At 41.7% G+C, this 60,234-nt stretch overlaps 4 protein-coding genes across 4 annotated transcripts; 3 read left to right on the forward strand and 1 right to left on the reverse strand.

The window, feature by feature from the left end:
• Window positions 1-3,642: 3,642 nt before the first annotated feature.
• Window positions 3,643-15,943, reverse strand: LOC146362596 (SH3 domain-binding protein 5-like). The gene is made up of 9 exons (XM_084919559.1): window positions 15,617-15,943; window positions 15,292-15,354; window positions 11,779-11,907; window positions 6,883-7,047; window positions 6,666-6,796; window positions 6,187-6,229; window positions 5,861-6,077; window positions 5,349-5,717; window positions 3,643-5,107 (listed from the first exon to the last, which is right to left on the reverse strand). The coding sequence occupies exons 1-9, from the start codon at window positions 15,692-15,694 to the stop codon at window positions 4,932-4,934; spliced, it is 1,371 nt and encodes a 456-aa protein (XP_084775685.1). The 5' UTR covers window positions 15,695-15,943; the 3' UTR covers window positions 3,643-4,931.
• Window positions 15,944-19,238: 3,295 nt separating this feature from the next.
• mturn (maturin, neural progenitor differentiation regulator homolog (Xenopus)) lies at window positions 19,239-27,376 on the forward strand. The gene is made up of 3 exons (XM_084919291.1): window positions 19,239-19,763; window positions 23,864-23,986; window positions 25,920-27,376. The coding sequence occupies exons 1-3, from the start codon at window positions 19,605-19,607 to the stop codon at window positions 26,025-26,027; spliced, it is 390 nt and encodes a 129-aa protein (XP_084775417.1). The 5' UTR covers window positions 19,239-19,604; the 3' UTR covers window positions 26,028-27,376.
• Window positions 27,377-27,496: 120 nt separating this feature from the next.
• On the forward strand, window positions 27,497-34,915 carry LOC146362598 (E3 ubiquitin-protein ligase znrf2-like). The gene is made up of 4 exons (XM_084919290.1): window positions 27,497-28,953; window positions 30,368-30,463; window positions 31,692-31,797; window positions 33,898-34,915. Exons 1-4 carry the CDS (start codon window positions 28,647-28,649, stop codon window positions 33,953-33,955), a joined length of 567 nt encoding a protein of 188 aa, XP_084775416.1. The 5' UTR covers window positions 27,497-28,646; the 3' UTR covers window positions 33,956-34,915.
• A 2,148-nt stretch (window positions 34,916-37,063) lies between these two features.
• txnl4a (thioredoxin-like 4A) lies at window positions 37,064-41,162 on the forward strand. Its single transcript, XM_084920019.1, has 4 exons — window positions 37,064-37,229; window positions 37,445-37,624; window positions 38,842-38,945; window positions 40,629-41,162. Exons 2-4 carry the CDS (start codon window positions 37,472-37,474, stop codon window positions 40,798-40,800), a joined length of 429 nt encoding a protein of 142 aa, XP_084776145.1. The 5' UTR covers window positions 37,064-37,229; window positions 37,445-37,471; the 3' UTR covers window positions 40,801-41,162.
• Window positions 41,163-60,234: the final 19,072 nt, after the last annotated feature.

Below are 60,234 nucleotides of genomic sequence, written 5' to 3' on the forward strand. Positions count from 1 at the left end.
TGGCCTGAGTGATGAGGGTCACACAGACCATGGCTCAGATTCATGAGGTGGGTGTTTGTTAACAGTCTGAATGGCCCAGGGGAAGAAACTGTTACTGGGTTTGGAGGTGTGGGACCTGATTGACCTGAGGCGCTGACCAGAGAAGCGGGTAAACAGATGGTAAGCTGTGTAAGGGTGTAAGGGCTTACCTATGATTTTCCTAGTTTTCCTGAGACAGGAGGATCTGGCAATGGTCTCCAGGGTGGCAGAGGGCAGCCAATAATTTTTTTGGGTGGTGTTGATTACCCTCTGTACAGCCGTCCTGTTCTCAGTAGTAGACTCTGTGTATCAAACACCCAGTGAGGAGGAGATGCTCTCCACAGAGGAGCAGTGAAGGCCAGCAGCAGCTTCTGGTCCACGTAATTCTTCCTCAGGACACGGAGGAAGTGCAGCCGCTGCTGGGCCTTTACCAGGGCGTTGGTGTTGTGGGTCCAGGTGAGATCAGGGGAGATGTGGGTGCCCAGAAACCTGAAGGTGGAGATAGATTCAACCCATTCTCCATTTATAATTAGAGGGGAGTGGACCTGTCTGTGTCTGTCCATTATGAGTTCTTTTGTTTTAAGGATGTTCAGCTTTAGGTTGTTTTCGGAGCACCAGCGGGAAAAGTTCTCTACCTCCGCCCTGTACGCTGTCTTATCTCCATCAGAGATGAGTTCAACCACGGTGGTGTAATTAGCATACTTGACAATGACGAGAGTTGGCTGGGTTGGTGTGCAGTTATAGGTGTACAGAGCGTGAGATCTGGTGCTGGATGACAGTCGAGGAGAGAGGTTGGGGGTTGGACTGATTGAGGCTGGTTTGTGAGGAAATCTTTGATCCAGGAGCAGGTAATAGGTGGTCCAGTTTGGTGGTGAGGATGTCTAGTATTATGGTGTTGGTGGTAAACGCTGAGCTGTAGTCCACGAAGAGCATCGTCAAGTAACTCTTCCTGTTCTGCAGATCATTTAGTGCTCTGTGAAAGGTGATGGTGTTAACAAAGAACTTATTTTAAATGGCATCTTTAAGCACTTTGTTTCTAATAGCCTGTTACAAAAAGACAGAATTTGTTCCCATTTCTTTTGTTGAATGTTTGAAAAATGTCAAAGAAAATGCAGTTTGACAAGCATGAAAAACTATTTTTACAACAACAATTTTATTCCAAAACAGCTATTGTCTGAGAACCTGGCATACTCAGCATGGTGTGCAGTGTGTCCTTAAAAAAGTAGCGGACAAAGGAGGAAGTGACAGGTGTAAAAAACTGCTGTAAAACACCCAAAAGAAGTGAAAATAAATAACTAATCGAGTAAGACTTTAATTCTCTCACTCTGTCTGTTAGAGACACGTTTTAATGGTTGCAGAGTTGTTACAAAAGAAGAAGATGTGGTTTTGTGGGTGAGTCTGCATGCAAAAAGATTCATCTTGCTGATTTTCTTCTTGATTGGAAAGTGTAGAGCTGTGAAGGTGTGTGTGTGTGTGTGTTTTGTCTGTCTGTGGATGTTTGAGTATGTTTGTGAGTGTTATGCTGGTGGAGTTTCAAAAGTGATAGTTGTTATTAACTACATGCTGACTCTTTTCCATTTATGTTCCAGTGCATTTAAAAAAACACCAACGTGTGCACAATGTGACATTTTAAAGAAGAAGAAAAACCTGACTCTTAGTGACAATGTCTTGTACGACATTGTAGTTACAATATTTATAATTTCATTGTTAAAAGAAAGCATGGCCCCTGTCAGTTCTGAGGTTTTACGTCCCAGGATAACAACATTTTGATCCTTAGCAGGTCTCAAAATTAGACAAACCAAATGTCAGGTGAGCTACAACAACAGTCTTCTCATGAGTGGAAATTCTCCCCAATGCTCAGTTGAATTGTAAAACAAAAAAATCCAAGGGCTGCATTTCAGACTCTACAGGCCTCGGTTGGTATGTTATATGTTAAAGTTCATCACAGTACAAGTAGGAAAAGTCTGAACTAGTATGGCTGGTTTGGAAGGACTGCAGGGCGACAGCCGCTTCTCTCGAAAGAGAACATGGCAGCACAGCTTAGGTTTGTACCTGAATAAGTTACAAGACTTCTGGAACAATGTCCTTTGGACAGACAAGACCAAAGTGGAGCTGTTCGATCATAATGCACAGCACCACGTTTGGAGAAAACAGAACACAGCATATCAGCACAAATACCTCAAACACTGTTGCTTGGTGGTGGAGGGGTGATGATTTGGACTTCTTTTGCAACCATGGGGCACTGGGGATATTGCAGTCATTGAATTGGTCATTAACTCAGTATAGCAAAGTATTCTAGAGTCAAATGTAAGGTCATCTGTCTGAAAACTAAATATTGGCTGAAACACAATCAGGCAGGAACCACGAGGATTTCCCAACCACAGCAGGAAATCTACAACTGCATGGCTGAACAAGAAAAGAATCAAGGTGCTGCAGTGGCCTGGCCAAAACTCTAGACCTCAACTTGATTGTGATGCTGTGGTGGGACATTAAGAGAGTTGTGCATAAGCAAATGCCCAAACCTCAGTGAACTGAAGTTACGTTGCAAAGAAGAGCGAGCCAAATTTCTTCCACAGAGATTTACAAGTGGCACAGAAAATGATAATTGGTCGAAGAGGTTCTATAAGCTATTAAATATCAGCGTGTACTCTGTTTTTCTGCATTTTGGCCTAATTTTAAATGAAACCAAACAAATAAAGTGAGAAATCTGATCTTTGCTGTGTTACCACTGAAATGAAACTAATTTAAAAACCTTTAAGAACATTAAAAGTGACAGAGGGCGTACTTTCTTTCTGCCATGACAGCAATTGTATAATTACAGTCATTCAGTTTTGTATGGTAAATGTTTTAATGCACTCATTTGTTCTTACGCAATGTGATTTCTAATAACCTAAAACCACAAACATTTAATATGCTGAGAGCGAGATACAATCAGTCTTTTGTGCTTCATAAAAAACAGAACCCAACCCTGTCACTAGGTGTCAGTGTGTGACAGAGCATTGCTGTGTTGTTCCCCTGCCTCAGTGAAACCTCTGGAGTTGATCTGGCACAGACGGGGAGATCACAGGATCTTAAATAACTGAAAGGTAGCTTGCTGGCAGCAGCCTGTTCAGACAGACAGATGGACAAACAGGACTGGAAGATTTTAGAGTGAGAAGTCGTTCTACGATCTGTCTCAGGGCACTAACTGAAGTCATGAGATTACTCTTAAACAGCTCAGCAGAGCTAAAAAAAAAGTGAGTGTGTGTCACTGCAAAAAACCAAAACAAAAAACAGCTGACTGGAAAAGGAATCAGCAGGAAAAGCGAAGGTTATCAAATGATACGACCAAATATCCCCAAACAAAACATTGAGCAGATAAAGAACATTCACATTCAGCAATTCCAGTCGGCCTTGCTGCCGAGCAAATCTGTTACTCTAGACCATCTTTACTGCACTGCGCTGGCAGCTGTGGCAGTACGAGGCAGCTGTTAGTGCTTCCTTTGATGACTTGGGTCACTTTTTTCCCACTGGTGGCATGTTTTAACATAAAATAAAAAGTTCCCAAAAACCAGGCTGCGGTGATCACCACTATGACAATCAACAACCTGAACGTCTAACACACACCATCAATTCACTGATGAGTTAGATGAAGTACGTGTTTATTGCTTATTTGGTGTTAAACAGTTACAACGATAACCACACGACATCGTTCATATACAAGAATACAGGAGTATAAATATAGAGTATTTGTACTACAGGGTAGGATCTGTCAAAAAACACAAGACACACATTCAAAAAGTCATTCGCTCACACATCCGTGCAAACCGGTGACCTCACAGTGCGGTTTGCACTTTGCACTTGACACACATTCAGTCACTCATTCACAAATCCAAATGGAAGACCAGTTCTGCCTCAGAAACAGGGCTCAGTCCCCCACGTGAAGTCTCTTTAGTGTTCAGAGTGTCGTCTGCACTCGAGGTCCTTCTTCTGCTCTCCAGAGCCGACGCCGTCGTTCTTTATTTGGAATAAACAGGAGTAGAAGGGAGGGGTTTGAAAATGGACTAATCCTTCAGGAGACAGCTCGTCTTTGTCCCAGTTTGACCCTCACTTAAAGGGGACGTATTATCCTTTATAAATACTATTACAGCGGTGGGCCAAAGTTTTAAAAAATTAGTTCAATTTAGGTACAAGTGATTAATTCAGATTGTTTCAAACACTATGTTTAAGATTATGATGTCACAGAAAGGGGATATTTTAGGTCCACAAACCTGTTTGTTCTGTGGCAACCAATCAAAGGAAAGCTGGCTTAAATGGAGGGTAAAAATAAGGATGAACTGACCTCCGTATCTGACCTGAAAATCAGTCCATGAATTTAGACATGGAGTAAGAAAGGAGCGTAACGCTGTTCAAAATAATGAAATGCATGTTACCGGTGCCAACAGTAGCAGGTGAACTATTAAAGTTTCCTGTGTTACCTTGGAAATATCCTGCATGACCCGTGAACATGTTAAAACACAACTGAAATCACCAACGTCTTCCACAGTCTGTAGAGGAACTTTGTCACACAGTCGTAATACACAGTTTTTTTGGCACAAGATGAGAAGAACTTTGTCTTCTGTAGCAAATACAGAGCAGGAGGGAAGGGGAGGGTCCAGGGGAAATGCAATGCTGACACTCAACACCACAAGGGTGAAGCAGAGTCCATCAGTCATCCTGTCCCTGATTTCATTTGTTTATGATGAAAGATGTTAAACACGCTACACGCAGCACCTTCCACGTGACAGCACTGATGTTTAGACAACACAACGAATGAGACACAAAGTCATGCGGGTGTGCAGCGCTTCACTCTCCTCCCACTGTGTCTTCTGCCAGTGAATCCACTCAGTCTTAAAGCTGCGCATGGCGAGTGTTCGCGCCACGACGCATCCTCGTCACACGCTGTTGAGGAGCAGGATGGACGTGGCGGAGGTGGGAGATGTGATTTCGGGGTTAATGTAATGGGGGTCTCGCTCATCAGCGGGATCCTCATCTCGTTCTTGCGCTACATTCAAGGTCAGCTTGTTCAGACCGCTCTCCAGTGTCGCCTCTGCTCCTTCTGCTCTGTTGCCTGGAAAACATGCAGGAAGAAAAGTGCAAGGAAAGGTTAAATGAAATCAGGGAAATTATCCGACATAGAGTTTTAGACAAAAGTTAACCAACAACTTCTACATTAAGAGTCCTTCACAAGGACTCCAACTTTTATTTTAAACGTGTAACATCCTTTGCAAAATAAAGCAATCATTAGATTTTGTTTGTCAGGAAACGTGCTCAGGATCAGGTTGCACATCAGTGCTCAGTGGGACACACACCTCTCTCCTGGTCGCAGTCTGGAGAGGAGGCGCCGCTGCACTGGCTGCGAGGGCCCAGGAGAGGCGAGGCGTACCCGGAACTGCACACTGAGTCTGGGCTGTGAGAGCCAGAGGGGCTCGCTACCTCCAGGACACCGGTGGGGCAAGAGGAGGACAGGATGGAAGTGGAAGAGGGACAGGACGAGAGATAGGAGGGTGAGGAGGGGGTGCGGAGCAAGGAGGACGAGTAAGGTTGAGGCATGTCGACGGGGGTGGAGGCAGAGGTGGAAGGCGAGGAAGAGGTTGCTTGGGGCGAGGAGGTGGAGTGCGAGTCGGCCTCCTCCTCTGAGCTGCTGTGACTGCCCTCTTCGTCGATAGACACTGACACCACTGAAACACACACACACACACACACACACGGGGATGTGAGCTTGAAGACACACACATGCAAACGGCTCAACAAAAACAAAGAAATGATAACGCGGCTCGATGACGCGGGTGACTGCCCATCTCCGAGTGGGCGTGGCACTCACTCGACAAACCGTCCGACTCCATCTTGAAGTTGGCGATGTCGTCGCTGCCGCCGTCGCCTTCTGCTCCAACTCCCTGCTCCCTGGTGCCCATGGCGAGGGAACGTCGCTGGGCGTGGATCTCCTCTGAGATGCTCTCCAGGTTGCGCAGCGCCGTGCGGTACTCCGCTTTGGCAACCACAAGTTTGGCCTGAAGCTCGTCCACATGACGCTTTATTTGCTGTGAGAAATAAAACAGTGTTTCTCAGTAAAGACACCTTGTAATAAAACACAGATATATAGATTATGTACTGTTTACTCCTTCGAGTCTATGAGTAGGTGATACATACCTCCAGATGTAGGTAATACTTCGCTTTGAGTTCAAAATACGGTCTGCAGGGGGAGAAGAAGAAGAAAAAAGTGAGAGAGGGAGGAGAGAAATTTAGCCCGCTGGAAGAACAACCCTCCTCCGTGTGCAGTCACATTCCACGTCTCTATGGAGGGAGCGCAACCCAGTACTGTCAGCCAACACACAAAACATCTGGACTTCATCAGGTTACAGAAATTTCACTTCCCCCACTTCTCCAGCGCCACTTTAGCTCAGTGGGTGAGCAGGCAACCACTTGCACCATGGCCAGAGTGCAGCGGCCTGGGCTTGAATCTGACCTACGGCCCTTTTCTGTGTCTTCGCACTCTCTGTCTCCTCTGTTTCCGGTCTATCTTCACTGCTAATCTATCCAGTAAAGGCAAAAAACCCCAACACGCTCGCATAAAAGGTTCAGGCGGCGGGGAACTTATGAGCAGCATTTCCCAAAATCCGATCACAAACCTCGATTTGTTGATGGAGCGTTTCAGTTTCTTCTCGAGCTGCCTCATGTGGCCCATGCAGGAATTGTAGTTGGCTGCTGTTTTCTTGTGCTCTGCTTCGCTGCACGTTCTCGCCTGCTCAGCCTCCATCACCTGAAACGACCGAGAAAAAAAACGCCTGAGGCTAAACCGCTCGTTCAGGATGGAATTTTTGGGCTGTGCTGCATTTATATACTTACTCTCTGTGTGGCGTGGTTAAGCATTTCCTGCCAGGCGGAGTCAAACTGCCGGGTGTCCTCCTCGAGCAGCCTCTCCTCGGCCAGGGCGATGGTCTCCTTGGCTGCCCGCAGGATCTCCACCGACCGCTGGAATTCCTGAGTGGCCTTCTGCGCTTCAATCTGAGCCTGGAGTTCAGGGAAGGACAAGCAGCGGTCAGAACTTATTAAGTCAGACTGGAAACCAAATGTTCCACCGAAAAATACAATTCAGGAGGTAAATATTACTGCTAACATTTCACACATTTATGATGTCAAACAACTCACTGCCTGCTCCATATTTTCCCTAATAGAGTACCTTTGCTTGGCTCACTGGTCAAAATAACGCTCATTTATCATCTACTGGTTCTCGGTGCAGTCTAAAAAAGAAAAAAAAAAGCTGCTTATGCTTCTTTCCCTACTTGCTTTAAGCCAGCTTTATCCTGATTGGTTGCCCTTGAAAAACAAAACCAAAAGATTTGAAGAGCTGTGTTCACAGCATGGACTGTGTATAAAAGATGGACAACGGCACACCTCCACATGCCCTCTCATGCATAAGTGCCTTAACTTTAGCCGGTAACTGGGAAAAAACCCCTCTTAGATTCGGCAGGAAGGCTAAAGCAGCGTATTGTTATTGGTTAATGATCTGTCAATAATAAAACATTAGCCAATAGGCGTGCAGAGTCCCAGTGTCTTTGAGCCAGAGCTGTGTGCCCAAGATGACCATGTTAGAGATATGACATCATTAAGAGCCAAGATTAGAAAAATCTACACAAAACTGATCTTGAAACCTGAAACTTGGCTCATAGCTGAAACTTTATCCAGAGTAGAAGAATGACAAAAACTAGAGAAAAGCAAAACAGGTCCCTTTTAAATCATAGTGACAAATGACTTAAAATTGCTTTTATGAAGTAAAAGTTCACCGAGTAATTGTTCTTACATGGTATGAATGAACCAGGAGTCTTTGTGTTGCCTGTGTGTTTAATTTAGGACCCATACCCGCCCTCGGCCTCCCTCCCCTCACACCTCTAACCCTGAACCTGGTTCTGCTTGAGATTTCTTCCTCTGAAAAGGGAGTTTTTCCTTCCCACTGATACCAAAGGCTTACTCATAAGGAGCTTGTCTGACTGTTGGGGTTTTCTCTGTATTATTGTTGGGTCTTTATCTTACAATATAAAGCAACCCGAGGCGACTGTTGTTGTGATTTGGCGCTATATAAATAAAACTGAATTGAATCGAATTGGTTGAGTCCTTATGACGCCCAAACAGGCCAACATTCATAGAAAAAGACAACTGAGCCTTGATCCAATAGACAAACAGAATCTTTGTCACTGAGGAAATCTGACACACTGTCAGTGGGCTCCTCCTGCCCACAGTCACAGTTAACAGGAGGGTTATTCTCATCACGTTGGACATATTTGGACCCACTCAGACAGGCATAACTCCAAGGTCATTGCACTGGCTGAATGCTAACATGAAGTAGTTACAGTAACTCCAATTCAATGTCCTTGAAAGAGAGAATAATAATAATCAGGGAGAAACTTTCCCTTTGGTGATTAGTATTTAACAAGTGTATTATTAACAGTACAGCAGTTCAGAGGGACATATTTCATGCTGCCTGTCTGTCGGGTTTCGTCTGTATTGACTGTGAACTACAATGGAACCAAACCTGCTCGTCTACTTTGTGTTTTTATCTCAAAGTGTTTTCAATGGACGATTGTTTCTACTAAATGGTCCTTTTAAACTAAGAAATAAAGCTGTGTATTCATGTTAACACTTATTATTATGTTAACATGAATGCACAGCTCAACGTCTCAAACAACTATTCTTTAAAATCCAAGAGCGATTTCTCTACCAGCGTTTTCCATAAACAGACGCAGAAGAAAGCAGAACCCAAGCTGAAACACATGAATTGGTCTGTATGAATGTAATCCTGCTGACATGACTTCAAGGATAAGAAACTTATGTCACTTCTAACACATAGCCTACACATTGAAGCCTATACTTGGATTTACATTATAGAAACAGTGAAAACAATTATTTTTCTTACTTATTGTGAAGCTGAAATGTAACACAGTAACACTAAAGTCACTGTGTAATATACACCATTTGAACAAGAGCACCGGGTCACCTACTGCTCAGCCATGAGGTGAAGCTCCCGGTTTACAGTTTTTGTGCTTTTGTTAATGACAGAGGAAGTTTGGAGCGCTACAGTTATGGAGTCAGCAGCTCGTTGGCCATGCTTAGCTGAAACAATAATACCGCTCACAGCTGATGGTTGAATATCTCGGAGGAAAGAAATTTCACTGTTGATTTCTTGCAACAGTGGCATCCTGTTACAGTGCCACACTCAAGTTCAGAGAGCACATTAAAACAAGACAGACTGCATGGCTTTGTGCTTGACTTCAATCCTGTGGCAATGAGACTGAAACCACCTGAAATCAAAGGCAATATAGTGCCATCAAAATAGTCTGTCTATGATAGATAGGTACAAGTACAGTACCTGCTAATACTTTTCTGGAGGGGCTTTTTGCCTTTGATTAATAGGTCACCAGTGAGAGGTAGACAGGAAAGAGGGGCAAAGAGAGTAGGGGAAGGCATGCAGCAAAGGGCAGCAAGTTGGACTTGATCCTAGGGCCACTGCAACATATAGCCTGCTCAAGCAGTGAGCTGAACTGACACCAACCGTCTAGCAAGTATACACCTGTATACTTTGAGTGACTGAAAACAATGTGGGCAACAGCAGTGTTAATGAGCTACAAAAAAAGTTGGAGTATAACCAGGAGATTTTCTCTGTCCTTGTCCCTGGTAGCAACGAACTTCACGTTACAAGGTCAGTGTAGTCACACAAGCTGTTAACCCGTGTAATGTCGGCCATGTTTAAGATAAACCCACCAGTGATCAGAGGTCTGCTCCAACTCACAAAACATGTAGAAAATACAAAATCTTTGGCGTCAATTGTCGTGACAGTGTTGTTAAGGCCTGTGAATGGTGACGAGAGAGAGAAAAGAGGCGGAAGATAACAGCTTTTTATTGCGCGCGATCTGCTATTTCAACAAAGTGGTAAAGATGAATCCTTCCTCTTTGTCTCTCATCGTGACCCATTTCCCAGGCTCTAAGAGCAGGGAGGTTGAGGGGGAAACAGAAGGAGGGTAATAGATATTTAATGAGGCAAAAACAAGAAGAAAAACAGAAAAAAGGAACTGAAACATTAAAACAACATCCATCTTTTTTTTGTGACAAGATGAAGACAGAAAGAGACACAAAAATACCAGAACTTCCCAATCAGAGCAGCTTTTCTCATTGCTGGCTTGGTGGTGTTTCCATGAAGTGTCAGTGCTGTGGGAGTTTCTGCCTTTTGCAAAAAGCCTGATGAAAAGTCTTTGTCACCCTCGTGAATAACGTGTCAACGCTTGAGAACACAATTTGCCATTATCTTCATGGCACAAAAGCACACTGAGCTTCAGACACCACGCACATAATGAATGGGCTTTGTTATCAGTTAATTAAGTTGATGACATAGAGGCCAAATCATGTGACACTCAGAACCAAACAATATGATGTTCTTTTGATCTGAACTAGCCTGGCAGGCTGTGATATGCACCATGGCTGCGTGTGTGTGTGTGTGTGTGTGAGACATTCATGTGTCAGACACAGTCACCCCGTCTGATGTCTAACTCTCTCTAAAGACATCCTATTTACAATTTCAAACGGGTGAGAGGGTTGCAGGGCTGGGAAAGGTGGAGAAAGGTGACTAATACCCAATGTGGTGAGGGTGGGATATGCAGGGCGTGGACACAGCCAGACAGGCAGCGGTGCAGAAGTGAATGCTGGGTAAAAAGGACAAAAGAGAGGACAGTGCAGGCAAATTCCTATATACCCCCCACCCACCCCAATCGTTGTTGGAATGTAAGGGGGAAAACATGGGGGGCGGTGTTTGAGGGGATGTAACTGGCTTATGGGTGGGGGTAGATGGAATATGTGTGTGTCTGTGGTGGAGGGTCAGCGAGGTCATGCATGAGTCCTTTTAAAGTAGGTCGTGTATTAAATATTAAATATTCGTCTATAAATCATAACCAGACAATACGCCAGTTTAAACCCGAGACCGTTATCGGCTTTGCTCTGTTTAAACCACCCAAACACGCGCGCACACACACACACACGCACGCACGCAAAGGATTTTGATCCTTTCGTGCAAATGCCGGTCCCATCAAAATTCAAAACCTCCCAGTAATCCCTGGCTCTCACGTGTTAATACCAGAAGCAGATGCCACCGGCAGGTATTTTGTCACAGCGCAACAGAGATAAGCAACATACACACACACGCACATACGTACATTCACACACACACACACACACACACGTGTACAAGTACAAAATCTATTTCAGTTTGACATGCAAATGTCAGCCTTCTGATGCATGACTCATAAGCTCCTGTATTGGCTAGGATGGAGGGGTGGAAGCTTGGAGCAATAAATGAGATGAGCCACTGCAGAGGGAGAAGCACAGATTTGGTGTCCTAACCTTTAGGTTGTGTTGCCCTGCTTTGTGTCTCCCTGCAGCAGTGCTGCAAGCATGACAAGTACTCCCAGATCCAGCAAAAAGAAACAAGTCAGGCCATGCAAAATGTCGCAAGTCTATCACCACGCAGAGACTGTGTGTGCATGCGTGTGTGCATGCGTGAGACACTAGCTTAAGATGCAGAGCTGTGACTGAGTTTAAATATAGGCGTCATGTGACCGTACTCCCTTTAAGTAGATAGAAGCGGCTCTGTTTAAACTTCTCATTGTTAATCCTCAGTAATCCTGCCCTCATACTGTCTGCTGACCTTGGAATCACTCCCGCTCACTCTTGTGAATGTGTGTGTGCATGTGCGTGTACCTGTCTTGCCACTTTGCGGGCCTCCCAGTAGGGTTTGGAGTCATCCACGGCTCGCCCGATCTTCTTCACCTGCTCATCCAGTTTAACTGTTGCCTCAACCAGCACTGCTCGGAACCTCTGACGGAAGTCCTTCACACACACACACACACACACACACACACACACACACACACACACACACACACACACTTAGAAATGAGGAGAGGAACTTATCGGGTCACACTATGAGGTTGGACATGGTAGACTGCTCAAAGCACCACTGTGTCTTCAGTGCAGCGTTACAGAACAACAACTGTGGTTATTATTTATATCTGTGTAATATCAGGCCTTATTGTGGTGTGCGATTTCCTGTTGCCCCCATATACAAGAGCATGGTTTACCCATGTAACACACAACTGTAGAGTGTGTAAACTATATTTTGTTTTCTTTGTTTTATGCAGTGGGTGTGTCAGCTCTCATTGTTGCTGAGCAGCATTGCTTATGTTTTTTGGTGGTGACCCACTGAATGAGTATGAGTAAGGATGAAGCATTACTGCAGGAGGGCCCAATATCCGTGTGCATTTATGCAGCTACTTTTGTGTGTCTGTGTATGCTTTAATTTGCTGAAGAGGGGTTTAAAAAGCAGCTGCATCCTCTTCACAGAGCACAGATCGGCATAAATGAGCGGTTAAAGAGGGAGAAGGGAGAGGGCGCTACAGGAAACACACTTCCTGTGACATCATCGCATTTCCTACGTCCTGTTCCTGCAACGACGGGTGACACGTCACAGAATCTACAAGGTAAACTCCGTGAGCACGCTGCTGGCCTTACATACTGCTCAGGAAACTAAATAGGGGCCCGATTGTTGGAACTGGGCACGACCGTACACAAATATAATGTTTGTGCATTCAAATGTCAAATGTTCAAAACTAGTTTAATCAAACAAATTCAAGATTTATTGTAAACAAATGGAAATAACTGTGGTGTGAGAAAGTCTTGAGTCAGCCCTTATTTCTTTATATTTTGCTAAGAAAGTGGGAAACGTGCAAAGGTTACTGAAACATCAGCAAACATCATACAAGACAACAAAAGAATGAGGTAATGTCAAAGACAAATCTACTGAGAATAAAACTTATTGGATGACTCACTTTTTTTGTTTGAGTCACCTATTCCACGCTGCACCGTTACACTGAAACCTGGGGTTTCCCCACCTGTCAACACCTACTTTAAGCCCTGCTATGACCACCTTTACTAATCATCACAGTCTGAACTCCCTTACATAAGCATACTGGCCATTTCTTTGAGTCGTCTTCAGGAATAGTTCTCCAGTCTTGTTGAAGGACATTCAAAGCTCTTCTTTGGATGTTTCTGCCTTTTGTTTGGTTCTCTGTGAGCATGATCGCACACTGCTTCAATAATGTTGAGGTCCAGGCTCAGGGGAGGCCAATCCATGACTGATAGTGTTCTTTCATTGTGCGCTTTTCTATTCAGGCATGTTTTTAATGCACAGACAGTGTGTTTGGTATCACTGTCATACTGAAAAATGAAGCCGCTGATCACACACTGTCCACTTTTCTTGATGGTAGTTTTCTGCATTCAGGGACCAAACATTTCAACTTAACTGTAATTTATTTATATAGCTTCAAATCACAACAACAGTTGCTGTAAGGTGATTTATATTGTAAGGTAAAAACCCTACAATAATACAGAGAAATCCCCAACAATCATATGACCCCCTATAAACGACTGCTTGGTGGGAAGTAAAAACTCCTTTTTAACAGGAAGAAACCACCAGCAGAACCAGGCTCAGGGTTGCCATCTGCCATGACTTGTTGGGGTTGAGTGGACCAATACAGGACAAACACACGCCGTGGAAGAATTTGGATTTGGATTCATGTCTCCATTAGTCCTGTTGTCACTTATTTTCAGTGGCAGCAGGGCCAGATGCATCTCTCAGGTCCTGTTTCAAGGCTTTTCTGGATTTAAAAAAATTCCTGAAACAAAGTCAAAGTTCGTCTGGGTGGATGCTCCCCATAAGCAAAAGACCAGAATACTCAAGAGACATTCAAGAGGTGTGTACCCAAGATGATATCCCTTCAGTGACATCATACAGAGCCAAGAGTAGAAAAAGCTTAATTTAACTTTTCCATACAATGACTGCATTATTTCAATTCACCACAGCAAATGTTATATGTATGACAAAAAAATAAGGACATGTATATTAGGCTCGTTAAGGCAGGTCAGCTCATCAGGAGCTGACAGATTCAATTGTTCCTCTGGGACAATAATAAAGAAGACTTAGTTATCGCTTCATAATAAAGGTTAAAATTTAAAATTCTATTTATTTTCTATGGGAGGCTCATGATGGCACACACTCACAAGGGCACAGTCCCACATCTGCCAGACATAGAAGAGATTTGACGTTGTGTTGGCAGGCAGAGTCAACCGTGGATTTAAACTCTCCGCCCAAACTTACTCATCCTCTGAATCTACCGTACATCACTTTTAATCAGCTCCAGGCTGCAGGAGAACCCCCTGCAGCCTGCCAGGGGCTCCTTCCATAGTCCTTAGCTCCTCCTTAGCTTTTTTTTTGTTGCCTCCAGATGCATCCATGTTTCTTCTTCTGTCTGCTCGTGTATTCACATCGATCACCCTACTTATAATGCTGTTTCCTGTAAACACTGCCAAAGCTGTGAAAAAGCTGAGCTTTCCAAAAAGCACCAAGAAGCAATACGTTAAAAAATAAAATCAGGATATATATATATATAAAGTTAAAATTCAGCTGCAAAACATGGATTAAAACATGGATTACAGGAAAATCTCTCCTCCTGTCCCTCTCTGTCTCTGTGCGTGCTGTTACGTTCATTCCAGCTGTGGTTTGCTGGGTTTGGATGTGAGCGCAGGGCTAATGAGAAACAGAAGAGGCCTACTTTCAGGAAAGCAAAAAACTGAGGCCTCGCTCTGGAATGTTTTCACTTTTCCTCAACAGTGACCCAGCTAACACACACTTGAGCCGAAGCTGCCCCTTCTGTGTGCCGTCCGCCCTCCTGCAGTTGTTCGCTTCACTTTACATCCTTTATTCCTCCATAATGTGTCTGATTCCTGTTTCTGATCAGACTCCTAAATGAACGTGAGTGTTATGAGCAAATAGATGAATTTCACCAACCGCTCCACGGCAGTGTTTCCGACTAAGACCACAGCTGCACTAGGAGTTTATAAAGCGCAGGGAGGGACAGTTCCTGCTTCAGTTTTTCCACCTCTTCCCACTGATGCACATTTAGTAGTTTTCCATCTTTTGAAAGCTTTCCGTTTAGACTGTTTTAAAACAATGGCACTGTTGCTAGGCAAATCCCTGACACTACAGTGGCAGAGAGACAAATCGCACAGCGCTGACACGATTTCTCACCACTTTAGAGTTTTAAAAAAAGTGAGACTTAGCGACTGCTGGGTGGGTGCCAGAGCTCGGCTTACGCCCTGCTCAGTGTTTGAGGGGCAATAATTCTGATGCCAGCAGTGTGTGTTGTTGGGTCTCACCTCCAGCTCACTCTCCCAGCGGTTAATGTCGTCTGTAGACTGGTTCAACTTCTCCAGCTCTCCCTGTTTACAGAAAACACACCAGTGATGGAAAACACACACACAGAGGGAGAAAGGGAGGAGTGTGATTAAATAAGACTGGCAATCCTCAGGCTGTGACTCGTGTTAACCAAATTATTGAACTTACAGCTCTCAGTAGGTCATTTTGGAGACCGTCAAAATATGACACACACACACACACACACACACACACACACACACACTCTGACATTTTTTAACCTACTGTCACTCCACATCTGGAATCATTGTCCTACCTCAACCTTACCTGTATTCTGGGGTCCACTTCTTCCTCCTCGTCAGCACCCTGCAGGTCATCCTCACAGGTATTCCCATTTCGCTCCATTCTCGGAATTTCTGGTAACCAAACGAGGGTCTTCGGCGCAAACTAAGCGCGACCCCGGGGTGCTGAACAGCACAGGAGCGATCCAAACCCGCTCTAACCTTTAGCGCGGTGCATAGCTGGGCTTTTTAAAAGCGAGCAGCGAGTTTAAAGAGACGTCCACCCGCGGGGAGAGCGGACACGCGAACTACAGCGGACCACAACCTCGCGGAGGACGAGCTGCGAACGAAGCAAGCGTTTAACTACAGCGAGACCTATGGCTACTTCCGTTTGGGACATTCAAAATAAAAGCGGCGCGTAACGTTTACGTCTGCAAGCCGGAGGTGAAAGGGGAGGGGCCAGGCACGTGTCTTATTACAAAGCTGTTAGCTTAAAAGTGGCTCTGCGCGTGAGTTTATGTTTGATGGATACTTGCTCTCAGATTATTTATCTAGACATTATATTTTAGTTACTTATAATCTTACTGCACAAGCTTTTTAAACCAGATACAACAGATAAAAGTACCGATAAACGTATTATCGATTTTACCGATAAACAATCACATGCATGATCTGATGTATGCTCAGTCATCCAGGTAAGGACATCCCTCAAGGTTGATTTTGTGTATCTGGACTTAACGTTTTCAGTGGGAGAAACATTTCATCACTCATACAAGTGACTTCTTCTGTCTCAGCTGACTACAGGTTTGCCCAGCCTTATAAACAGTCCATTTACACAATGACTGAAACTACCGCACTGAATGAACAGTGGGCTTTGACGTCAGTTTCTTGATCATTGCAAACTGTCATGACCATTGATCTGCAACCACCGATCAATGACCACTGATCAGTGGCCATAAGTACCAGTTGGGGAATTTTACTGACGTGTGAGTCACGCTTTACAGCTGTTGGTCATTTTAATTACTTAGGATCTATAGCGGTGGGTAGCTTAGTCTATAACCCGGGCAAACATGAGGCCTGGGGGCCAGAATTGGCCAAGCAAAGACTCCATTTCGGACTACTGGACGGCTTTGGAAAATGCAAAGGACGGCATAAATACTTTACCTTTTAAATGTATTTTAATACGTTTAGCGGCTTTTTCTTCTGGTAATGACGTTCCCTATTGCCATTCATACTACAGAGTAATACTATGTAATACTAAGTAAATATAGGGCCGTATTGCTGATAACAATACAGATACTGATACTTTTCATCTATAAAGACAGCTTAGCAGTGTATCATGATTTATGGTATGACTCATCAGAAGTTTGCAAATTCTGAACACACTTTAATGTCTACTAAATCACCGTGAGTCTACAATAACGAGTTAACACAATAAAAACACACCTTTCAGCGTTTTATGCATTTTGAAACTGTTTATTTTTGGAGACCTGATATGTAAATGTGCCTGTCTCTAAAGCACAACGTATGTTGTTTACATGTGCTATAAGCTATGAATAAAATAGACCTGACAGTCAACACAAAAAGACTTTGAGATACCATGTAGATATATATATGTATATTTTTATATATGGTATATGTTTTAATTCACAAAAAAGTGACTTAACACAATTCAGTGAACTTAGAGGATAGAAACAAAGTATCGATCCAAAACCAGCGTTGTTATTGATACTATTAATATTTGGATTGATCTGCTCACCTTTGCCCATGAAATAAAATATGTTTAAAATCCCTGGCTTGTCATAACACAACTGATCTACAAAGACTAGACACTGAACAAATGATACAGAGTACAAAGTACAGTATTTGAATTGATAGTTAGATTAGACACCCTCTCCACAGCCTACTGGTTGGGTAGAGGAGCAGAATGCTCTCCTCATCATGCTGCAGTCCGGGAGGACCTTTGTCCCCATTGCACCCTTTAACACCCTCTGACCCCTATGCAGCCCTCAAATCATCTTCTCTCACTCATGCGCACTTCTGGTACTGCCACAGTCTTTTATCCTCTGTTATCTTTAAATGTTTTTATCCCTATTTTTTTTTATATAATTTAATTATTTTATTAATTGATTCATGGTTATGACTGGAGGAATACTTATTTTTAAAATGATCTGCTGGATATTTGAATTTGAATAAACAGTCTATATCAAGTAGAGTCAGTGTAGGAAAGTTACATTCCCACTGATATGATCTGCAGTAATCCAGTGGTGTTATATCTATTCATTTATTATTATTCATTTATTCTTTCAAACCACACCCTGCAGATACATCCCCATACTGTAATATTAGTTTATCACTGAATATGTAGATTTTTGTATTTATTTACCATTACTGACTGAATCAGATTAGCATGATGCTACAGGTGGGATTTGAAGTAAGCCATGTGCTGATAATATTCGGTCATGTCAATTTTAAAACAAATATAAATAGTTGTTTTTTGTCGCAATCTACCAAATTCCCCCAATATTATTCTTTTATCTCAAACAGACTTCCTCTTAGACCCGTTCCAACTTGACAGAGCCCATTATGGGAGGTACAACAGTTTCTGGTTTCACGGGTGTCGCTCGCCCCCTGTTGGTGAGGACTCCGTGGAGCAGGTAGAGTCAGACTGGGGGGCGGGGGGCACTAATGGAAGCGGGCTGGATTAATGTAAACACTGTAGACACACTGTTTATGCAGAAGAGTGGTTCCCAGTACTGTGTGGGCTACATGCCACTATAGTTTTTAAGGGTCATCAGTAAACAGAGAAGAAAATGGAACAGTTTGGAAATATTTTACACTTATTTAGGCTGCCAGTAAAGCTGATATAGTGCTTATTTCAGCTTATTATTATAGCAAGATCAGTGCTTACTATGTAAGACATGCTCACTTTTAACAGGTTATTTATTTTGTGGCTCTTTTTGAGTTTGACTCACACATACAGTTCCCTTTGTCTAAAACAGATATTGTGAAATGAACAAATGTGATAATTATGACTTAATCATTTTTAATGCAAAAATGAGTCAGCATTGAGTCTGTATCACGTGAGCTATTTCCATTATTTAAATAAAGCATTTTTCAGTTTAACTTGTGATTTCCTGCCTCTTTGGAGCTAAAAGAGGCCACCTAAACACACTATTGAGCATCAATATCAGGACCTGGTACGGTAGCTCAAATAAGTTAAAAAATATAGACCCAAAAACAAATGTCCATTACAGAGAACATAAATGAATAGGTTGGGTCTCGGGAGGACATACCACTTCATGGTGGGACATAAATCTAACAATTGACCCCGTTTGAAGATGACGGGGGCTCACGTGCTTTCGGTCACATCAGGTGGCCTTCAGAAGAGATGCAGTTGGAATAATGTCGAAAATTGGAAGTCTGTTTGGGTGGAAAACCGGAGAAAATGTGTGTGTGTCTGTGTTTTTATTGCTTGCACACTAGAAACCAGTAACTATGTCATGGCAGCAATGGCCCATTAATATATGATGACCTCACACTCTTTCTTATGGAAGTATGACAGGACTTGCAGGCTGTCGCATGATCTCAGCTCTGTGGGTGATGAGAGCAGGTTAAACGCTTCGCTGGCGTTGTCATCCTCCTGTGCCAGCAGTGAGAAAGTTAGGGTTAGGCTTATAGCGTCTCCGTTATGGACGGCTGCCCGGCTCCACTCGTCGTCATCGCGTTTTCTCCAGCGTCCTCCTGCGTATGCATGCATGCGACCGAAGGGCTGATTTCATAACGTGAGGAGGAAGAGAGGAATGGGGTTCTGAGCACGGATGAGCGCCAGACCCCGCTAGGCTGTGTGCGCCAACAGCGTTATCTTTATTCCCGGGCCATGCAGAAGGCGCACTGAGGGAGATGCGGTATAGTGGAGGCTGCTGATGCTGCGGGCAAATCAGCTGTTAGGCCTATTTTGCGTCTTGAGCATCATCGCCGCGACGGCCAAAGAGACAGAGACACCAGGGACACCGCAGAGCGGATAACAGAGGATGGAGTTCAAGCATCTGGTGGAGGCGGCGGAGAAGTGGTGCTCCGGTAACCCCTTCGACCTCATCTTCGCCGAGGAGGACGACGAGAGGCGGCTGGACTTTTACGCAGAGCCCGGCGTCTCTTTCTACGTGCTGTGTCCCGGCGGCACCGACAGCTTTGTAAGTGCTCGATCTCCTGCAAGGCCTTGTCTCTGCGCGCTCTCTCCTAGGTGTGTCGAGGTTCGGCTGGAGGTGCGCGTTCGGCCCCGGGTTTTCTAGCTGATGGATGTGGGAGAGGAGAGGAGGGGATGATGTCATTTCAGTTTAGGTGCACCTCACCCACCCCTCCTCCAACCGCCCTTCTTTCCCCTCAAAGTGTATATGTTGCTTATTTATCCAGCATATAATCAACTCTGCTATGGGCACAAAACAGGAAAGCCTTATGACTTTCATAATAAAAGCCGTCGCCATCATGTGGATTTTGCGACACTAAACAGTTCATTTGTATTTCTAAATTGAAATTGATTTAGAAATAAAAATAAAAGCTTCCTATTTCGGGCTTTTATGTTTTCCCCCTATTTGAAGGCAATTTTATTACTTGAAAAACTTTAAAGGCCAGTGCTTGTCACAAATGCAAAAAATATTTTACATTTTTGCCATCATGCCTTTATTTTGAAAGAGTTATTGCTGCTGGGTTTCAGGTTAAGCCTTCTCTTATTAGAAATGTTTGTCTAGACACGGCAAAGTTTACCAGTTGACGTTTTATTTCTAACACTTGATTTACTTTGACTAAATGTGCCTCCTTAGAAGATAATCCAAACAGCTGTGACTGCGATGAAACACTGATTCCTGGTGTTTTCTCTGAAAAGGTCCTAAATAAAAGGGGCGTGGTTGAAGAACCACCCATCCTCCACCCCTGGCTGCAATTTCATCTGGCCTTAAAGCACTAAAAGTTTTGCTTATAGATGAAAAAATGATAGTCTTAATTTTTAATGGCCTTTCTCATATGCCTCGCAGTGGTTTGATCCGCTGCCTTCCTGTTCCTTCTCTTCTTTACTTTTCAAAAGTGAACTTAAAAATAAGACAAGAGTGAGAAATTTTTAGCTCAGTTTCTTTGCAGTTGAATCTTGTGCTTCGAAGCAACTGCCATTTTTTGATGGGGCCGCCGTGACGCGTTTGGCCCCCTTGCCACCACATTTTTAAAAATCCTGGATACGCCCCTGCTAAACAAGAGACTCTGCCTTAAAAACAGCATGCACTAACCACTCTAAAGAAACTAGATGGGGTCATTAAAAGCCCCAAACCTCCAACCACACTACACTGCAGCTATGCTGTGAGCTCAGTGTCTTTGTAGCTCCAGCGCTGCTGTGATCAGCCACATGCTGTCTTGAAGCATAGCTGTATCATATATCAGTGTGCTGCAGTGGTGGCGTTATGAGTCCTAAAGCCCCAGAGGCCAGGCCCGCCCTCCTCGCTCCTCCTGCTCAGTGACAGGGGCCAACAGGGCGGGGAGCAGATGGTGATGACCCATGAGCCAGGGCGTCTGCTCGGTCAATAACACATTATGTCACGCAGTCCCTGTCTGCGTTGTGTGTGTTTGCAAGCATCGTCTGGACTATCCTGCAGACAGGAGAGCAGCATTAGAGCCGGGGTTTTCCATAGCTGTGCGTGAAGAAACTGTGACGTTTATAGCTGCTGCACAATTAATTACCCAGTCTCTCTCACACACACAGACACACATAAAGCGCAGGTGCTTAAATGCATCATGTGACTCGATGTCTTTTAGCACCAACTTCCTTTTTTCTCTGTTTCTCTCTCAGCTCACAGTTTTCTACAGCTTTTTAATCTGGTGCTCGCCAACTGCTGCAGGCCTGCCACTCTCTCTCTGTTTTTAACACACACACACACACACACACACACACACACACACACACACACACACACACACACACACACACACACACACTAACAGTTCACCGTCTGCTATGCACATTTAAATAAGCTTGAATAACTCTGTCTCTCTGCAGGACTCTTGAGATCTAGTTACTCTCCCCGCGATCAATACTGCTATGAGCAGGACGTCTCACATGCTGTTTTTCTCTGATTCTCTCTCTCTCCCACACACACACACACACACACACACACATGCAGGGCATCATCTTGTCACCTAGCTGCACCATAACAATAACCATAACGATAATTTGTTTCCTTCCCTGTAATTTCCCTCTGGATATGATACAGTAGTGTTTGTTTTTAGCAATCCACATCACCTGTTGTGGCGTTCAGCTGAAGAATTGAACGTTCCACGTGACTCCACAGACGCCCCTCTGCTTATCAGAGCTGTAGCTGCCGTACAATCAATTACAGAGTCACGCACACAGCTGTGCTTGGTAGGTGGGGTCAGCTGTTTCAGTGGAGACGCTGGCTGACGTGAGAGTCCGTCCATCGGGGTTGAAGTGGAGCGCATTCCCAGCAAAGTCGGAGCTGAAGCGCCGTCTGTAACAGCGTGTTTACATTTTCAAGCCGCCCCCCCCCCCATCCCCCCCTCCTGGGCTGTTTTGCACCATTTCACATAAATCGATCTCTCTCTTGACTCTTGCAGTTCTTATCTTGAATTTTCACTGAATCATCAGCAGTGATGACATTAAGATAGTTTTTGATGAGATTTTAAGGGACTAATCAACGGATGACGCAGTATAATGAAGTAAGAGTACTCAAGGGATTTCAGTTTTCAACTGAGATTAAATTTCATTGTCTTTTCCCCCAGGATGTTAGGATAACGATGATCACTGTACCACAAATGCTGCAATAACCAACCAACCAACCAACAAAGCCTCACGGCTACATGTAAAACAACTTTTTGTGTTTGTTTTGCATCTGCTCCTTTTTTGCCATGTCATTCTGCACATTTGATTTGGTTTAGCGGACGACATTGCCTAATACATAACTTAACACAGTGGCCTTTAGACTCTAATTAAACTATAACTATAAACATGAGCCAAATAGAGCAGCTCCAATGGGCTTTGTCATCAGTATTTATCTAACAATTCCTGTAAAGGCTTTGAGGTGGCCGACAGTATGTGCTCATGAGGAAGCTGATTTTAATCAGCGTGGAACTCGTACATCTGATGTATCAGATTTACATGGTGATAATTCACCGTGCTTTTGTGCTGACCATAAACACACTCGCTAACATTTCCATTGAGGTGTGCCTAAACTGTCAGCCCACGCTGTAAACTGATCCCGACTCGAAACTGCACCTGTGGTTTGTGCGTTTTGACCTAAAATACAGACAATGTAAGGCAGTTATTGTCTTTATTGTCTAAGAAGATTGTATCTAATTCACAGAGATGGGAATTGTGTAGTAGTCTGATCTTAAGAATTCTGTACAAAAGCCTCAAGCCACCCTCATTTGATTACATTTTGCTTTTTAGGAGCCAAAAATGTTTTAATGTGAGCTTGAGTAGCAGTTCTCCAGGATTTCTTTGGACGTCGGCTGCTTTTTCACTCACTTTCAGTCTGGTCCGTGTTTCATTTTCAGAGGTATGTTTTTAACACTGAGCATCAAAAACAGAACTTAACTCAAAGGACAAACCAGTGTCACGCCTACATGTGACAGGACACTTAGCAAAGAACCAATTTTAAATGGCATCTTTAGGCAGTTTGTTGCTAGAAGCCTGGAAGAGGTCATGAGAGCGGCACAACAGTGAGCGTCTGCGGCCATCTGTGAAACACGGTGGAGGCTCCGTCATGATGTGGTGCATCATTTCAGCCAGTGGTGTTTGGGATCTTGTCAAAACTGATGGAATTGTGAAAACAAAAAAGCACAGTGAGATTTTTATTTAACATAAAATACCAACTAAACTGTATGTAAAACATATCTGAAGCATGGCACTGATCCCAAACACACTGACCATGCGGTAAAACACAAAGTCGGTCATGATCTAAAGTCTGAACCTCAACATTACTGAAGCAGTGCGAGGAAGTAAAAATCCCCCCAAAAAGCAAAAGAAACACTGAGGATTAAAACAACAGACCGTGTATCAACACAAAGATCATGACAACATGTCTTTCTCAGATTTAGTTGCATTGCTCTGTTTTTTTTTCCTGTGCTGAATCTCCTGTGACTCAGTTTTGCTCACTTATCCATTAATTAAGTTGTGTACAGCCCACACGAGGCTACACCAGTGGAGGAAGTGTGACACTGTTACATCATGTGCTCTATTGTGTTTAAAGTGCATGGACAGAAATCGAAAGATTTTCATGATCTGTGTGTGCAGCATGTGTGGAGTGAGAGCGAGGACTGCCTTCCCTTCCTCCAGCTGGCCCAGGACTACATCTCATCCTGCGGGAAGAAGACTCTGCTGGAGGTGCTGGAGAAAGTCTTCACATCCTTCAGGCCTGTAAGGAACAGAAGCGGGGATGTTCCCGGGGTCGCGTTTCACTTTTGGTTTTTGTACCCAACACACTGCATCAGCCACGGCTCTGTTTGCTGCGTCTTTTGCAGTCCTGAAAAATTCTATTCTCTCTCAAAATCATCACAACACATACTCTTAGAAATCAGACATTTCACTGTTGGCTTGTTTATCACTTGAGGATTTTGTGCATTTGTGCAATTTTCTTGTCTCTCAGGAATAAGAGAAATGATCTTTATTTCCCCAAATGTAAATCTGAAGTAGTTTTTTGGTAAATAATACATTTAAAAGGTGTAACAAGCAGTAATCAGTTTTTAAAAATCATTCAGTAAAAGGACTAGATGTTGTAGTGCCTAATAATGCTTTGCTTTAAATGGTGAGAATCTTGAGGGATGGCTGTTATGAGGAAAGGCAGCCCAGAAACTTTACCAGCAGCACACATCGTTGTGTGCCTCAACTTTCGGTCTTTTACCCAAGCTAACCTGCCATTTTTTGGGGGGGATTAGAGATCTGATCTAGGTTATCGTATTAAGATTTGGGACACATCGTCAGTAGTGGACCTTGGATTCATCGGGTGTTTCGGCCATTATCACTAGACACCCTCATCCAAGGAGGCCCTGCCAGGGTTGATCAGGCCCCGGAGTGTGTCACTGGTTTATGTGAAATTGTTATTTGTCTTATTCTTTCTTCTTTTCAGTTTCCTACAGTTTATTTTATCCTATCTATTCACTGCAACTGAGAAATAATACTTATCTCTTTAGCATTTATAGAGACTAACTTCTTCAAAGGGATAGAAAAGGTGATAGAGAGAAGTAAGACAAGAGGGACAAGATAGGAGAGCCGGAAGGGGGGCGTCCGATCTGGCTTCCCACACCTCCCCGCCGGATCGGGCTGTTACTGCTTGGAGGTTATCATCACAAAAACAAAAATCCATTTATCTATTTACTTAAGTATTGCAAGTTGCACTACTCTTAGCGACAGCGCTTCTTTGCCGTCACAAATGTGAAGCAATAATTTTGTGTAAAATGCATCTGAAATATATCAAATCAAAGATTTATTCAAATAATTAATCATGAAAGAAAATAAATTTGGATTAAACTGAGTGTATATCACTCAGGTGAATTTCATTTGAACAGCTGTCGCTAAATTTAATGCTTTACACCATATTTACACAGTAAAAAAATCTGTAAAGGTACAGTACAATGTACCGTTTAAATTTTTTATGGACATTTTCACGTATTTTATTCCACACATTGAATCTAACATTTACCATTTATGGAAGCCTGTGTAAAAAAAATGGATAATGTACTAGCAGAAAATTACCAGGACATTTTTTGCCTTTTTTAAAACAGTGTACGTAAAAAAACTGCATGAAAATGTTTAATTTTATAATATTTTAATCAATGTTAATAAATAAATATACAAACCTGAAACTGATGAGGCTTGGAGACACATTTAGATGATAGTAAGTTACACAAGAGAAAAAGGCGTTTTGTATCAAGTCAAAACTGGAGAAAAAGTCAAAGAAATGAAAAATGTTTAGTTTCCAAAAAAAAGCTTTACATAATGTGTTACTTGTTTCGAGGTAGAGTTGGGCTGTTCCTGCTGTTTCGAGTCTTTATGCTAAACTGAGCTCACTGCCTTCTGGCTGTAACTGCACAGACGTGATAAGGGTATCATATTATATAACGCTCCCACTGCAAGGTGTGTTTTTCAGCAGTGAATCAAGGAATAACTGAGCAGACTTGGAAAGATTGTTTATTTAGTGGAAGAGAGAGAAACTAGACCGCTGACATAAAGGCTCCTTCTGAAAGACACTGAGTTTGTTTGCTTTGTGATGTTAGTTAGCAAAAAAGAGAGAGACAACGTAAACACACTTCATGGTCTAACACTGCATTCTCTTCCTCCCTGTCTCTGTTAGCTGCTGGGTCTCCCAGACTTAGAGGACGACAGTTTTGAGCATTACCACGCTGACATGGAGGGGGAACCCGGGCCCGACCACCAGCAGATGGGGGTCAGCCAGCAGTGATAATGCCCAAGGAGAAGCCCGGGCCTCAACACATTAAGCCCAATCACTTAATGACACACATTCGTACATATTTAAAGTGAACTTGCTTTAAAAAAAAAACAAAAAAACAAAACAAAACAAAAAAAATTGCACCGCCATGTTCTTGAATGTCTCAGTGGCTTTGCTTCCCAAAGAGTGCACGCTGCGGCACTTTTTTTCAGCCCCCTCCCCTTCGCCTCTCAAAATAAAATGAACACACTTACACAAAAATTTGGAGGCTACGTGAGCAGTAGCCATGTACAATGCAAGTATCTCAATCATTCACCGTCTGGTTAGTTAAAGTTCCACAGCACAGCAATATTAAATCAGCCTCAGCTGCTTCTTATGCAGGAATACAGTCAGATGTTACCGCAATACCCACTCCCCCCCACCACCAACCCCCTCTCAAACGGGGAGATGAATGTTGCAGATAGCCTGCTTTCTTTACCTGACATACGCAGGGGTGAAAACTAACGGTTTGTGGCAACATGAGGCAATCGGCGCTCTAGCAAAGTTCATTTTCCACCTCATGGAGGGAAAGAGGGAGGGAACTGAAAAACGGCTCTCAGACCCTTCCCTGTTTTAAACACACGCTTAGAGAAGTCATATAGGAAACCGTTTTAAAGACATTTTACAGTCGCTCCTCGCGTGGAAATCAAAGTGTGCAGCTTTACAGTAGCATGGAACCTTTTTCCCCCCCCACCCACCCCCATCCTCAAGGTGTGTTTGTGTTAATGTTTCCAAATGCAGCACACCTCAAAAGACTTTCAAGTCACTTTATGAGGATGTTTTAATCATGTAATTATGGTATGACCGTCACAGCTATGACCCATGCTGCAGCTTGATAAGCCCTTACCCAGACTGGGTGTCCCATACTGCCCCCTTCCAAGTTCTTGTATCCAGTAGTCTTCCTGGTTGTTGGTGGTTCACACTTTGCCCTCTTTTCTCGGCAGCATCTGAGGAGATACCTTCTTTAAAGCTTGTACATCATCATAAATGTAATAAGGGCACACACCCAGACCCCTGAGTGATATCACAGGGAAGGGGGAACATATTTGTTGTTAGCCACCCTCAGCTTAGCCTTGTTACTTTCTAACCTCAGTATTGTAGTGTCACACCTGATGCACTGCAACGCTTCAGGCCACCCACGCCCACCCACAGCTGCCTTCAACCACTAGATCTACATGCAAGACTCTTTCAGACCTTTTACCCATTTACTTTTTTTTGCTTGTACAGTTTTGTCTTCTTTGTTGCCTGGGCGTTCCTCATTCAGTGTATCTTTTGTTTGTCCTCATGTGTGTGAAACTGGTCAATAAACAGTGTGAACAGAGTGTCCCGACAGCTGTTTTTTTCTTTAATCTCAAACGCCACGAGTTAATGAAAGACAAAGCACCAAATATGGAGGGCATTTCATATCAGAGTGGACTGGTGACCTGCTGCTCTGCCAAAGGCCTGCTGGTGTTACTGGGGTTGACGTCACGCAGCCACTCAGGGCCGAGTTAAGCTTCGGACTGAAAAAGGAATCGCTGACAGGAAGTAGTGGTTTAGTATTCAAATTAAAAGCACAAAAGTCATTGCAAAGGTGCCTTTTTCTCTGTCTTGTCACCACGTGCACATTTATAGGATACATTTGAGTATTTGTGACAGTTATAGAGGCAGGTTTGTGTATTTTTCTGGTTAAGATTTCACATAGGAGGAAAATATGATGAGCTTACCCACAAAAACTGCTCAACAGTGAATGAAATTGTTTAAAATCTAACATCAGCTGGACAAACTATGACAGTAAAATGCTACTTTTCAAAATAATACCCCTAGAAGTGAAATTTCCAGCAAAAATACACGCAGCAATAAAATTCAGTAGTTACAATCCTGGTAATTCCCCCTTTGACTGCAGGTACTGTACTTCTTATTGGGTCAGTTGTGTGCCACGCTTTGCAGCAGCAAAGTCACTGAACTTCATGTAATAAATTAAGCTGCTGCAAAGCGTGGCACACAACTTGTGTACAACCTTCATAGAGTAAATAATAAAAGGAATCACTATCTGTCAAATTGAACAATTGGATGCTTTTACTTTGAAAGGAAACGTACTGTATTCGGTGGAGTTGATTACGGCTGACAGCGTTGGCTTACCGGAAGAGGAGGGCAATCCCTGCTTATATTTTTCTTTCCAGACACCACAGTTGAACACAAAAACAAACTTGAAACCAGACGAGCTTTGGGGTCAACACTTGTGCGTGTGTTCTCGGCTAAAGCGGAGAAACACAAACCTTGTTACTTAAGAGATTTTCTCTCTCTCTTTTTTAATACATCTGTTGTTGGAACAAAGGGGAAGGACTTTGAAACGAAGAAGAAAAAGAAAAAAAGAACCTTTGGAAAGGAAGTTTTGCGTCAGTGAGTGCGCACGTTACGCACAGTGCGCACTGTGAAACTTTGACATGTTGAATAACCTCGGCTGTATCGCTGCATACTTGTTTGGCTGCATTTCCTTTGTTGTTTTCGACTCTCCGGGGCTCGCTGTGATCATGTGTCGTGGCTAAAAAAAAAACTTCTTTAAGAAAGAAAAACGCACTGACAAACAAAACCCCTAAAACTTGCGGCAGTATGGGGGCCAAGCAGAGCAGCCCTGTGTTTGACAGCAGAACTCGAGCTTATTCCAGCTCCGATCTTCCATCTGGAAATTCCAGCAGAGGAGAAAGGTTTGCGGGGTTCAGGTACACAAATGGACCCGATGGCCCAAGAATCCGGTTCACGAGTGGAGGGCCAACAAATTCTGGGCTCAACATACCGGCCGTCGGCAACCAGAGCCTCGACGGCACAGATGGTGACGATGAGGGCCAGCTGCCCCCAGAGGGACACAGGCTGCTTATAGGGTCCCTGCCGGCCGAACTGTCCTCACGCCTGCTCGGGGGTAAGGCGCAAATTTATAAAAGTACACCTGGAGAGCCCAGGCCCATTATTGCTCAGTGCACACTTAGATTTTTAATGCACTGATTTCCTCTTTGTACTCGAGGTGCACTTCCGCAGTGTCAGTACAGCTTTAATATCCATTTATGCAGTGCATTTCGCCTTCTCTGATATTACCACCGATTCTAATTAACATTTAAAATCCTGCAGCACACAACTGCCCACACTGCATATCCGAAGTACGTTATTATGACTTAAATTTCTATTTAATGTAAGGTACTCTATCATTTTCATCTCCAAAGTTGTATGTGTAATTTTAGTGTCAGAGTTACTTATTATTTTTCCATTTGACATGCGATACCTGGCATATGGTTAAGGCCGTCTGATGACTGAGCCCTTTGTTTTGCACTTCTGCACTTTTATTCTAGCCACAGGTGGCTCTGCTGCACCACGCTTTCTTTTTTTCCCTTTTTTTTTTTTGGTGGGGGGGGCTCTTTCTTCTTCTACTGCTTCTTTGTTTTGCAACACCAGCCTGTTTTGTCACTCTGGCTATGAGAGGGAAGAGTAGTGCACTATGTAGGTCAGCAGATAAGAGCTTCCTGCTGGTTACATATTGCCTGACAGAAACACACACTTGCACACATACACAACAAACTTCCTGAAGCCGCAGGTCTTGCTGTTTCTCAACTGAAGGGGTGTCTCACTGGGCCCAACCTGCAACAAAAGCGGGAGTCAAACTAACATAACATAACATTCAGAGAGCCTTTAAACACCAGTGTTGCTGACAGCTCAAAAGCTGTTTAAGCACAGGTTGAATTGAGTTTTCTAGGTTTTTTTGTTAGAGGCCTAAAAAGTTGTGACATGATCTCCATATCCAGCTGTGTTCCTGCCCTCTTCTCTTCCTTTTTCCTTACCGGCATATAATTCCCCCGATGAGGAAATGTAATCATTAATCACACCATCAATAATCTTCACTCAAGAGAACCACATGACTGGAACTCTGCAGGTTTGAGACTTTATCTCAGGCCTGGAGGTGAGCTTATCTAACGTCGAGCGGTTCTTGGCCTATTAATCTTTGTACAGCTGTGCAGATACAGGGGGTCAGAAGGAAGCAAGCGATCGGCCAATCGCATGTTTTATAGATGCTTTTGCAGTAAACATCAAATCTGTGTTTAAGTGTGCGCTTGCAGTAAGTTTGCAGCGCTGCAGTGACATCTGCAAACTGTGTGAGGTAAGCAGATTGTTAGTTTATGGGAGATTTGAGTTCGTGCGGTCAAAAGGTCCCATAGGTCACAAGATTAAGCACAAGCCAACTGTCCCACGTCCTGCCATGTGTACATATCAATATGAGGTTATGAGCGGTGCACTGCCACATCAGGGTCCCTTAATGTTTTCTCTTTGCGTTTTTTCCCCTCCAGGCTTCCACTGTCCCGTTTGCTCCAAGTTCATGGCGTCGGATGAAATCGAGAAGCACCTGCTCATGTGTTTCAGCAAGACGCGCCTCACCTACAACAGTAAGACTGAGGGGGAGATTCTGAACGTCTTTGAGACTGTTATTTTATTGATTTATTTTGTTGCCCACTGCTAATTATTGAATGAAACTGCACGTGACAAAGCAAGATCATTAAAATTGTGTCCTTAAGTAATGTAGCAATTCTACATTGTAATAAAATGCTGTAGTCGTTTAAGGTCTCACCCTGCTGCACTGATGTACAGCTGTTCTAAAGGTTACTGTAACGGCCCTGGCTTCTGTGGTTACAGCTAACTGATATTTACGGTGGAAACCATACAGCGTATGGTCGCCTAATCGCCCACTGAGCTAAACCAGTGCCCCTGTTTTTACCTTTTTAAAATAAATCTTTTTATACTTAAAAAATATAAGCGCTAGAGCCTGACTGATAAGACTGTCAGACCAATGCCGATATTTGGTGATTTAAAATCCCGATAAATAGGCACACAAAAAGATTTCCATAATATTTGTTGTTTCTTTTGTTTTGAGTTCTTACAAAGACAAAATGACAATGCAATTTAAAAATAATCTTGCTTTATTTTTACAAGACACCAATTACTTGTTTGCCTCTTGGATGATTGTCCCGTTTCAAGTATTAGAGTGCCCCCTGGTGGACAACCTATGCCATGCCAACATTTGTAACATGGTTGAAGGGTGTTTCTCCCACGTTGTCTTTAGTTTTTTTTCAGTTTCATTTTGCGACAATTATAAATGCTGAGATAATCCTAATGATAGATCGACAAATAGCTAGAATCGAAATATAAATTTTCCTCAAATAAATGTCAAAATATTTTTCAATTTTAGAAATTTAATCATCATGTGATGTCTAAGCTTGATCTTGACTGAGAACCTTCACAGACATAAGCTTGATCTTGTTTATCGTTATTTTTCGTCATTTTTAATTCTGACGTTAGAAACCACTGAAATATAATTATTGTAATAGTCATTACTGTGTAAGTAGCAATTTATTGGTGCAAAAAGCTGTACTGGTGTTTAGTTTTCTCCTCCATTATTAAACTACACCTTCACATTTTCATACAGAGGAACTGGAGAATAAAAAGTGAAATTACATTCAGCCCAATCAGCAGCACATTTCCGCACAGATGATAGCAGGTATTCTGGTATCAAAGGTTAAACAGATGGTTGTGCGGGATTCGGTGAAGTGAAGATTCGATTTGGTGTGCGAGGCAGCTTTTTGCTCATTTGGTTTGTGTTTGTATTGTCTTTCTCAGAGGACATCCTGTCCAGAGACTCTGGGGAATGTGCCATCTGTTTAGACGAGCTGGAGCAAGGAGACACCATTGCCAGACTGCCTTGCCTCTGCATCTACCATAAAGGGTAGCTAATGTGCACAAACACACACAGATAAACAGAATCAGCTGGAAATACTTTGACTAATGCATACAGTTAATTTAAAACCTGTAGTACGTATATGCACAACATAAATAAACATTCCAATTAATGCTCAAAAGGCCATTTGTTGTTGTTGTTGTTGTTAGATGGGAAGATAATAAAGCACTCATGTTTAAACCTATAGACTACATTAATGTAAAGCCAGCTTAGAAAAAAAATACAGAAAGCAGTTTAAAAACAGGCTGTGAAACTTTACTGCATCCTGTAAAATACTGCACCTCTTATTGTCTATGCATTTTCAAAAAACTAAGACATAAGTAGTTACATAATAGTGGCTAGCAGCCAGTCTAGCAATTTCACCCTACTTCTAATCTTTAAGCTAAGATAGTGTAATCTTAATTTTTCTTTCTTTCTAGCTTTTACCATTACCTGGTCTATTTGATTATATAGCACCGACAAGTTTGAACCTGTCAGATTAAAAGAAAAAGATCCTGTAAATGGAAAGCATTCTTAGCTTTCTCGCAGAAATCATAAAACTATGAAACTATCACTTGCAGCTAGTCTGGTGATATGTAAGGTGTGTTCCTGCACCTATAGTTCGTTCGATCTGATCCAAATCAGTTGATAAGTTTGGAAACTTGTAGCTTTTTCCTGTGGTTTGGTTTGTTTTCACAAAGAAAAACTCAAAGCAAACTCTGAACTAAAATACGTCACAACAAAAAGGTCTGGAGCAAGAATAGTCAATACTGGAAGAAGGCACTGTGTTGTGGTCTTGTGGATAACATGAAGAATTTACATTAATTTCACAGCTAGTTGCTAACCCAAACCCTGCGTTTGTGTATTTTGGACATTTATGGTACCTTGCAGCATCCCAGAATGCAAAACCTCCCTGGCTACAAGAAAGCATGTAGCTCAAACCTGCAGCATACACCTTGTAGTTTGCTGGGATCACACCATAAACTAACCGCTGTGGAGTTTGTTTGGAGGTGGACCTCCACGGGTCTCAGTGCGGTTGTTTTGGTGTGCGTTGTGTGTGTTCTTTTGTTAGGTTAGACTAAAACCAGGCTAGCTGTTTTTCACTTTTTGAACAAAATGATGCTAACTTTCCACCAACCGTAGCAGAATATCCCACTGATCAGTCCGCTTTGGTGGTTTTATAAGCATTTAATGCATTAAAGCATTCAAAAAGCAGATGTTACAAGGAAACACTATACAAATGTTTTCACTATTTCATATTGACATTTCCTAACAACAGGCTCTTTTCTTTTTAATCTGCATGTTAGCACTTTTCTTAGATGGACACCTATCATCAGCTGTAGAGCTATGTATGTCCCACAGTTAGCATGTAAAGGCTGTAATATGTACAGAGAGCTCCTGCTGTTCCCTTTGTTGGTGCAGGTGCTTAGATCAGATCTGGGCTCAAACTTGTACAGAAGGTCGTGAGAAAGCCCCATTCCCAATCAGGAATGGGAATTTAGTTAGTAGTGCTACAGTTTTGTTTAGGAACCTTTAAGCCAGCGAGAGGAATAAACAGTGCCAACAGCGACTGGGTGCTGTCCCCTCTGCAGGCTTTCAGAAGGTGACCAATCGGGAAAACTTTCAGTGAAGTGGGGCCTGAAGGAAGCCTGGGGATAGCATGAGCTGTTCCATGCAGAGGCTGGACTAAGGGGCCGCATAACAATCTGAGATAAAGTCAAGTGTTTTGGCTGGGAGCAATGCCAAGATACACTAGAAGAGTCCCAGAATAAAAATGTGGAGTTGAAACAAGCATAATATTTACATTAACCTCATTGGTTCTAAGAGCAAGAATTACAGCTTTTCCATATAGATCCTAAAAAATAATAATAATAATCAGTGAGAGGAACAAAACGATACACAAGCACATTTGCATAAGTGAATAAGTTCTTCATAATTGTTGTGATAATATTTTATTTTCCATTTTTAACTTAAAAAATATACAAATTAAAATATAAATAAAAATATTTTGGGTTTTTTTTTCTTCGAGCTGGTTCCATTTGTTGTGTTCACAAACACTAAATATGTTTCCAGCTCCGTTTGAATCAAGCCTCCTTGTTACTGTTGCAGGTGTATAGACGCGTGGTTTGAGGTGAATCGCTCCTGCCCGGAACATCCCAGCGACTAGGAGCTGCAAATGTCCACTACCACAGTACATCACTGGGATCGACTGTGTGCCCTGACCTCATCCCAACACTGTCTTTTCCAGTCACGCATCAGCGCTCCTCAGGGATTATAAGACATTATTGTGTGCAGAGTTTTCACATTGCCTCATGGACTTTGGATATGCCTCCTTAGGTGAAGTGAAATGTTCAAGGAGCCGCACCGGTGGAGTCATTTCAAAATATGTGACATCCCTCGTGTCACCTACTGGCCTAAAGAAGATTCATGCAACCTGGAATATGAGCTGGGCTGTGGGTTTTTTTTTGTTTGTTTTTTTTGTTGAGCTGGGCGTGGTTTTTATAGGAGAGGACTTCTAAGACTGACATCTCTCTTCAGGAGGGACTGAGGCCAACAGACTGTGGAGAGAGACGATGAGAAGGCTGATGTTGTGCAATATGAAAAGCAGCCACAGGGACTGGGGAGGAAAAAAAATGTCTTTATCAGCTTTAAGGGATGATTGCAGTGTTGACGTAAGGAAGCAGATTTCAATGTTATTGCAAAATAGGCTGTTGATATTGTTTGGTAAACAATCATGTGAAATAGTTGGACGATTACCACTCGGCCATTTAGAACCACATTACTGTGATTGCGTAGTTTAGTTGTGGGTTTTTGGGTTTTTTATGGTTTTTTTTTAAAGTTGGGTTGTAACATTCTCTCTCTCTCTCTCTCTCTCTCTCTCTCTCTCTCTCTCTCTCTCTCTCTCTCTCTCTCTAAAAGAGTGCCATAATATGCTGCTATGTGATAGACTGGAAAGTTTTTCTATAACCTTTGAACCTTTTCGGTCAATGTTCTTTCTGTTTGTACTGTGATGAGTTGCACAACAATAAATGTTTTGTCTTTGTGTCTTTTTCCTGCATGAGAACTGTTAATGTACATTTGTGTCTTTACACTCGTCCTCCAATTAAAAAGTCATATAAAGTGTGAAGTTTGCATTCTTTCCAACCGACAGCTGTACTTACTTACAATCACGCAAAGGTATTACATAACATCTGCAGTTTATCCCGCAAACATTATTTTGTTGTTTTAATTGTTGAGAAAAATTAAAATCTTAATGGCACCATTACTTTTGACAGTAAGTACTAAAACTAGCAGCTACAAAAATGCAGGGATGATGTGTGATACCTGTTTAGAAGTCAGTGAGCAGAGACATGAAGAACCAGGAGTTATTTGTTTGTCTGAGGACTTGCAATCTTTTCATTGGTTACAGAGTGTTTGGTAATGAAATGTATGCGTGCCAGAGAAGGTATTTTCATATGAGGGAAACTGTCCTCTGGCAAAGGACAACAAATTAAAATGTGACAATACTTCCTGATGATAGTAGTTTACCTCCACCAAGATAAGACAGCTTTAAAACAAAGTTCTAGGAATCCTGAAAGTCTCCTTACATGAGTCCAAAAAACAAATCCACATACTACTGTATGCATGTATACCTCTATCTATCTATCTATCTATCTATCTATCGATCTAAGTTCAATCGAACACATTTGGTGAGTTAATGGTTTATACTTGTGTTACAATCAGCTTTTGGATACATTTTCAAGGAGGAGCATTTGATATGATGTAATAAAGTGGATAAAATGCAGCTGTGCCTTAGTCACATTAAACAGTAACCAAATGTAATGTTACTATAATAAAAAAAAATAAAATCTAATAAAATGCTATCAACTATGAAACATAAACACCTTTTCACAGCCCATGTGTAAAATGAAAGGCCCAAAATAGATCCCAAAGGTTGATTCTGTTCATCTGGACGTAGAGTTTTCAGTGGGAGAAACATTTCGTCACTCATCCAAGTGACTTCTTCAGTCTCAGCTCAGCTCTCTATCAACTCTCTACTCATGGCCATTGATCAGTGGTCTTTGATCAGTAGTTGTTTGCATATTAATGATCAAGGAACTGACCTCCCACCCAGTGTCCCTTCAGTGGTGCTAGTTTCAGTCATTATACAATGAACTGTTTATAAGATTGGGGAATCCTGCAGTCAGCTGAGATTGAAGAAGTCACTTGGGTGAGTGATGAAATGTTTCTCCCACTGAAAACGCTACGTCCCGGATGATTGAGCATGCATCAAGATATCAAGATAAGACCAAAATAGATGGGACCAAGTTTCAGTAATTAGCCCACAGTACTATGTCATTTTCAAACCTTTATAGAAATGTTTCACTGGGTAAATCACCTTAAATGAAGCTCATCTGAACCTTATTTTTCTGAAAGTACTTTTGTGCAGGGACCTGTAACTGTGTAATGTTTTTCAGTGTAACCACAGTATAAACCTGTCTTCTACAATCACTGGTAAAGACCAAAAGTTCTTCCAGATGGGGCGGGGCTATAGGGGTGGGGTGGCTCTGACTTATCTGAAATTTGTTTGCTCCTCTTCTTCACACACATTCATCACTTAAGTAGAAATACAGATAGTTGTATTTAAAAATGCTCTAGTAAATATTAACATACTCATTCAATGTCCTTACTCAAAAGTTTAAAAAAAAAGTACAGGCTCTGAAAGGTACTCTAAACAAAAATAAAAAGTAGCTCTTTGTATTTTTGACAAATAATTAAAACTCATGTTATATTATTATTATTTAAAAAAAAAAAAACTTAACAAAGGCAGTAAAAAATGTGGCTGTATTTGCTGTTGTCTAAATTGTAGATGGGTGACTTTGCCTCCACACCTAAATAGAAAAACGACTATAGGGCTACATCGAGGTTTGGCAGGTGTGGAAACCCTAAAATTACCTGAAAAGAAAGACGTAGAAACAAGTGACAAGTTGTTTCGGATTGGATTTTCTGAATTCCTATGACTCCCACACCCCACCAACCCCCTGTGCCACCCCATTAAAAAAAAGAATCCCGGAAATGCCCCTGCTTCCAGTTAATATTAAGAAAATTCTTCCAGGTTGCAGCTGGAAAGGATGCCGTGTTTTCCTGAAATCTGATTTTGGAAGTCTCATAAATGAAAATCAGAGGTTACCTAAAGTAGATTGCATAGGGTCAGGACGTCTTACAGTATAATTCACTAAGGAAAAACTTAAAATCTGGCTGCATCTGACTAAAACTTACACACGGACGTGACGTATACACGTCTGGCGCTGAATTGATGACGCCACGCGCCTAGAAACGAACCTTTTGCGACAAGGTACACAGCGGCTGTACTATTCAACAAAGTTTCTCTTTCTTAGAGTTGCAAATTGCGTTTTTACCACATACGTGGCCTAATAACACGGATTTATTTACATTTTTAGGTAAGTGTTTCCGAATTTTGTTCACTTCTTTTCATGCAGGGCTCACTATTTCTCCTTCCAGATTTTTCCTTGCTAACCTCAACCCAGACTGCCCCGTTAGCAGCAGGCTTACTGCCTGTTATGACTAACACAAACAAACGCAGAGGTTTTATTGGATGTAATTTATAATATATTACACATTTGCTACTGTTGTAATGAAACGTATTTATTTGCAGCTTAGGAATCAACAACTTTGGATCAACATGTCGTACATGCTACCACATCTCCACAACGGCTGGCAGGTCGACCAAGCCATCTTGTCTGAGGAGGACCGAGTCCTGGTTATCCGCTTCGGACACGATTGGGACCCGACATGTATGAAGATGGACGAAGTTCTTTACAGCATCGCGGAAAAGGTCTGAGTAGTTTAAAAAGGCCACTGTTTGCTAGCTTATGTTTCTTATCTGAACTCCTGTAGAGGGCGCTATTTGTGGGGGTTTAATCGGATGCATGTAATATTACCTGAGTGTTAAGCTGATAAAATTTTATGTACTTTAAGGTCAATACGTGGACTATTTTACCATTTATTGTAACATTTAAATAAGACATAAAAACTTACAAATTGAAAATATATGCTCAGCATCTTTGGTGGGGTCTTATTCTGGGATGTAGTGATTTTTCTATCCTGCAAATAATCATTCTAAATGCAAGTCTTTCTCTTACTGTTAATTTCAACTTAAGAGGTGAAATTTTGTAGAGCCTATAACTTATACAATTGTAATGCTGGCACTTTCCCCCCTCCCTCTCCTGAGTCGTCTTTGTTTTGGTAATTTTGTTTGTTTTCATGGTTCAGGTTTTTCCCAAGTCTTTGAGTTCCAGCAAGTTACCTCTAGTAATTTGCTGATATATGTTAGTCAGTGTGGCAACAGTTTTTATTCTTTCACTTGTAAACTCAAAACCCGGAGGGAAAAGTAGCCATAAAAGACAGTGTGACTTTATTAATTACTCAGTTCAGAGAGCCAACTTCACCCATGTTTCTGGGTCACTCCTTGAGAGCAGTGTTATGGATACAACAAGTCAAGAAGAGGGGGAAAAAGTGCACTTACCTACATTTTCGCTATGATAACTGTAGTGTCAGTGCAGTTTGATTCAATATTACTGAATTCTCCCATAGATTCAATTTAGTTTTGTTTTGGGTTTATTTTGGCCTTTTAGCCTTTAATGGATAGAGACAGCATAGCTAGACAGGAAAGTGGACATGCAGCAAAGGGCCACAGGTCAGACTGGAACCCAGGCCTGCTCACCAACAGAGCTAAACCGGCGCCCCTGTTTAGTATTTATTTATTTATTTAAACCCACCCAGATTTTTTTTCTTTGAGACTTTTTAATGCCTCTTAAAGGGGCCTGGAGGCTCCGTACTACATTGACTGGTCATGGAAGATTATTGCTGATTGTACAACCAAGGCTTTTGCTAGAGGATTTGGCTCTGAGGTAGCAATTTGTTGATGATTTTCCAGATGTAACCTTGCTACCCAGAGCTGTTAAAGTTAAAAAGAAACCTGGCCTTGTGTAATTTTTAAAAGATAAAATTGACTTTTCTGAACTCATGGTTTTTATATCTGTGCCTTGACAGGTTAAGAATTTTGCAGTCATTTACCTGGTGGACATCACAGAAGTACCAGATTTCAACAAGATGTACGAGTTGTACGACCCCTGCACTGTCATGTTCTTCTTCAGGTGAGGCTGTCAGTGTCAGCTCTGCATTCTGTCACTGTTGTTGTTTAGTAGACTGAAAGGCACTCAGGTTATTAATTATTAAAGCTAATCAGATGAACAAAACTGCAAAATCTTTTTTTCTTGACAAGTGAGTGCAGTCATTATTAGGGATGGGTATTGATAAGATTTTCACGATTCCGATTCCAGTTTCGATTCTGTTTAACGATTCGATTCTTTATCGATTCTCTTATCGATTCTCTTATCGATTCTTTTTTTAAAAAAGGAGGACACTAAGGTCGATTAGCTCAGAGCTTTGTTTTATATCTTCTCTTTGAACAAGATAGAAATTTAGGAGTAACATGGCCTTACAAACCCAACAGTGAGATCTTAAGAGATCCACAGCCTACGGCTCTTCAATGGGGTGTCACAGGGTCCCCGGGGAAAAATTTTTTAAATGTAAAATAATAAAATAAATATTCTTCTGTAGCAATTACACAAGAATATCCAGTAATGTCCCTGCCTACAATTAAACACATTCACTTACCGAAAATCGGGGGCATCTGCTGTGGCAAATGGGTGCAAGCCTTTGACCACAAACTTAGTCACTGCTCGGTGACATTCGTCTATCTCGTAAAGTATAACCAAACTTTTGAGCGTTTGAGCCGCTTAGTCACCGTGTTTCCGGCCAGGTAAATGACGCTCCGCAACGTGGTGACATCATGCAGGGCGACTGGAATCGATAAGGAAATCGTTTGCAAAAATGGCAAACAATTCCAAGGAATTGAAACGGTGGGAAACGGTTCTCAACAAGAACCGGTTTTCGATACCCATCCCTAGTCATTATCCTTACATAAATGAAGTGTACAATCCAGTTCTTTCAACACTAAAAGTGCTCAGCTGTGCTCTTCTGGACTCTGCTTCACATCAAACTCACAACACTTTAAATAAACAGACCAGAAGACTCTACTAGAAAGGTATGAGGGTGCGTGGGGGAAAACACCAGATACTGATATTTTAATAAAGAAGTTAACATACTCTGGGAATACTTTGAACAAGAGGACACATCTCATGCATGACCGTCCCGAGAAAACTTAACCGAAACACTGGACACGCTTATCTTAACGCAGCTGCCCCCCCAGAACAAGCAATCACTTTTTGATTGTAAGGCGATTACACAAGGTACCTGATGGGAGGCAACCTTTATGCAAACAGTTGCTGTTCGACTTGAATGAGCAGTCACGCTCTGAGAGATTGCCGTATGTTTGTAAATACGTGCTGTCTAATTTGTAAATGCAGACAGGTTGCCAGCATGTTGCCATCAGTTTGAATGAGTCTTTGTCAAAAGCTGAAGGCAAGTTGACTCACCTGGCTGCCAGCTGGTTGTATTCCTATAGTTTATGCTCTGATCATCATCAGGAGCATCATCTATCAGCAGTCTTCCTCATGATTGTGATTGGCTGTATCAAACTAGACAGATGGACAGTTATTTGTTTTTGACTGAAGACCATAATTATAAAAATTAAAAGAAGAACACTTGAAATAATTCACATTATGTCACTGAAATTTCAAAAGGAAAAAAAAACAACTTCAATTTTTAGTTTTAATCTGTTTTCCACATTAGAACACAGATAGAAACCCAGTTTTTGGTATTTAAATGTGATTTAAAGGAACTTGACATCAAACTTCATTTCATCCCATTTTCAGGAACAAACACATCATGATTGATTTGGGCACCGGTAACAACAACAAGATCAACTGGACAATGGAGGACAAGCAGGAGATGATAGACATTATTGAAACTGTGTATCGAGGAGCAAGAAAAGGCCGAGGTCTGGTAGTGTCTCCCAAGGATTACTCTACAAAATACAGATATTGATTCTTCTTTTACTTCTCTTCTCCTTTTTGTTGGAGTTCTCTTTTTTTCCATCCCTGCTGTTTTGGACAGAGACTACAAATTTTCTTTTCCAGTATTTTCTTTTTGCCAGTGAAAGAGGACAATATTGTTATTATTGGTTGTGTATTTGTTACTTTGTGCCATTTGGGGTTTTTGTGTGTGGGTATCAGTTTAACTTGGTGTATCAGTTTAACTTGGTTCCTTAATGAACTGTTTATTGTGCTTTTTTTTTTTTTTTTTTTTTTTTTTTTTTTGTTCTTGTGTGAAATGAGCTGAACAGATCACACACAGTGTACACGGCCCTTATATTTAAAAGTTGTAATAAACCTGGATTTTTACTGAGATTCTTTTTCCTCCTGAGTAAAGTTTCTGTGGTTGGTAAAGTTAGTTTATTTATTTATTGCTTTTGTTCTTCCTGTAAGGAAGACCACAGCTACACAGTGGCTGCAAGATGGGTAGAGACAAATGAGCTTCTTAGTAATGTGTTGATAGCTTGTTGAATGGCTTTGAGTTAGATTTTGTCTAATTAGAGTTTTAGCTCTGATGACCATGCTGGACGGAGAACAGGAATTTAAAAAATGCCTAAGGAGCTTGGAGCTTTTGTTTCCAAGCTCCTTACACTACGATGACCTGGATGACTGAGAACCTTCACAGACAAAAAAAACTAAGTTTTTCTGTGTCCTCATGTTGAAATCTAATCTCAGTATTTCCCGACCTAGTTGGGTCCACAGGCAATAAACACATAAGTAAATAGTTGAATATCTAACTATTTTAATTCAACCAATTAAAATATAAAGTGCAGATTTTCAATTTTAACAGTGTTTGACAGATAATGTGGTGTTTTGGACCTGAGCTGAAGATCCAACCTATAGACCTAAAATACAATTCCCTGACGTCTCCACTAGATGGAGCCAGAGCTATTTGGAAGAAGACTGCATCGTTATAACGTTACAGGTTCCAGCCTTACTGCTGAACATTGGTCAAGTGTGCTGTCACAATGACCTAATTCCAATTGTCCCGGCACCCTCCCATTCAGTAACTAGTGTAACTCCGTGTGGATGCCCACTTGGAGCTGCAGTAGTGCCTCGTTTAAGGGATAAGGGTTTAAATGCAAGCTCTGGGACACCTTTGTCCTCACACAGGAACAGGAGCTTCCACTCAGCACCTGCAGCTAATTCTACTGCTGTCAGATGGATGTGTTAACATAGTCCTTCATCTGCTGCGCTTCACTTTCATTCATCGTTTACAAAAATCCGACTTGTCTTTAATCTTTCCTCTTTCTTGTTATTAGTATTTATAACAACAATAAGGCAAATAAGAGATGAATTTTTAAGCACCATACAGAATTTCACTAAGTATTCCTCTTATTCCTGAAATGGATCATTTGAAATAATCATAACTCAAACTCTAGTGTGCCGAGTTTACAGAGCATGCATTTTACTGTTACATTTTTCATGCAAACAGTAAAAATGTGTAGGAATGGAATGGAGCCAACATCCAGGCATACAAATTTAAATAAAAGATAAGACTTTTTGCTCACTTTCACAGTTTAAATGATTAAAATTTAACTACTTAACTAAAATATTACCAGACAGCAGCACGGCAAACAAGTGCTCCGTGTGTACACGTCACGAGGACAAAAACACTAAATTATGCATATTTTACAAACACTAAACAGGATAAATCAAATTATCAAGCCACATGTAAAAAGACATAAATAAAAAATAAACACTATTGCTTACACGAGCTAGTAAGATTACAATATACAGAAAATCGCTGTAGTTTCTGTCAGTTTGATCACATTTTTTCCATTTTGCTTCACATCTGTAGAAAAGTTGGTTTGATGTAATAAAATGTAAATAAAAACATAATTTAAAATCCCATAAACTTATTTTATTCACATTAGAACACAGGAAACATGCTGTTTAAACTGAGAAAACTTACCACTCTAAGTAAACGATTAAAGTCATTTTTCATTTGATGGCAGAAACAAGTCTTTATAAAGTTTCTACTGGGCCACGTTTACCACGAGGTGTAGCGTCCTCTGTCCCTGCGCACAGAGATTTCTCCACATTCTTTTGATGATGTTATTTACTGCAGTTGACGAGGTATTCAAAGTCTCTGCAATTTAAGGTTGAAGCACATTATTTTTTTACGATCTTTGACACAAATTTAATTTTTTTATTTATTTTTTTGCAGATTTGTGAACTTTGCCCATCTTTACTCACCTGTTGCCAGTTAACCTGATTAGTTGCAAATTGTTTCTCCAGCTGCTTCCTTTTAGTACCGCTTACTTTTCCACAAATTACTATGATGATTAGAACGACTAAAAGTAAAACTAATACAAACTGAAGTGAAACTAAACTGAAAATTCAAAATGAAGTAAAATCTAATATAAAACAAAGAGACGAAACTATATTAACCCTGGGACATGTTCACACACTGAACTGTTTATGAGTGTGATGTCCTGTGGGAAGAAGCATTTCTTGTGTCAGCCTGTTTCGGAGCTCTTTAGCGCCTGCCAGACAGGAGAAATTCACATAAGTTCTGGACAGAGTGTGAAGTGTCTGGGATGGAAAAATAACCCTCAGAGGAGTCCTGGTTACTGTTATATCTCTGCATTTACATTTTAAACCAAAGTATATACATTTTAACACGATTAAAGCTTAGATGGATAATACTTCTGTTAGAAAAAAACAACACTTATAGGTCTTCATAGTTGCAAACTCCCGAAACATCAAGGGTAAGAAAATGAAACCAGGGTTTGAATCTTCCACAGTCTTTGGTTTTAATCTCTATGCAGCATTTAAAGAAAAGGGGGAAAAGAGAGCGGTGAGGAGTTTGAGAATAAGAGAATCTCATTAGTATCCTTCAGCTGTCAGCTCCATGTTTTACAGCTCCTTCCGGTTGGACACCGCACACCAAACTGGAGTCCAATTTGTCGAGTGACAGACGAGGTGAAAGGAGACAAACTCCGTCTCTCTCCGGCTGTTTCGTTTTACGCGAGCGTGTTTGGACCGGAGACACAAAGAAGAATCCAGAGAAAACAGCCTGAACTCTTCACCTCTAATCTCACAATCAGGGTGTGTGTTTGCTTCCAGTTCACTGCACTGTATATTTCTGCCCAGTGTGTTGGGCACAGAGAGTAGACAGCTGGCCACTGAAAGGAGACGAGTGAGGACCGAAAAGGGCCAATAACTGCTTTGGCTGCTGCCAAAACCAAACACTCTGACCACACTGACATAACATGTGAAATATCTGTTTTTCAGGAAACAGAAAAATGCAGTGTTTTTAAAGCTGCTGTTGATTTTTTAAGCTTAACATTATGAAAGCTAAAGCCAAGAAATAACCTCACTGCCTTAATTTGTGTACAGTGGCAGGCCTGAGAATATTTGCAGTTCAAAATAAACTAATATCCTCATACTAGTCTGTGTTTATAGACCATGTTGGGAATCTATACACACACCCTTAAGGCTTTACATGTTCTTTCCACTTAGATTAGCCTGGCATGGCTTTGTCTTTGTCTGGCCTGTCCCTGCAGGGCGCACGCACACCATTACTGTGCCACTGTCCTCATATGGAGCATGGGGCCAAAGGCCAACTCCATCGGTCCATTATAATTCACATTATCATGCGTTGCGTTGTTCCCTGTAACTGTTAATCAGCTCAGCCTCCGGGGAAAGTGGAGGGAAACTCCAGTCTAGACGCACACAGTGAAGAGCATGTAGTGGAGTCGTTGCTCTTATGCACTATACAGGGAACGTGCACGCACTAAAGCTGCATTAATCCAGGATCTGTTTTCAGCTGATAGTGTTTAAAGTGGATCTGCACAAAGAGGGGTGCAGCATGCAGACCACGAGGATCATCTGGGTGCCAAGGGGGAAGACACGCTGGCATCTCTCCATCCCTTTCTCTGCTCCCTTTCTCGTCTGACACTAACCATGTGGATGGAGAGGAGGGGGGCAATTGCCAATTTCTGGGACACCCCATCCCCCCAGCCCTGCAGCTTCCCCTGTTGGCACTGATTCAGATGCACACTCATACACAAATATTGTATTTACCCATTTCTCTTACCCGGTGATGGTTTGGTCACAGCCTAACCCAAATGTGTGCCACATGACGATCTGAGCCACTGCTCTCAAAGTTAGCATCAACTGTCATCCTGGGTAAAGCACTGCTGACCCCTAAAGCTAAACAAAGATCTTTTAACAATTTGGTCCACAGAATGAGTCAACATGGCCTTTTCAACCAGATTCAGACTCATTAGATTTTACAAGCCTAAATTAGATTCTTTCTCCATAAATTTAAAGTGAATTTTGTTTTACTTTTGAATTATCTGTTGTATTATGTCACGTTAGCTATGTTTGCTGTGCACACTTACAGTTATGGCAGTTTTGTTTTCACCATACAATAACTCAAAAAATTGTACATAACCTTAAAATCACTGAATTTCCCAGAGGAACCCAGCAGAGGGATTAATAAAGTTTTATCTAATCTATCTAATCTAATCTAATCTAAAATCAAAATCAACACCTCTACTATGCTGCTAGGTAAAGAGCCAAGCTAGCTAATGAGACAGGCAAACAGTTCAGAAGAATTTTAAACAGATGAGATTGGCAAATTACAAAAATTAGCTTTTGTTTTGCCCCCCACCCCCACCCACAACAAACAAAAACAAATAAAAAAAGCTAAAATATGTTATCAACAAGCTAGCATTTTAGGTAACATCTTAGCTTAACTAGAGCTTAGCTTAGCTTAAATAGAGTGTTATAAAATGCACACACTTATAAACCAGAAAAAGATAGAAAATGGTAGAAGTATTATTTGATTTTCTACTTTCCACAAGGTTGTGAACCCCTTAATTTTTTTTATTAGCTTTAACTGGAATGATTTAATCAGGTGAAACAAGAAGGAAATACAATAAATCCAGATTGCATTTGAAAAGATGTGAATTTAATCCTATAGCTGCGATATTAAAACCATTGAATCTTAAAGTGGACATTGTAGACCCAGTACACTGGTTCCTGTTATTCATGTATGTGTTTTGACATATGCCACCGACCCAAATGTCGTTGCAGACCAAATCAATACATGTATGGAAAGTTAATTAGCCATACACTTTTTGTTTATGGTTATTAAGACACATGGAAGATCCATCCATGGTATATCAAATAAAGTTATTTAAAACTATAATACACATATATATATATATATATATATATATATATATATATACATATATATATATATATATATATATATTAGGGGTGCAACTATACACAAAATTCACGGTTCGGTTTGATACTTTGGTGTCACGGTTCAATATTTTTTCGATACAAAAAAATGTTCATGCCTTTTTAATTTGTCATTTATTAAAATTATAAATATATATTTTAACTCAAAAGTACAGTTTTTAAATGTAATGTTGCTGAAACAACAAAATAAAAAAAATAAATCTATCTGCTCGAGAAATCACTCATCTTTGGAAAAGAGAGTTTATTACAGAGAAATGTCTCTTTCCAAAATAAAAGCTATACTATACGCTTCTTCTGGGCTATATTCTCACCAGCATATTAAACATATCAGGTCCCCATAAGGAGAATCATGTGCTAACGGCTGTCTAAATGACTCGGGTAAAGTTTGTAGCATGCGTGCTTGTTGTTTTTGTCTGCTTCCACTTGTCTTTGCACTAGGATGATGTTGGCGTTAATGTGCAGTCATATTCGTTGTGTTCCCACTAGTGCTGTCAGCGTTAATCTCGTTAAAATGACATTAACCGCAACTCTCCGTTAACGAGTTACCGCGGATCGCCCCGTGCGTGGGGCTGGACGGCGTCAACACGTTAACGAGCTAACTGCGCTAACGCACTAGTTCCCACCCATGTAATTGAGCATTGCGTAGCAGATCCGACATACTGTTTTACTTTTGTCCATGACGTGCTTACCTTCAGGGTCATACGTCACATGAAAACCAAAATAGTTCCAAAGGCCAGATCTGAATGAGGGTGCATTGAGGCAGTTGCCATGTTGCAACGAGCTTAACTTCTATCTTGCTAGCTTGCGCTGCGCTCAGTGGATCTGCGCTTGACAGTGCAGCCTAGGCGGAGTAGTCGAATGCAGATCCACTGAGCGCTCAACACAGACAGCATCGTCAGAAGAAAGGTTGATAAAATAAATTAAAGATTTTGTATTGTTCGATACATATGCGTACCGAACCAAAAGCACTGTATCGAACGGTTCAATACCGATACGAGTATTGTTGCACCCCTAACATGTATATATATATATATATATATATATATATGAACCATATTAAATAAATAAATAGTATTTGTGGAACTCCACTTCTTTTTGGTCCATATTTTCAATTTTTTTCTTGCTTTTTGTTTGTCAGCTCTCCTATGAACTATGTTCTTAATTACAAATATTTTGCGACTGTGCTGCTGCTGCCACTCGCAGTCTGTGTTTATATATCTGTACATAATCATCCTGTCATCAAGCCTCCATCACTGCAAACCCGCGACCTCGTTCTTGCTTGTCCTTCAGTTCACTCTCTCCCCGATCTCCACCTCTCCTCTTGGGTTATATCACGGGCTCTCTTTACATAACTGACACAGCAGGGAGAGTTATCAAGTCTCATCTCCTCCTCGATAGCTTTAGTTCTCTAATTTCTTCAAGGGAAATGTCAATTCAGAGACCCGATGGAGAGATAGGACTGTTAGATTTTCTGAGAGAAGAGATGATGAGCACTGGCTTATCTCCAAACTCTGAATCAAGATACTGTTTATTCATCTGATATTTTCTCCTCTTCTAAGATCGACTTATTTGTGTGGGCTTTAGGGTGGGTTTGAGTTTTGGCCCCATTGGGGAATTACTCAGAGTGAATGAACCATTGCCCACAGGTTGCAATAGATTAGCAAGCGGCGATCAGTCATACTGATTATAACCCTAAAGAAACACAAACCTTACGCCATCAGCCAGCTCCTCGCCCGCCTCAGTTCATAAACGCTGACACACTTAGCAGCCGACTGTTGTGTTGGTTTATTTCCTTCCCCCTCCTCTCGTCTGCCTTTTCCTCCACTTAGGGACCTGTGACTAAATGGATTTGCATCTCTTTTTCTGCATCATTCCCAAAGGGGTGCCATCCCTCCATGCGGGACGGTTTACTTAACTCAAGTGAAACAGATACCAGTGTGTACGGGAGAGGAGGTGTGTTTATGCAGTCTGTCGCAATGCTGACACACCTGATGTACTGTACACATGCTGACCCCCCATCACCCCGGGCTTAATGCACTCACTCCATTCATGGCAGCCACTTCCATTCAGAAGCTTCAGAGCCAATTAGCACCTGCACAGTCCTCACAGGAAGACCAGGCCTCCTGCTACATGGGAAGTGTGATGTTGTGAAATGCCCCAGCTGAACCAACAAAACCAATGCACGTGCTGGTACTCGTGCACAAACGCCCCAACGCACTTGCACAAGCACAAGAGTGGAAAAACTCAATTTTCCCCCATTTTAAGAAGTGGCTCGTGGGTAATGTGTGCAGCAGGATTTGACAAGCAAGAAGCAATCCAGTGATTTTACACATTAAGCTGTGCTCAGGTGTCACTGCTCAGCCTGTAAAATGTTTGTGGCAGCAAGGGAGGAGCTTTGAGAGGTGTCAGGAATTAGTGATGTTGTAGGGGTTAATGTAATTTCTAATTTTTATTTATTTTTGTGAACATCTCATGGTGGATTATGTGAAAAAAATGTTTTTTTGCATTGGCCCATAAAAAGGATTACATAATTGTGGAGGAAATAAACGAAACTAAAATACATGTCTGAATATAATGCTTTACATACAAAATTACACTGTTCATAAGTGCTCAGTGTGTCCCGCTTTGGACACACAGCATATGTCCCCATACTTTTATGAGCATGTCAGGAGTGACTACAGTCATGGCTGCTGTTATGCTACCTACCAGCAAACACGTGAAACTCATGAATTCACTCTTTCTAACAGTACACGTTTGGACATCAGATGATTTCTTCTGATTCATGCTGTCGTAGAGGGTCCTAGAGTCCTAGAGGGAGCTACAGTCATGCATCCTTTCAGGCTTCAGAAAATCCATCCATCTTCTGCTTATCCAATTTAGGCTCGAAGGGCAAAATGTGTGGTACACCCTGGAGTATTTACCAGCCTTATATTCTAAGGTAGAAAGAGTTTGAACAAAGTACAACATGATGTTACATGTGACCTGAATATAACATGCAATCAAGCTGTTAACATGACTGGGCCAAGGAGATAATTGGCACAGAACGAAATAGTGGAGGAATTGTAGCCTGTGGTAGTAACATCATACTATCATACTTCACCACACAGTCTCTAAATTCTTTCTTCCTATCTTCAAATTCCAGTGATTTTTATTCTAATGGTGAGATAAGTAAGATCTGAGTGGGTTACATATACGAGGACACATACACATGCACTCATAGCTGACGTCCAAGTGTTTTTATCAGCAACTCAGACACACAAGTATAACTTTTCCTCATTTACAAGAAATGAATAAAGTGATCAGACATAGTAAGAACGTGGGCGGAAAGTAATGTTGATTATTAAATGCTGATGACTTGTTAAAGTTCCTAAACAGTGGGTCTGATTACAAGCTCATAAAAGTTTCTGTTGTAGCCCTGTGGGGATAATAAATGACTTCCACTGAAAGGATGTTATCTTGTAGGGTACACATATTTCATGAGCTATGGTAAAATATGAAAGTTTGGAATTAAAGACTCGTATTCACACAATATGACTGTTTTGTCACGCACTCAGAAATAGGAGTAAGTGTCCCTACAGGTACATGCTACACCTAGGGATAAATACAGAACTGGAAGGCAATGATGTGTACTCTTTCAAGTATAAAAACTTAAATTCTAGGAGCAAAAAACAATTTCTAGTTTAAAATTTCTTTTTGTATTTGGGTATCTCCTGGTAGGGTGGCTTGGTGGAACAGTGGTTTTCACTGTCGCCACACAGCAAAAGGTCCTGCGATTCAATTCTTCCTGTGCCTGTGTGGGTTCTCTCTCAGTTCTCCACAGACATGCGCGTTAGCTATTAGCTTTACAAATTTGCAAATCCAATTTACATCACTAGTGACAGTTAGGATTAACCAAGAATTTGGCTAACTTAATACTCAGACAACAGCACTGGCCAGCTCATGATGATTACATCATCATCTTTAAATCTAATGGAAAAAATACAATTATATACATTCCACTCTTGCTGGGAAACATGTACCTTTTTAAAAAAAATAATTTTCCTTTGAAAATCAGACTAGAAAAGCTCTGTACACTTGCATGTCCATTTCTAAAGGAATAAATGAGTAAAAATATATAAAACAGATTCACAGATACCGCTTAATACTACTTTGTACCTTTTTTTTAAGCATCTGATTTTGGATATCAAGGTACAAAATTGTCACTACAATACACAAAACTGCAGTAACAGGGTACAATAAGATGAATAAAGAGTGGACAGTAATGTGTAGGGCCGCCTCCTGTAATAATTCACACATGTGAAGCAAATATTAGCATACTGTAAATGTTCCACTGTTTTAGTACATTAATGGTTTATTTAATTGATACTATGATGTTGGAAACACATTGATGAGTAGAGGTATTAAAGGAGTCTTTGGGTAAATGTTTGCATTGGCAGTTTTTCAGAAGCTGCTTTTAGAAATCTAAAGGCAGGCTAATATAGAAATATTTAATTCTGAGGAACTATTAGCTATTAGCCATCTTCAGTGAGTCAGTTGTAATAGATCGTGTCTAAACTGTGATGTTTTTTCCTGTTGCGCAGTGGGACAAAGGCAGAAAAACCTGCATGAGCCTGAAAATTGATTGACAGCTATACCCTCCTTTTAAAAATGCTGCTGTTTGCTTTCAAAAGCTCTGAAAGCTTCGGGTTAAGCCCTGTTCTTATCAAACAATCGCCCGTCACCCTCGTTCTCTGGCCATTTTCATCACTCCTTCTCCTTGTTCACTGTTTCCTAATCTCTGCTTCTCTGCCTTTACATCATCTCTCTCTCTCTCTCTCTCTGCCTCTTTTTTTCTCTCTTTTCCTCCGTTTGAGCCGCTGTCCCCCTATCTGCCAGTCTGTGCTGGTACATCCCCTTCTCTCTGCCTTTGTCAATGTATTTTGCCCTTATAAGGAGAGAGCACAGGCAGACTGTACTAACCGCATGAGCTTAGCGGGGGAGTTGCAGGGGCAGGAGGACCACGGCAACTGTAACGGCAGGGTGAGATGGGAGGAGGATGGAGGAGAATGGATGGATGGCTGGGGACGGGGGGGGGGGGGGGGTGAAGCCACCACACTTCTGTCAATGACCACCCCTTCACCCCCACCCACCCCCCAAGTGAGATGACAGAAATAGGCACAAGAGAGGAGGAGGAAGGATGAGAAAGAAGAGGATAGAGGCTGTAGAGAGATGATGGTGAGGAAAGGCAGGTGAACGAATGTGGGAGTGGGGAGGCTTGCACGTCAGGTCGAGGCTTTAAGAGGCAAAGAGCTTCACAACATCGTTTACCTCTCATTTTAAAAGCCAAAAGTTGGTCCACGCTGATTATATATGTTCACAAAGCTTCCATTTTCTGCTCTAAGCAGTATCTGCATGATGCCAGCTCACCAGCTGCCCACATACTCATCGATACAGAAGTCTAAAATTCAGCTGGTGAGAGTCATGGAGGGAGAGTGTGGGCTTCAGTGTGGTGCATGTCGGTATGGTGCAACGTGACTGGTCCAGGACTCAGATGTTCCCGGTTTTGATGAGAGGAATAAGGCGCCCTTTGACTGGGCGAACCTGATCACACAACACAATTGAGTATGATTACATAACCTAATTATTCAATCTCACCCCAAATGAAGGCAATATATTACAGGCTGTCATATGTAAAATGTAAATGAACAGCATGTTAAACAGCTTTCCTGTTAGGGTGTTTTTAATTTTAGTTGGGTTTTTTTTGTAAGCACTGATATTTCTTCTTCCTCTTGCAAGTGATTAGAAATAAAGTAAACCCTTCCTTAATTCAGTAGACTTACAGTCTTTGTTGGTAAACCTGTCCTATTCTCATATGACCAGAAGTTTGCGGTGGCTTAAATTAGTGTTGCTATTGCTGTGTCATTGATCTTGCTGAGGGACTTCTTTGGGGTTAACAACTCATTTTTTTTCTACTTAAAGTGGACATGAAACACTACATGTACAAAAGCTAATTTACAGTACGGAGCCCTGCTCTCAAAAAACGTTTTTCCTGGTGTTGCCTCTCTACCATAGGGATGAGGAGGGATATGAATCTGGTCATCCCAGCCATCTCAGGTCTGGCTACAAGCATAACAGCCTCTCCCACCTTGGTAAAAGGTAAAAACAGTACATTTCCCAACACTGCACCACTATCACTTCTCATTGCAGATGTAGCAAAGAGGCTACTCTTTGGAAGCACCAACCACTGCTTTTACCACCAAAGGGTTGTGCAGATTTCATCAGTCCATCAGTCTGTCTGTCCTCTTAACTACTTTTCTAGTTTGTTTGTTTGTTTGTTTTTTTAATTTAAAATGAACCTAAATAAAATAATAGTGTAGGGCAGCACGGTGGTGCAGTGATTAGCCTTCCGTGACCGCAAGAAGGTCCGGACTTTGACTCCACCATCTGGCCGGGGCTTTTCTGTGTGGAGTTTGCATGTTCTCCCCATGTTTGCATTGGTTCTCTCTGGGTACTCTGGCTTCCTCCGTACCCTTTTTTGAGTTGGACAAGGCATTCAGCTATGTCCCTTGGATTGTCCTCTGGGGTTTGAATTGGGAGTATGGGGTGTCCAGTTCCTGTAAAACCGTTCCAGGGGCTTTGTCCGCAATGCCAGCAAAAAGTCAGACTTTTTTCCTGGTGGATATCGGACTCAGCCAGGGCTGCCCTTTTTCATCTGTTCTGTTCATAGGGTCTGTGGACAAGATTTCTGGGTGTAGCCAGGTGACGAAAGGCTTCCACTTTGGTGGTCTCAGAATCTCATCTCTGCTTTTTGCAGATGATATGGTGCTGTTGGCTTCATCAGGTGGTGGCCTCCAGCTGCCTCTGGGGCGGTTTGAAGCTGAGAATCAGGAACTCCAAATCTGGGGCCAAATCATGGTTCTTAGTGAAGTGGAGTGCCCACTCAGAGTCAGGTATGAGTTAATGCTCAAGTGGGGGTGTTTAAGTATCTCGTGGTATCGTTCATGACTAAAGGGAGAGAGGAGCTGGAAATGGACAGATGGATTGGGGTCACAGTTGCAGTGATGTGGATGTTGGATTGGTCTCAGAGCTGAGAATAAAAATTAAGCTCTTGATCTACATCCCTACCTTCACCTGAAGTCACGAGCTCTATGTAGTGACCAAAACAACGAGTCACAAATACAACTTGGAGAAATTAGCTTTTTCCGTAGGATGGCTGGTTTCTCCCTTTGAGATAAGATTAGGAGTTCAGACCTCTGAGAGAGGCTGAGAGTGGAGCTGCTGCTCCTCCACATCAAAAGGAGCCAGTTGAGGTAGTTCAGGCATCTGACTAGGATACCTCCTGGGTGTCTCCACGGTGAGGTGTTCCAGATGTATGACAAATTAGAGCTAGATCCCTCCTCATAGGCTCCTTCATTTCAATTCAATTCAATTTTATTTATATAGTGCCAAGTCACAACAACAGTTGCCTCAAGGTGCTTAAAAAGAATCTAAACAACTCAACCTTTCTGGTGAAATGTGTGCATGTTGTGACATTTCTGTATTAAAGTCTCCTCAGCTCATATTTCCTCACCACAAGCATCACCCCACGTTTTACACCTAATGTGAGTTGTGCACTTTACATCTTATAATTCATGAAGCAAGCCTTTATGGACACTTAACTCAGACACCACAGGCAGTCTGTGTCATTCATGCAGTGGCAAGCAAGACAGGTCGACTGACCTAAAAAAAAAAAATCAGACACTGTATAAATAATCCAAGCTGTTCCACCTTGTGTCGGTTGACAATTATGCTAAGGTATAAATATTTCACCTCCATATCTCTCTGTGCATCGTGGACTGGTCTTCCTATATGGAAAAGATGTATATAAATCTTATAAAGTTTGTATCTGTCTTGTGTGAAACTTGTATGAAAACCATACAAGAGTGAAAACAGATATAACATCCCGAGAAAAATTATATAAATGAAACTTGTATGTTATATACTTACAAAAACAATATATGAAAGTGGCCACTTTAATGAGTAAATCATATAAGTCTTATATGATTCACTATATGAAGTAGGCCACATTTGATGCAAGTCTTTTCTAAGTTTTTTCTATTTCTTTTCCATATGGGTTAAAAGGACAGCTTGCCCTTTTTTGCCTTCCAATCAATGTAGGAAAACAGACTGCGAAGGCTTTCGATTCCACGGATGAACTGAAAGGAGTTAAACATGGTGATTACCAGATGCAGAGCTTCAAATACCTCTGGGCAGCTTAGCAAACTAAGAGACTGTATACAGTAGGTATCTTTGGAAGCAAACTTTCCCCAGAAGCTTATGCAAATTGACTTACTCATCATCCTCCCTCGGTATCCTTGGATACGAGTTATTTATTCATTTTGGTCTCCTTCACTGCAGAGCCGCTGCCTCTTGGAGCAATGCACGCAGATCAGGTGATGATCATGTGTCTCAGCCGGGGTCTACACTCTCTGCTGTTCACACACACACACACACACACACACACACACACACACACACACACACACACACACACACACACACACACACACACACACAGAAAGACACTGATCTGAGTGGGCCCTTTTTCACAGTGTGCTGAGATTTGAATTGATCTTTTAGCCGGAGAGTTCAGCTGGTTGTGAGGGATCAGTAGGAAGCGTCCCATCAAAAACAATGTTTATTAACAGACAACAGGCAAAACTGACTCTCCAATCCTCTCTGGTTTCAAAGAGAACATCTGCTCCTGTGCATATTTGTCATTAGGCCAGAGGGTGGTGGTGGTCGGGCTTGTTACAACTGTGAAACTGGAGTGTTTCACTGTTTGAAAGCCTTCCAGATCCTGTTAATGAATGATCAGAGCCTTTTCTGAGATGAGAAATTAAAAGCGGTGGTGCTGGTTGTAATAAGGGAAGAAGAAAATTCAGATAAACCAGTGTCATCACGCTGACACTGCTACACACCGCCATCAACAGATGCTATTTTTGAAGCTTCATTTTCGAGTGTAATTCCCGAGGATACTTAGGTTTTTGCATTTGGGTCTTTTATTGCGACGCTGGATTGAATTTACTGCACAGCTCACTAACATTGGAGTAAATTTCATTTACCTGAGTAAGGAGGAGAAGCCTAATGCCCGTTCAGAGAACCAGACACTGTCACTAAATAAATCATAACTGACCAAGGTGCGGTCATAATAAGTCTCACACCAGGTTTATAATAACCTCCCACTCAATGAGCTCGAGTGACTCATGAAAACTCTCTGACGTTGATTCTTTTTTCTTAAGCCTCACAGGAGACAAACTCTCCTACCAGCATTGTGCTGTCAAGCTGAAGAACATGCTCACTACTGATGAAAAAAATGGTGATGGAGATGGTTCTTCAGCTAACAGGAAGCACTGCAGCCCTACGTCCATGATGTGCTTTTTACTCTGTGGTGGACAACACGTGGCACAGGTGTATCCTGATATATGCACTTCTGCCATGACTTTCTTTGGGTGTCTGCCTGGAGACTTATAGTCATAGTCAATACGCTTTAGATTTTCACATAAACCGATGAGCAAAAACATGTTGAAAAGTCAACTAAATAAGTTTCACGATGATGTAAAAGATGTTTCACGTCTTCTCAGATCATTTAAGGGGACAATACATCTAAACTGTCTAAAGTTTGTGCAAATAAATGATCTTGCAACACATACTGAGACATATATAGATGATATAAATGTCTTTTTTACAGTATTGTCCAAAAATCCTGCAACACACCTCATTGCTTTATATTTTGCTTGGAAAAAAAAGGAGAAATGGGTGCAAACATACATGGAAATACAGTATACAAGACAAAAATGACAGCAACTCTTCCACTGAGACCTTTCTGGTGAGGCCTTGGTGAGCAGTAGCTGACAAACTGAAGGACCAGATGCATCTCTCAGATCCTTTATCAGGTCTTTGCTTTTTTTCCCTTCTTGTTTCTTACAGACACGACTTTCTGACACTGTTCATTGTTCTCATCCATTGAGTTATGACCCGTTTTTTTGCTTGAATGAAATAGGTCAGTGTTAAATGACCTATTTCCTCACCCCCCAAAAACCCCCCAAAAAACCAAAAACATTTTTCTAAAATTGGTCAGATAGAAAGATGAAGCTAATTGCTAAAAACTGCTGCTCAAGCCCTGTTTAAAAAATATACTAGAAAGTGTGGCTGGTGTACTTCTGTTACTGGTCCCAAGCCCAGATCAATGGAACAGCTGCACCAGGAAAGGCAGCTGGGAATTGTAAAACCAGCATCAAACAGCAGATCTATTTAACGTGGCTGTCTCGTGGGAAATAACGAAGGAGCTGAAAGTGCCTCGTGTATACGGTTAAGATGTATTTTAGCTCTACAATAAAGAGAAAATTCACCAGAAATTATTTTATTTTTGAAATTAGGTTGAGCTCAAGCCAGCGTTAATGTGATTATGGCGTTAACGTCATTGTAACGAGATTAACGCTGACAGCACTAATATGCACACACACACACACACACACACACACACACACACACACACACACACATATATATATATATAGATATAGATATATAGATATTTTAACCTTTCAACCAATTTCAGACATAAACTGACGACTTTTATACGTCATGACTGACCGAGCAGATGGAGCCCAGAAAACAACCTCTGTAGATGTCTAATGCTTGGTGGCAACATTTTTTGGGGCCTGCTAACCTTCATATCTGGTATGACTATGCAATACTATATATATGATGTTATAAATGTGTGAATGTATTGTGAAAGAGAAGGTGTGCACACTGCCAGCTCTTGAGTGTGTTTAAGTAATGATGGAGAATATTTGCAAATGTGAAAGTAGAAGAAAGAAGAAGACCTTCTCAGGCAGAACCACACAACAGGAAGACCCCCTGTGTACTTGTTAGAGGTTCAACTCTGGTTTACATTTAGGCATGCAGAGGTGTGAGGAGTACAGCTTTGGTGTACTCCTTTACTGGACTGACTCACAAAGATCCTTTCCTGTCAATAATGTACAAAACATTAAAGGTTTGAAAATGTGCAGAAAGACAGCGCTCATTTACTATGTTATTTGCTGCTCTCTTTGCTATGCTAGAAGATGGTATTATTAGCTACTACAATGCTAGCATGCTACTTAAGATGAAAGAAATGATCACACAGATAGCGGTGCTGCGTAGACCTCCATCAGAAATGAGTGAGGCAAGGGTTTTTTTATAGTTACCTCAAATGTCAAATGCTATTTTGACACCTTCCATCTGATTGGCCAAGTCAAAGTTTGGCTCACATTTATAGGGTTTCGCTTCAACGTTTGTGTAAGAGCCAATTAAAGGTTAATTTTATTGGTACTGATAAAATGATTAGAGGAGAAATATACATGTTTGATGTTAAGAATATAATTTCTAGTTGATTTCAAAATACTGTTTGTTAAATGTATAGAGTATAGAAGTGCGACATTCTAATGGCTTTTTAGTATTTTGGGCTTCCGGCGCACTGTAATTACGTAGTTGGGGAGTCGGATAAGCTGGAAGCAACACAGTTTTTTGACCGAGTCTTGCCATGTAACTTAAAAGTTTCAATAAACATATTTTTTTGCAAGAAAAGTACCTGGACTTGTTCGCGTTCAAATGCATGTTGCTGGACTGACTCCTAAAGGTGGTACAGAAGAGTGAAATAGAGACGGAGTGCCGCCGCTACATAAGTCAAAAAACTCGCTTCACCGACATGTGGAGGATCGGCTGCATGGTGCTCGGATGGAAGGGCGCAGCCTAGCGGAATGTAAGATAAAAGGCGCTGCTTAAGGATGCTGGCACAGAACCGGATAATTCTTTGGATTATTCTTTAGAAGAAGGTAACAAACTCTCTTATTACTTCGTGCTGTAAGAGGAAAAAGACGTCTTTCGGAGGCTCGTTAAGTTTGGTGGAAAACGAAAGTGAAACTTAACTGCGTGCCGTAGTCAACCCCGCTCTCTTTTCTCTCTCTCTGCCTGTGGGACTGCATGTTGTAAAACAGGATTTGATGCAGTCAATGTGGAGTTTTTGGCATGTTATGAAGCTGGTTTACAATATGTCTATTAAAGATTCTAAGCAGAAGACAAATAGTGCATGCAACTTGAGCCAATAAACCCCTGCAACTTATAAGATGGCAGATGAAAGAGAGGTGGGAAGAACATGTAAGTTAACAGAGAAGGCTTTGGAAGAAAAATGACAAAGATGTATTGCCTTAAGAAGACGAACATTAGGAACAATCACAGGCAAAATAAAGGAGATAAAGATAATGATGAGTGATGCTCAGAACCTTCAAAATGTGAAAGAAAGAATGGAAAGTGACTTTGCATTGGCTCTGAATGAGTTTCACAGTCACAATAACCAGGTTATGAGCCTTTTGTCTGAAGAAGAAAAAATATTTGACCAGGACAATTGGTTTGAGCCCAAAATGGCATCTATAAGAGAGTTTATGCAAACAACAAAGAAATGGATCGCAGAGGATCATAAGCATATGATTCCAAATGAAGCTGAGCAGCAGGAGCACGTTACAGATGACTTGGAAGAAGCTGTTAACCCAGATGACAGCGCATCACAGGTTGGAGCTAGAAAGGATGCAGTTCATAGCTTGCGTGGGTCTCAAGTCAGCCGAGCATCTACAACATCTAGAGTTTCCTCCACTCGTGCTAAACAGGAGGCAGAACACGCAGCCTTGCTGGAACGAGCCGCAGCATTGAAGAAAAAGCAAGAACTTGAGTTAGAGTTGGCCAGGATTAGGCAACATCTTGAGCTTGAAACAGCAAGAGTCAAAGCGGAAAAAGAAGAGTTAGAGTTGGAGACTGCATTAGCAGAAAGTCAAGCAAAATTAAAGGTGCTCAAAGAATATGAAAGATCTGAAGATGGTCTGAGCAGTTATGTGTCAATACAAAGATCGCAAGGTCGAGGAGTTAAAAAGGAAAGAGTTGGCATAATGCTCCCACAACAAGCTGATGTGAGTAGTCACGCTAATTCACAAGTGCAAAACTCACAGGTACCACAACTGTCTCATCCAGTCTCCACTCATGGGCTTAATGCTCACGTTAACAGAAGTGATGATCTATTGTCAGTCATGCAGAAACAGAATGTAATCACTGAGTTACTTGTGAAACAGCAGCAGCTGGCTCAGTTGCCATCAAAGGACATTCCTGTTTTTAAAGGTGATGCACTACAGTATAAGGCCTTCATAAGAGCCTTCGAACATGCAGTAGAGCAAAAGACTGATAACGATCAAGATAAGCTGTATTTTTTGGAACAGTTCACTGCTGGCGAACCACAGGAGCTAATTCGCAGTTGTGTACACATGACTCCTAGCAAAGGTTACCGTGAGGCCAGACGGTTGTTACATAAGCACTATGGAGATGAGCTAAGGATCGCAAGCGCATTCATTGAGAAAGCACTCAAATGGCCGCAAGTGAAAAATGACGATGCAAAGGCATTAAATGTTTATGCTATGTTCCTGACTGGATGTCGCAACACCATGGAGGATGTTGAATTTTTGGAAGAGATGGATAATCCAACCAATCTACGCACAGTGATATCCAAGCTGCCCTACAAAACCAGAGAACGTTGGCGCGTAGAAGCATTTGAACTCCATGAAAAGAGGGGCAAAAGAGCAAGATTTGCAGATTTGGTGAACTTTATAGACCGCCAGGCTAAAATAGCTATGGATCCACTCTTTGGTAATATCCCAGACAACTGTGCAGCGACAAGTGGAAAGACTGACCAAAAGGAAAAATATCCAGCAAAGAAGGAGTTTCGAGGAAGCAGTTTTGCCACCAACATCTCCACCGAGAACAAAAGACTACAAGAAACAAACGTTAAAACTGAAAATTCAATCAAGACAGTGAGTGCCTTTGAGAAGCCATGTTTGTATTGTCAGCAGCCTCACACTCTTGCTTCTTGTGGCAAGATTAAGAATCAACCACACAAGGAACGTGTGGATTTCTTGAAGTCAAAGGGACTCTGTTTTGGATGTTTGGTTTATGGGCATCTCAGCAAGTTCTGCAAGCGCAGAATGGAATGTAAAGAGTGTTCACTAAAGCACCCAGACATTCTGCACATGGGGAAAAAAGAAAGTTCTGTGGAAACAGAAAGGAAGGATGTTACTGATGGTAATGAGGCACCTTGTGCTCAAGTTCCTGTCAGTCAAGA

Source organism: Perissodus microlepis, chromosome 22 (genome assembly GCF_051167445.1).
Source record: "Perissodus microlepis isolate ML-2025 ecotype Zambia chromosome 22, ASM5116744v1, whole genome shotgun sequence".
NCBI classification, from domain to species: domain Eukaryota; kingdom Metazoa; phylum Chordata; class Actinopteri; order Cichliformes; family Cichlidae; genus Perissodus; species Perissodus microlepis.

Excerpts from the sequence above, each read along its gene's own strand:
- LOC146362596 (XM_084919559.1), bottom strand. The coding sequence starts at position 15,694 with ATGGAGCGAAATGGGAATACCTGTGAGGATGACCTGCAGGGTGCTGAC. Across the intron at positions 15,355-15,616 it reads AAGTGGACCCCAGAATACAG|GGAGAGCTGGAGAAGTTGAA; the intron begins GTAAGGTTGAGG and ends TTCTGTAAACAG. Across the intron at positions 5,718-5,860 it reads GGAGTCGGACGGTTTGTCGA|TGGTGTCAGTGTCTATCGAC; the intron begins GTGAGTGCCACG and ends TGTGTGTTTCAG.
- mturn (XM_084919291.1), top strand. The coding sequence starts at position 19,605 with ATGGAGTTCAAGCATCTGGTGGAGGCGGCGGAGAAGTGGTGCTCCGGT. Across the intron at positions 19,764-23,863 it reads CCGGCGGCACCGACAGCTTT|CATGTGTGGAGTGAGAGCGA; the intron begins GTAAGTGCTCGA and ends CTGTGTGTGCAG. Across the intron at positions 23,987-25,919 it reads TCTTCACATCCTTCAGGCCT|CTGCTGGGTCTCCCAGACTT; the intron begins GTAAGGAACAGA and ends TGTCTCTGTTAG.
- LOC146362598 (XM_084919290.1), top strand. The coding sequence starts at position 28,647 with ATGGGGGCCAAGCAGAGCAGCCCTGTGTTTGACAGCAGAACTCGAGCT. Across the intron at positions 30,464-31,691 it reads GACGCGCCTCACCTACAACA|AGGACATCCTGTCCAGAGAC; the intron begins GTAAGACTGAGG and ends TGTCTTTCTCAG. Across the intron at positions 31,798-33,897 it reads CTCTGCATCTACCATAAAGG|GTGTATAGACGCGTGGTTTG; the intron begins GTAGCTAATGTG and ends TTACTGTTGCAG.
- txnl4a (XM_084920019.1), top strand. The coding sequence starts at position 37,472 with ATGTCGTACATGCTACCACATCTCCACAACGGCTGGCAGGTCGACCAA. Across the intron at positions 37,625-38,841 it reads TTTACAGCATCGCGGAAAAG|GTTAAGAATTTTGCAGTCAT; the intron begins GTCTGAGTAGTT and ends GTGCCTTGACAG. Across the intron at positions 38,946-40,628 it reads ACTGTCATGTTCTTCTTCAG|GAACAAACACATCATGATTG; the intron begins GTGAGGCTGTCA and ends TCCCATTTTCAG.